The sequence below is a fragment of the Macaca mulatta genome, chromosome 11 (genome assembly GCF_049350105.2).
Source record: "Macaca mulatta isolate MMU2019108-1 chromosome 11, T2T-MMU8v2.0, whole genome shotgun sequence".
In the NCBI taxonomy this organism is placed as follows: domain Eukaryota; kingdom Metazoa; phylum Chordata; class Mammalia; order Primates; family Cercopithecidae; genus Macaca; species Macaca mulatta.
The window spans coordinates 113,153,607-113,225,695 of NC_133416.1; positions in this window are offsets into that span (position 1 = coordinate 113,153,607).

Below are 72,089 nucleotides of genomic sequence, written 5' to 3' on the forward strand. Positions count from 1 at the left end.
CAGAGGGGAAGGGGAATATAGTCCTCATTTATCCCAAAGCCTGTCTGGCTTATTCCAAATGGCCCAGGTACAGATTCAATGAACCCAGACGAACAGTGTCAAGCAACAGCACCCAAAGGCATTTTTCTTGAATGCCCTGATCCCAAGCCAGCTGACCATTTCCCGGCTACCTCCAGCCAAATGGCAGCCAGAGCATGAGGACCTCCTCCACAACAGCCTTCCTGGATGGGGACTTCCTTTGCTCTGCCATAACAATCCAGGTGACCCTATGGCCCCTCTGCATTCAGATCCATCTGTGTTAAGAGAATGACTGCTCTCTGCTTCCACTTAGCAGCCAGCATTGACCAGGCTCCAGGGAAGTCCCCCACCCCTCCCACCTCATGCACAAACGTTTTCTGGTCTGCCTTGGGGCTCTGTATTCATTATGGGACATTTGTCTATGAAATAACAAAGCTGAACATGATGTTGAAGATCCTCTTCTGTGGTTTTCATATTGATATCTGCAGAGCCCTGGGGGCTCATCAGGGACACCCTGGGGTCCACTAATACAGACATGGGGCAGCCGATGGAGGCTCCACTTTCACCATTTTTGTATTGAACTCCATGAATGTTCATGTCGGTGAAAGAATTCATTTATATCCCATGTAAATAACTTTTAAAAAATTCGTGAACCACATTCCTTTGGTCAAGGTCTTTATATTGCAGATAGGAAAACTGAGTACCAGAGAAGGAAAGGAAGCACCCAAGGCTGCACAGCAAATTAAAGGCACAGTTAGAAGAGACTCCAGGTCTCCTGACTCCCAGTTTCCATCATACTGTGCGGTTCCCAGCATGGGTGGCACCAGACCAGAATAGAGCATTTCATGCAAAATCTTTAAGAGACATACTTTTTTCCCCAATTCCCCAAATGTACTACATTGATAAGGAGGAATTTTAACTTTTATAGGATATAAAAAGTGGCATAAACTAGACTTTCACAAATAAATTTGGATTACAATAAGGAGCATGCTTCCTAAAGGAACGCCCCAGGAACCCCATTTGGTAAGTTAACTACTTTACCTTCCTTCTATTTTGAAGGTTCCACTGGCTATAAAATGAATTTTCATATAAGGATCTCCTTCCATCCTCCAACCCTCCCAAACCCTATCCACCTCTCTTCTCACCAGCTTCTTGGTCATTTTTTAGCAACATTACCCTAGCCAAGGAAAGAAAAGTATTTTTAATCCTGAGAAGGCTTAAAACATGGAATATGTCCTGTGTGTACATATTCCAAAATAGTTAACCACTTTCCATCCCACAAAGAGTAGGTATTAGCCCAATCTACTTCCTGATGCAACCCTTCTCCTCCACCCACCACCTCCAACTCAGGATAAATCAACAAAAAGGACTCTCTTTACTTTTCAGAAGGCATGATAAAGAGAATATACATCTATAGGAAATGTAAGACACAGTAATCCTCAATTTGCCAACTTGAGGACTTTTGTCAGGAAAGACTTTGTGAAATTTAAGTAGGGTCACAGGACCCACTATTTGTTTCAATCGAGCATGTGCTCTCTCCTGCTCCTTTCTTGCACCCTTCTCCCTTTGACGACTCTCTCATTTGAGTACAAATTAACCATTTGTTTCCAGGGAAGTACACTCTCTGCGAGACTAGAATTACGACCGGAAAACAAAATGAGGATCTGAAGCTCAAAATGGGTAAGTAACCTACTCAGGGTCACACAGCAAGTAAGGGGTGAAGCCCGAATTCAGATCTGGGTTTCAGACTCCAATGCTCGTATTTTCCCCACTGGGGCCTCAGCCTCCAAGACATGTAATATTAACAACATGGTCTAACACTCATGGAGGTCTTGTTATGTGCTAGGCACTATGCAAAACTGCTGTCCTTGAAGAAGTATAAAAATAAACACACCTCCGCAAGGAAAAGGAGTACCTTTTGGATTTTCAATCTCCCTCTGTCCTCCAGTTGAGACAGGCAAAAAACAATCATCCATCTCTGGAACTTACAATTGAATGGTATAAGATCCACAGACACAGGCAACCAATTGAATACTCATCTTTACAATCTGACCTCTTGCATTTGGAAGAAAGAAACATGATCCTCTTAACTCTTCAGATGTCTGTCAGCATATCACATCCTTTGGTCTTGCCAGATCACAGAAATAAATGGCAACATCACTTTCACAGTACCTGTCTGAATACTGGATGTGACCTGCTTCTTAGACATTACCACTCCCCTATGACAATCAAGCATACCAGATATTTTAGGAGAGTTCCAGATTCAGCATCTGTCCTGTTATCTACATAAGTGGCTTGTTGAACCATGCAGTTACCATGTAAAAACCCCACAGATCTGCCCAAATAGTTAACGTGAACCTCGTGTCACCAAAACCTATAGTTTCAGTATGGGCTTGAACTTGCCCCTGGAATTGCTTGAATTTATGACTATTTCAGAGGGGTCGGCTTTAAAGTTGCAGTTCATGATCTCAGAGGCTGGCATGAACCTTTTCTCTCTTTAACAGGTTGGTTTCAGAAATCAAAGATTCCAAAGATTGAAGTGTCATCTGTGTTTTGTAGGCAGGTATCTACTTAATCACTACTTCATTGCCTGAGGAGAGACTCATAATGTGTGTATGTATTCCAAAAGAATTTGGTTTCCCAGTTGGCAATAAATATCATAAGTTTCCAAACTGGGCATGTTGAGGCATTTGACATATCACGCTGCAGATCTAAGAACAAGACAAAGGGTGTTTTTTTGCCAGAATAGAATGGTGGGGAAGCTAAGGACACCCAAAGTTCTCTCATCTAAAGATATTTCACTGCCACCATTTCCATTTTGCTACCTTAGTCACCAAAAATTCTACCCACCATGAATGTCCAGGCCCCCCTTCCCTTAGGTTAAAGCCACCCTAGTGTGTCCATCAGTGATGAAGATTCACTGGGCTTCAGGACCCAGGAAAGCCAGCCAGAGGGAAAAGCATTTATACAAAGGCTAAGTCATAGTCAGTCAAAAATATAAGAGTTAGTTTATAGGGATCAGAAGAGAAGCAACGGCACCTTCAGTGTTTCTCTAGCTCCAGTCCTACTGGAGAAATTGTTCCAATCCTACTAGAAAAATTGCTAGACCTTGTTCTCCCTACACTGTCCTTTAACCCCTATGGAGTCACTAGACAATCTCAGATGTGCCCAGGAGCAAGTCTTCTATTGCTCTTTGACTTCTGCTCCATCAGGAATATTTGCTGTCCCCACTTCTGCTGTCCCCAAAGCCACCTCTAGCTACCTTGTCATTATCACTGCTAGCCTTAGTCTCCTAGCCTTGCCAGAAAGACCTCCTTCCATTCTATTCTCAGCACTCATTTCCTGAAAACCCAATCAAGAGCCTCTCAGTGTTGGGTTGGAGAAGTGATACATATCTGACGTACTGAACATCACTCACCTTCTTATGACTGTCTCATGCCCCCAAAACAAACCTATGCACCTCTACTCTTTATTTAGGGTGAATTCTAATACAGAGTTTTTCTTGATTCCTCCTATAACCCACCCCAATGTTCTTCCAAACTCATCTGAATAATGTTTCCATTATCTCATTTAATCACCACCGCAACAACACGGGGTAGATCATCTCTATGTAGGTCATCCTTTACACCCCTGGTGTTTCTCTAAGACACACAACCATCATGGGAGTAAAACGAGGCAAATTAATAAGATTAAACTGCATGTCTCTGATTCTAGCCACCCCTCTCCTCTTTCAAGATCTCAGGTGCTCCTGAGAGTTCCCTCTTCCAAGGTGGCCACTTCTCCCATGCTCACAAATGAGCTTTACCCTCCCCCCAGTACCAGACTTCTGCTGCCTTTAAACCAATTTAAAGGACCAGATTTATTGAACAGAAGAATGTCAGAAAGGGTGCTGTATTAGCTTCCCACTACCACCTCCAATGCTATCTTTCACTCCTGCAGCCTGAATCCTCCCAAGCTCTTAGTGCCTGCAATGGCCATCAAGTTTGTCAACATGCCACAATGTCAGTCATCAGGAAATTATGACCAAACTAGCCAGGATTCTTAGGGTGGCAAGTGATACACAAGTCAAGGTGAATAAGCAGAGAAGCAATGTTTTTAGGTCACATCACTGAAGAAACCCAGGGTAGTGCAGTATTCAGGAATCTTGGTCCCCTCCCTCTCTCCTCTCTGCTCCCCTTTGTGCTAGCTTTATTGCCAAACAAGCTCCCTCCTTATGGTGGCAACATTGGTCAGTGTGACTGTCAGCTCCAAATTTATTGCTATGCATAGCAGGAAAAGGGAGAAAATAGTTCTGGAATAATAGTTATGGCAAGGTCTCTCATTGCCTCAGTTTGTGTAACATACTCATCCTTCAACCAATCACTGTGACCAGAGGAAGATAAACTTCAGGTCATCTGTTCACCCCTGGAAACACACATGGTTATAGGAGAGTGTTGGTTTCACCTAAACTAAATAGAATAGTTTCCAGAGAGGAAAGAAAGATTCTGTCACTAAAATAAGAGGAAAAAGAATGCCAGGAAAGCAAAAGCAACACATTCCCAAATAGACTTCATTCCAAGATCTTACATTTCTCTTTACTCCTTTAGACTTGCTCAGAAACTGGGGTAAAACAAGATTTGCAAGTATGGGGGTGAGGACATCAATGGATGCTTGTGTGAAGAGCTGAGACTTGGAATGTCAGGAGAAAGAAAATAGGGACAGCTGTTGATTCCAATTCAAACTGGCCTTGGACAAGTTTCTTTCTCTACCTGGGCCTCTGATCCTCATTCATGAGCAGATTGGTCTAAATAATTGCCTTAACTCGTGGCCCTTGATCTCAACAAAGCTTCATAATTGCACTATGATCAAACTTGAGCATTGAAATATTAAAACCTATTTCCAAGCTATTCTTCTTAACTATGCCCAGATATGAATATTTTAGCAGCTCAAAAGCAATGCCAATAGGCTTGCTGACAATCTTCCAGCCAAAAATTTGTTAAAAGACATTTATCACCTCTTAGAATCAATAAAGCAGTTCTCCTTTTCAAATATGTTTATATATATAATATATACAACAATACATATATGAATATGTTCCATAAACCTTCACAATTTTTCTAAGTTGGTCATCATGCAGAAACATTGTTCCAATTAGACAAGATGGTCTCAAATTCCTTTCTTCTCTAAAAAATCTATGGTTTTATGAGATTTTTTCAGCTGGAAAATGGTGTCACCTCTCAGTATTCTACACCTATGAGAAAACCAGTTTTTATCATAGAATCATAAATGAACACCTCAATCTATCTTATGGCAGTTTTAGCCGATTAAAAGTATGATGCCATTAAAAAAGGAAGAAAGCATGGTGCCTAACCTTCACAATTATGAGCATGGCTATAATAAAAAAAAGACAAGGCCAGCCGCGGTGGCTCACATCTGTAATCCCAGCACTTTGGGAGGCCAAGGCTGTTGGATCACAAGGTCAGGAGATCGAGACCATCCTGGCTAACACAGTGAAATCCGGTCTCTAAAAAAAAAAAAACATAAAAAAATTAGCCAGGCGTGGTGGCAGGCACCTGTAGTCCCAGCTACTCGGGAGGCTGAGGCAGGAGAATGGCGTGAACCTGGGAGGCAGAGCTTGCAGTGAGCCGAGATTGCACCACTGCACTCCAGCCTGGATGACAGAGCAAGACTCTGTCTCAAAAAAAATAAATAAATAAATAATAAATAAAATAAAATATAATACAAGTGTTAGGGAGGACTGGAACCTTCATACAGTGCAGGCAGGAATATAAAATGGTGTAGCCACTTTCGAAAACAGTCTGGTAGTTTCTCTAAATGTTAAACATAGAGTTACCATATCAGCCTGCAATTTTATTCCCAAGTATAAACCTAACAGAAATCAAAACATATGTCCACACAAAAACTTGGACATGAATGTTCAGAGCAGCATTATTCACAATACCCAAAAAATGGAAACAACCCAAGTGTCTATCAACTAGTGGATTAATAAATACAACATAGTAATCCATACAATCAAATATTATCAGGCCATAAAAAAGAATGAAGTACTGATATGTGCCACAGCATGGATGAACCTTGAAAATATTATGCTAAGTAAAAGAAATGAGTCATAAAAGAACACATATTGTATGATTCCGTTTATATGAATTGTCCAGAACAGGCAAAGCTATAGAAACAGAGAATAGATTCGTGGTTGTCAGGTGCTGGGTGAAGAGGATAAATAGTAAATGACTGCTAGTTGGTATGAGGTTTTTTGGGGGGAATACTGAATATATTCTAAAATTGATTGTGCATTGTGCTGGTGGTTGCACAGGTCTGTGAGAATCCTAAAGACCACTCAACTTTACACTTTCAATGGGTGAGCTATATAGTATGTAAATTACAGCTCAAGAAAGCTTTTTTTTTTTTTTTAAAGTATTGTGACTAAGATCTGGTTGGCAAACAAATTAATACTGCTTGTCAACTACATTTAATTAGTGAAAGGATATGAGGACTTTTTTCCCTGCACAATTTCCATTCCCCCTTCTGCTATGCTATGATATCTTTTTTCCTCTAATTGCCTCCTTTTTTTTCCTTGTAAGTTTTTATTTCTATAGGTTTTTGCGAATAGGCGGTATTTGGTTACACGAATAAGTTCTTTAGTAGTGATTTGTGAGATTTTGGTGCACCCGTCACCCGAGCGGTATATACTGAACCCGATTTCTAATCTTATTCCTCACCTGCTTCCCACCCTTTCCCCCTGAGTCCCCAAAGTCCATTGTGTCATTCCTATGCCTTTGCATCCTCATAGTTTAGCTCCCACTTACGAGTGAGAACATAGGATGTTTGTTTTTTCCAGTTCTGAGTTACCTCACTTAGAATAATAGTCTCTAATGCCACCCAGGTGGCTGTGAATGCCATTAATTCATTCCTTTTTATGGCTGAGTAGTATTCCATCTGATAAACGTACCACAGCTACTTTATCCACTCATTGATTGATGGGCATTTGGGCTGGTTCCACATTTTTGCAATTGCAAATTGTTATGCTGTGATATTGTTTGGGAAGAAGCACTGCACAGCATTTCCCATTTTATGTGTTCCCTGTAAAGCTGCCTTCATCATTTCTACCCCTTTAGACTAGAAGGAGGGAACACATGACCAGCCTAAGCCAATCAGCACATACCCCTCCCTTGGTGACAGTGATTGGTTCAGTAATAAGTACATGATGCTGTTGGTGACAGTGATTGGCTGAGAGGTAGGCATGTAACTCAAATTAGACCAATCAGAGCTAATGAGACTCATCCAGTTGATTTTATTTGAGCTCTTGGGCGTCCCACCCTTCTCTTTCTCCAATGGCTGTGAATCTGAATGGATGTACAGGGAGCAGTTAGCAGCTCCTTGTGAGCGTGAAGAAACAGCCTGGGAATGATGGCAATACAGAATTAAGTAGAACTGAGAGAGGGAAGCAGAGTTCTGGCTGCAAGTCATTCGAGCCCTGATTCCTGCCATGCCTGCAGCCAGATCTTTCCTCTGGACTGCCCCATTATAGAAACTATAGAGTTCCCTATTCTGTATAAACTAAAATGGGTTGGGTTTTCCATCTCTTGTAGCCAAGAGAATCCTAAGTGAACGAAATAGGAAATGGCTTTCCTAAGCACTGCCTTGAGAAATGGAAGGACACCTTTCTTGTGTACTGAAAGAGTGCTCAACTGACTAGAAATTTCTATCCTTGGGGTAGGACCAGAGCTGGGACAGGGAATGTTGGCACCTATGCCACATAGTGGAGGAAATAAAGCCAAAACTGTGTGGTGGTAAATGTCTTGTCTTTGGCGCCACAGATTATTGATAATTGATCATACTCCAATCTCCCCACAGAGAAAATGGATTTAGAAATATTTTCAACTGCCATTTCCCAGCAAGATATGGTTGGCCAGTGTTTCCCCAGGATATCAGGAAAGCCAGTGCAGTCAGATTCCATCTGATTTGCAAAGCACCAGGTCTTGTGAACACTAATGTGCTGATCAGCTTTCAAAGAACCAACCAAGCTGCAAGCCAAAAAAAAAGGAGACTTACATAGGCTTTATCAATCAGTTATCTTTCTGATTAGTATTAGTTGCACTTTGAGGATTAATTCCCTCAATACAAGTGAGCACTGGTAATCCATATGAATATACTCACCCTATAAGGAGAGATTTGTATTAAGGTAAATACCTGAAGTATTCATGATATTGTGAAACTCAAATCTCCCAAATGAACAATTGAGGTCTTATACACAGTTCAGGAGATAAAGCACCTCAATGGCCTTCTTTGAGGTATGAAGGCTGTGGGCCTATTCACCTTTGAGTTTTGGATTTGACTCACCTTTGGGATTTGAGGATCTAAGCCAAGTTTCTCTAAATACAAAACCACAGCTTCTTCACCAGTGTTCTCTGATGCCTGAAAGAGCTCCTAGAACAAATTAGGAAACCGAAAAATGTTTTTAGGTTTTTTTCCCTTCTCTTCTAGAAGAAACTCCAAAGGTCAAAAGGTCTGTTCCCTGACACTCAGACCAATCCTAGACGATTAACCTTTGGAAAATCAAACTAGAATAATAAAGGGAATTCACTGGCTCATGTACTGAATGGCCCAAGGATGGTGGAAGCTTCCAGCAAAGCTTAATCCAGGACTGTATTTTGAGATCAGGAATTGGTTTCCTTCTGTCCTTTTTTTTTTTTTTTTTCTTAAGCTTATTGTTAGTCCATTTTCTTTGATGTTGGTTCCATTATCAAGTAGTCTCTCCCCTCATGGTGTCAAAATGACTGAAAACAGCTCCACAGCTACATGATCCTTCATTCACATCCAACAGAAATTCACATCCAACTGTGTCTCAGCATTTCCAACAATAGTCCTAAGATTTCCTTGGATTGGATTGACTTAGATCATGTGCCCATATCTGAACCAATCATGATGTTTATAAAGAGTGCTGCATGCTGATTGGCCCAAGCCAGAGTCCATTCTTGAAGCTAGGAAGAATGTCAGTCTCACTCAGACCACATGACTGGGGAAGTTGGGGTACAAGAGGCAAAGAAAGTGGGGCATGATGGGTGGCCCCATTTTATTTCTGGGTGACTGAGGAAACCAGAGAGGTTTCCTCAGTCACCCAGAAAGGCACAGTGAGTTCAGGAAGAGGAGAAACTAGACCTCCAGCCCACTGCCCAAAACAGTATTATTCTTTCCTCTCTGTATTTAACTTACTCCCAACCAAAACTGTACAAATATCATCCTGCATTTTTCTACTTCTAGCATTTTATGAAGAAAAGACAGAAATACTTTAAGGTGTTTCTAGGGGAAAGTAACTTACTTGCAGGCGCACTCCATTCCTTAGGAGCAGGTTCAACAATATTCAAGAACAAGCAACAACAACAACAAAAAGGTCCCAGGAACCCAATCCACAGACCAACTCAGTCATCCCAGCCACACAAAGCAACACAAAATGACTGGCAGAGTGAACAAAGAGAAAGCCCCCACTAGGGCCCTGGGGCTTACTCCAGATTTAAGGGAGGAGGCTGGAGGCCAGAACTGCCTTTTCTTTGTTCCCAATTCTCCACGAGGCTATTTGCATTTCACTGTGGTCCTGGATGATTTAAGGAGCCCAGTGAAAACCCTTGGATGTGGTTAGGACATTCATGCTCCAGTGATAAATAATGTGACCAATGTGTATGGCCTAGAGTCACTGTATTATCAAAGAGCTCCTTGGAAACTGGGCAAATGGTAGGGTTGTTTTTTTTTTCCTCTTGCTTGTGACTGGTTTATTTATTTATTTATTTATTTATTTTTCATCTACTTTATGAATTGATTTCTTATCCCTTTCCAAACATATAATACCGTCCTAGGGACTAACACCCATCCTGTCTTTACAACCACATCCTTTCAATACTGCTGTTCCGCCAGAGCTTTGATCAGTGGGTCAGAGTTGAAAGAAAAAGATGAAGGCCCCTTTCCCATCTTTTTCTCCTCACCCACCTCTCCAGACACATTTCCCACACCCCACCTCCCCCAACCCCCCGCCCAAAGAAATCTCCTGGTTTACTTCAAAGGCAGGTCTGCATCCAAAAGAGATAATATTGATGGGGAGTGGGAGTAGAAGGGAGAAAGTAGAGAGGAAGGAGAGGGGTCTCTGGACAGGGAGGGAAGTGAGACAGATGGGCACAGAGTCTGCTGTCTGAGCCTAACTTGTCACTGGGAGGCAGGCCAGGCTGGGAGGACTCAGGCCCTCATATGTGAGGAGGCGTGACAGTGAAAACTCAGCAGTCCAGGCTTATCTTTGCTGGCAGAGAAATCAGGTTTGGACAGATCTGAAGAGAATGACTACTGGTTATTTCTGGAACAGCTTCTTAGATTTGCTGCCATGTCTGTCATGGTGGTTAAGAGCTGGGGTTTGGGAGTCTCGGTTCAAATTCCAGCTCTTTCACATTTTAAGTGTATTCAGTTGAGTAAATCTTTTCTTCTCTAAGCCTCGGACTTCTTGTCTCATCTGGTAGAGGAGAGCAATGTCCTTCCTGTAGTCCCAGCAAACCAACATTAGGGTGAACTGAGCATGCTGCTTTCCAAAGACGAGGCTACCATTGGGACCAAACACCTCACCCTCTTTCTGTATGGATATGAAAATCAGTGGGAAGAGAACTTTATCTCCTTTGATGACCTGAAGTCTTCCAAGCCTCAAGTTGTCAAGAGAGTGAGGATGCAGGATTGAGGAGGAGGCAATTTGCCAGAAGGAAAGGACTATCATGAGGTACATTTGCAGATGGATGAGGGTGGAGGTAGCCCAGGATCAGAGCTGACACTTTCAACTTGAGTTTTCACCAACCCTTCTTCATCACTATGAGCCAGATGAAAGAATGAGCCAAACTAGATTTGGGGTTTCCAGAATATCCACTCAGTTACAGCAGGGGTAGAACACCAGATCCTCAGTTGCAAGCAAGGGCCTGACACAACATCCGAGGAAGTCTTTTGTGCACTCGAACTAGAGATACTTCTGTGTGTTTGAGACAAGGTGACAAGTATTCTGTACTTAGGGGTTATGATAGTATTGTCTTCTTATAGATTTTAGGATCCAATAAGATAATGTGGGCATATAGCACTTTGAACCATGCAAGGCATAGAGTGCATACTCAAGAAATGGTAGCTGTCATTAACATTTCAAGAGCTTTTGTTGTTTTGTTTGAGATAGAGTCTCGTTCTGTCACCCAGGCTGGAGTGCTATGGCAAGATCTCGGCTCACTGTAACCTCTGCCTCACAGGTTCAAGCAATCCTCCTGTCTCAGCCTCCCAAATAGCTGAGATTACAGACACCTGCCATCATGCCTGGCCAATTTTTATATTTTTGTAGAGATGGGGTTTCACCATGTTGGCCAGGCTGGTATTGAACTCCTGAACTCAAGTGATCCACCCACTTCAGCCTCCCAAAATGTTGGGATTACAGGCATGAGCCACTGCACCCAGCCTTTAAGAGCTTTAAATGTGCTTCATTTAAACGGTAAGTTCCTTCAGAGCATTATTTTTTCAAGGTGGAAAAATTAGGACACAACTCAGACTTGAAATGTGTCCCTCATTTCGCATGGTGGCTTTTTGGGCACTGACGCTGGTAGTGTTTTCTTTTCCACTGTCCTATCATCATAGAACTTGGCTTTGTGACATTGTAAAAGTCTTTTGTGCCAGGACAACCAATTAGGCATTGAAGGATGGAGGAGCCTGGCACTCAAGGGTTTATTTTTTCCATTTGTCTTTCAAGGGCAGTGATGGTTGCTTTCCAGAGCCACAGTGGCTCCAGCTGTGTTAGCCCCTCCAAACGAAAGATTTACAGACATGTTTTTAGGGGTACCTTGCCCACTCTGTGGGTTCAGCATTGCCTAAATCACATGCTGACTTCTTTTTGCCATTTGTTACATACCTGGACCCTTTGTGTCCTTCCTCTAAGCTGTCATCCTGTGGTTACTCGGCAATTGCCAACTGGTTTTTCATATTAGCCCAAGAAAAACATCATTAGGAAGGGCGAGTCTGTGGCCAAATCCATTGCTTAATGGTCTGCAAAGCCAAACAGAAATAAATTGGAGGTATCTAAGCTGAAGGCCTCTCTGCTAGCAGGGAAAGCGAAACTTGACACTTGAAATATGAAAAATGGCAAGGCTGCCACTGCCACACTGCAGAAAGTTTCCTCTAAATAAAGTCACTTATAGAAATGTACTGTTTCTCTTGAGGTCGTCTTGTAAAGCTGGTCTAGAAAGGAAGGCCCTTTTCTCTACAAGGTAAAGCAATCATGTTCTCAGTTTTCATTAAAATCCTCATTTGCCACAGAACTGACTCTATTTCTTCTTAATGAAGCTGCAAAATTATACAGAAGGCAACTCAACACCATCTCCTGTTGGGTCACTCTTTCTCCCCGTCCTGCCACTCCATTTCTCCCTTCTTCGGTGCTCACCTATCTTTCCATCACTGTCCCACTCCTGCTTCCACCACCCTTCCCCTCACTGCACTGCCTCACTCCTGCCTTGCTGTGGCTTGAATGTTTGTGCCCTTCCAAAATTTATATATCGAAAATTTAATGCCCAGTGCAACACTATTAAGAGGTAGGGCACTTAGGAGGTGATTAGGCCACTAGGACTTGCCCTCGTGGATGGGATTAGCAACCTTACAAAAGGGCTGGGGGGAACCAGTTAGGCCCTTTTTTGCCTTTCTGTCCCTTAGACATGTGAGGACACAGCATGAATCCTCTCTGGTGGGTGAGGCCACGAGGCACCATGTTGAAAGCAGAGACTGGGCCTTCACAGACATAGAATCTGCCAGAGCCTTGTTCTTGGACTTCCCAGCCTCCAGAACTGTGAGAAATAAACCCCTGTTCTTTATAAATTACCCAGCCTCAGGTGTTTTGTTATAGCAGTAGGAATGGGGTAAGACATATCTCAATTGCCTCACCTCTACCTCTACCACCTCACCACTACCTCCACCATCTTATTCTTACCTCTACCATCCCACCACTACCTCCACCATCATTCACATGCACCTTCACTGCCACACAATCCCATGGATACGAAAACAGAAAAACCAGTTCCCTTCAATGGTAACGCTCAGGCTGATATCAAACATCTTAATAGTATAACGTAGAGATGACAAATTCTGAGGAAAGAAATGGTGACCCAAGAATTTTATAACCAAGGAAGTTTTATTTCAAATTCAAAGGCAACAGCCAAGTTAAAACACGCACACACGCACACACACACACACCCCACAGAAATCGGAGATGTAGCAATAATGAGCCCTTTGAAATAAATAAAAAAGACTTATTAAATCCAGCCAACCAAAAGATGAATCAAAATAAAGAACTCAGAAAAACAGACTAAAAATGTTTTAAAAGAATAGGTGGTGGACATTAATATGTCAGAATATTAAACTAAAGCTATTTAGCTACAATGATTGCCACTTAATACTTAAAAAATAATCATATAACATAAAAATTGAGAAATCGAGTATATTGGTGAAATGAAAAAGTTATAATTTCTTAGAGTGCCTTGTTAGGGAATGTATAGATAAGCTTAAATTTAAAACTTAAAAAAATCTGCAACCCCAACATGTTCATTTGTTTGGTAATCTTTATGTTTTTAGCTTCAGTAGGCTCTTTTGGGAACTTATCACTAGTTGTACCATAAATATTTATTTGAAATTTAGTAATTCTCTGTTTCTTTGCTGCTATGAAATAACAGACTATTTAATTTAATACATTTGGTTTTAATAAAGACATCCATGGAACATTCCTGTATTTTCTCTCTATTGTTTTATCCATGTGTGGAGAAAGAGGATGAAACTATGATTACAAGTGTCGAAGGTGGTTATTTCTATGTGATGAGATTTGGGAGCACCTTTAGTTTTCTTCTTTGCACTTTGCTGTGCTGTGTGACTTGTTTTAATCATTATCATGTAGCATTTTACAAAGATAATACTATTAAAGAAAATTAAAATGTGAAATTTGAACAAAGAAGAGTGACCAATGCCTTCTCTCTGGCTCCCTGGACCCCTCTTCAACATGCTAGAGGGGCCCTCAGGAGCAACACGGATTGTCAGGATGAAGGATGTTCTGTCTGAACATTGTCTCCTGAACTATTTCTATCTGCACCAGAGGTGGATTTCCTAGCAATTCAACTCATCAACTGCCCCTTGCATGTGCCAACATGACCTGGAAAATTTAATGTCTAATGTTTCTACATTGCAGGAAACCAGCATGAGCATACACATCCATTCAGAGGAGGTGAAAGTGGAGTGACTGATGCTAGAATCCCCATCTTCTGAGTCAACAGTCCAGAGAACAAGGCCAAAACAGCCACAAATACTTTTCAGGCTTCAGGATCAAATTTTTTATTCTTGAACAATCCAAGCTCTTTAAGAAAAATAAAGTTTCTATATTTCCTGAATTTGAATGTTGGCCTGCCTTGCTAGGTTGGGGAAGTTCTCCTGGATAATATCCTGCAGAGTGTTTTCCAGCTTGGTTCCATTCACCCTGTCACTTTCAGGTACACCAATCAGATGTAGATTTGGTCTTTTCACATAGTCCCATATTTCTTGGAGGCTTTGTTTGTTTCATTTTACTCTTTTTTCTCCAAACTTCTCTTCTCACTTCATTTCATTCATTTGATCTTCACTGATACCCTTTCTTCCAGTTGATCAAATCGGCTACTGAAGCTTGTGCATTTGTCACATAGTTCTCGTGCCATGGTTTTCAGCTCCATCAGGTCATTTAAGGACTTCTCTACACTGGTTATTCTAGTTAGTCATTTGTCTAATCCTTTTGCAAGGTTTTTAGCTTCTTTGTGATGGGTTCGAACTTCCTCCTTTAGCTCGGAGAAGTTTGATCATCTGAAGCCTTCTTCTTTCAACTTGTCAAAGTCATTCTCCATCCAACTTTGTTCTGTTGCTGGCGAGGAGCTGCATTCCTTTGGAGGGGAAGAGGTGCTCTGATTTTTATAATTTTCAGCTTTTCTGCTCTGTCTTTTCCCCATCTTTGTGGTTTTATCTACCTTTGGTCTTTGATGATGGTAACATACAGATGGGGTTTTGGTGCAGATGTCCTTTCTGCTTGTTAGTTTTCCTGTGGAGTTTGCTGGAGGTCCACTCCAGACCTTGTTTGCCTAGGTATCAGCAGTGGAGGCTGCAGAACAGCAAATATTGCTGCATAGCAAATGTTGCTGCCTGATTGTTCCTCTGGAAGCTTTGTCTCAGAGGGGTACCCGGCTGTGTGGGGTGTCAGTCTGCCCCTACTGGGAGGTGCCTCCCAGTTAGGCTACTCGGGGGTCAGGGACCCACTTGAGGAGGCAGTCTGTCTGTTCACAGATCTTAAAGTCCATGCTGGGAGAACCACTACTCTCTTCAAAGCTGTCAGACAGGGACATTTAAGTCTGCAGAGGTTTCTGCAGCCATTTTTTCAGCTATGCCCTGCCCCTAGAGGTGGAGTCTACAAAGGCAGGCAGGCCTCCTTGAGCTGTGGTGGGTTCCACCCAGTTCCAGCTTCCCTGCTGCTTTGTTTAACTATTCAAGCCTCAGCAATGGCGGGCACCACTCCCCCAGCCTGGCTGCCGCCTTGCAGTTCAATCTCAGACTGTTGTGCTAGCAATGAGCGAGGCTCCGTGGGCGATGGACCCTCCAAGCCAGGCATGGGATATAATCTCGTGGTGTGCTGTTTGCTAGGACCATTGGAAAAGCACAGTATTAGGGTGGGAGTGACCCGATTTTCCAGGTGCCATCTGTCACAGCTTCCCTTGGCTAAGAAAGGGAATTCCCTGACCCCTTGCACTTCCTGGGTGAAGCGATGCCTCACCCAGCTTCAGCTCACACTCAGTGGGCTGCAACAACTGTCCTGCACCCACTGTCCAACACGCCCCAGTGAGATGAACCCGGTACCTCAGTTGGAAATGAAGAAATCACCCATCTTCAATGCTACAAAGATACTCCTCGAGAAGAGCAACTCCAAGACATAATTGTCAGATTCACCAAAGTTGAAATGAAGGAAAAAATGTTAAGGGCAGCCAGAGAGAAAGGTTGGGTTACCCACAAAGGGAAGCCCATCAGACTAACAGCAGACCTCTTGGCAGAAACTCTACAAGCCGGAAGAGAGTGGGGGCCAATATTCAACATTCTTAAAGAAAAGAATTTTCAACTCAGAATTTCATATCCAGCCAAACTAAGCTTCATACATAAAGGAGAAATAAAATCCTTTACAGACAAGCAAATGCTTAGAGATTTTGTCACCACCAGGCCTGCCCTTCAAGGGCCCCTGAAGGAAGCACTAAATATGGAAAGGAACAACCAGTACCAACCACTGCAAACACATGCCAAATTGTAAAGACCATCAATGCTAGGAAGAAACTGCATCAACTAATGAGCAAAATAACCAGCTAACATCATAATGACAGGATAAAATTCACACATAACAATATTAACCTTAAATATAAATGGGCTAAATGCTCCAATTAGAAGACACAGACTGGCAAATAAAGAGTCAAGATCCATCAGTGTGCTGTATTCAGGAGATCCATCTCACGTGCAGAGACACACCTAGGCTCAAAATAAAGGGATGGAGGAAGATCTACCAAGCAAATGGAAAATAAAAAAGGCAGGGGTTGCAATCCTAGTCTCTGATAAAACAGAATTTAAGCCAACAAAGATCAAAAGAGACAAAGAAGGCCATTACATAATGGTAAAGGGATCAATTCAACAAGAAGAGCTAACTATACTAAATATATATGCACCCAATACAGGAGCACCCAGATTCATAAAGCAAGTCCTTTGAGACTTACAAAGAGACTTAGACTCCCACACAATAATAATGGGAGACTTTAACACCCCACTGTCAACATTAGACAGATCGAAAGAGAAAGTTAACAAGGATATCCAGAAATTGAACTCAGCTCTGCACCAAGCAGACCTAATAGACGTCTACAGAACTCTCCACCCCAAATCAACAGAATATACATTCTTCTCAGCACCACATCACACTTAATGCAAAATTGACCACATAGTTGGAAGTAAAGAACTCCTCAGCAAATGTAAAAGAACAGAAATTATAACAAACTGTCTCTCAGACCACAGGGCAATCAAACTAGAACTCAGGATTAAGAAACTCACTCAAAACCGCTCAACTACGTGGAAACTGAACAACCTGCTCCTGAATGACTACTGGGTACATAACGAAATTAAGGCAGAGATAAAGATGTTCTTTGAAACCAATGAGAACAAAGACACAACATACCAGAATCTCTGGGACACATTTAAAGCAGTGTGTAGAGGGAAATTTATAGCACTAAATGCCCACAAGAGAAAGCGGGAAAGATCTAAAATTGATACCCTAACATCACAATTAAAAGAACTAGAGAAGCAAGAGCAAACACATTCAAAAGCTAGCAGAAGGCAGGAAATAACTAAGATCAGAGCAGGACTGAAGGAGATAGAGACACAAAAAATCCTTCAAAGAATCAATGAATCCAGGAGCTGGTTTTTTGAAAAGATCAACAAATTGATAGACTGCTAGCAAGACTAATAAAGAAGAAAAGAGAGAAGAATCAAATAGATGCGATAAAAAATGATAAAGGGTATATCATCACTGATCCCACAGAAATAAAAACTACCATCAGAGAATAGTATAAACACCTCTATGTGAATAAACTAGAAAATCTAGAAAAATGGATAAATTCCTGGACACATACACCCTCCCAAGACTAAACCAGGAAGAAATTGAATCCCTGAATAGACCAATAACAGGCTCTGAAATTGAGGCAATAATTAATAGCCTACCAACCAAAAAAAGCCCAGGACCAGACAGCCGAATTCTACCAGAGGTACAAGGAGGAGCTGGTACCATTCCTTCTGAAACTATCCCAATCAATAGAAAAAGAGGGAATCCTCCCTAACTCATTTTATGAGGCCAGCATCATCCTGATACCAAAGCCTGGCAGAGACACAACAAAAAAAAGAGAATTTTAGACCAAGATCCCTAATGAACATTGATGCAAAAATCCTCAATAAAATACTGGCAAACCGAATCCAGCAGCACATCAAAAAGCTTAGGATACAAGGTTGGTTCAACATATGCAAATCAATAAATGTAATCCAGCATATAAACAGAACCAAAGACAAAAACCACATAATTATCTCAATAGATACAGAAAAGGCCTTTGACAAAATTCAACAGCCCTTCATGCTAAAAACTCTCAATAAATTTGGTATTGATGGGACATATCTCAAAATAATAAGAGCTACTTATGACAAACCCACAGCCAATATCATACTGAATGGGCAAAAACTGGAAGCATTCCCTTTGAAAACTGGCACAAGACAGGGATGCCCTCTCTCACCACTCCTATTCAACATAGTGTTGGAAGTTCTGGCCAGGGCTATCAGGCAGGAGAAAGAAATAAAGGGTATTCAATTAGGAAAAGAGGAAGTCAAATTGTCCTTGTTTGCAGATGACATGATTGTATATTTAGAAAACCCCATTGTCTCAGTCCAAAATCTCCTTAAGCTGATAAGCAACTTTAGTAAAGTCTCAGGATACAAAATCAATGTGCAAAAATCACAAGCATTCTTATACACCAATAACAGAAAAACAGAGAGCCAAATCATGAGTGAAATCCCATTCACGATTGCTTCAAAGAGAATAAAATACCTAGGAATCCAACTTACAAGGGATGTGAAGAATCTCTTCAAGGAGAACTACAAACCACTGCTCAATGAAATAAAAGAGGACACAAACAAATGGCAGAACATTCCATGTTCATGGATAGGAAGAATCAGTATCATGAAAATGGCCATACTGCCCAAGGTAATGTATAGATTCAATGCTATCCCCATCCAGCTACCAATGACCTTCTTCAAAGAATTAGAAAAAACTACTTTGAAGTTCATATGGAACCAAAAAAGGGCCTGTATTGCCAAGACAATCCTAAGCCAAAAGAACAAAGCTGGAGGCATCATGCTACCTGACTTCAAACTATACTACAAGCCTACAGTAATCAAAACAGCATGGTACAGGTACCAAACATAGACCAGTGGAACAGAACAGAGCCCTCAGAAATAATACCACAGATCTACAACCATCTGATCTTTGACAAACCTGACAAAAACAAGAAATGGGGAAAGGATTCCCTATTTAATAAATGGTGCTGGAAAAACTGGCTAGCCATATGTAGAAAGCTGAAACTGGATCCCTTCCTTACACCTTATACAAAAATTAATTCAAGATGGATTAAAGATTTAAATGTTAGACCTAAAACCATAGAAACCTGGAAGAAAACCTAGGGAATACCATTCAGGACATAGGCATGGGCAAGGACTTCATGTCTAAAACACCAAAAGCAATGGCAACAAAAGCCAAAATTGACAAATGGGATCTAATTAAACTAAAGAGCTTCTGCACAGCAAAAGAAACTACCATCAGAGTGAACAGGCAACCTACAGAATGGGAGAAAATTTTTGTAATCTACTCATCTGACAAAGGGCTAATATCCAGAATCTACGAAGAACTCAAACTTACACGAAAAAAACAAAGAATCCCATCAAAAATTGGGCAAAGGATGCGAACAGACACTTCTCAAAAGAAGACATTTATGCAGCCAACAGACACATGAAAAAATGCTCATCATCACTGGTCATCCGAGAAATGAAAATCAAAACCACAATGAGATACCATCTCATACCAGTTAGAATGGTGATCATTAAAAAGTCAGGAAACAACAGGTGCTGGAGAGGATGTGGAGAAATAAGAATACTTTTACACTGTTCGTGGGACTGTAAACTAGTTCAACCATTGTGGAAGACAGTGTGGCGATTCCTCAAGGATCTAGAACTAGAAATACCATTTGACCCAGCCATCCCATTACTGGGTATATACCCAAAGGATTATAAATCATGCTGCTATAAAGACACATGCACACGTATGTTTATTGCGGCACTATTCACAATAGCAAAGACTTGGAACCAACCCAAATGTCTATCAGTGATAGACTGGATTAAGAAAATGTGGCACACATACTCCATGGAATATTATGCAGCCATAAAAAAGGATGAGTTCATGTCCTTTGTGGGGACATGGATGAAGTTGGAAACCGTCATTCTCAGCAAACTATTGCAAGGACAAAAAACCAAACACTGCATGTTCTTACTTACAGGTGGGAATTGAACAATGAGAACACTGGGATGCAGGAAGGGGAACATCACACACTGGGGCCGGTCGTGGGGTGGGAGGAGGGGGGAGGGATAGCATTAGGAGATATATCTAATGTAAATGATGGGTTAATGGGTGCAGCACACCAACATGTATACACATATAACAAACCTGCACATTGTGCACATGTACCCTAGAACATAAAATATAATTTAAAAAAAAGAAAAAGAAAAAGAAAGTTTCTAAAGAAATCAACAAAAGTGAAAAAGAACCTTGTTTCAACCAAAATTGAATGACACATGAGGTGTTTAGGTGCACCGTATTTGGGACAAGTAGAGAGGGCTCATCACCTGCTGTTAGGGAGGCCTGTATGTCTCAGGTGCCCAGATGTTCCGGGCAATGCGGGGGCAGAGATTCAGAAGCGTGATCAGAGCAGCCTTCCAAGAAGAATCTGTTAGTGCCCCCGACAGAATCCCAACGTGAGGAAAACAATGTCTTTAATGCATGCCCTAAGCACTTCATAGTCATTAAATCCCATTCAATCTTTACAACATTCTTACAAGGTCAATGCTACTATTGTCTCCATTTTAGACATAGAGAAACTGAAGCTCAAACAGTTTAAGCAATGTAGCCAAGGCCACACAGCTAATATTCGTTGGCCTCAGGATTTAAAAACAAGTAAGAGGTGAACTACTCAATCTTGACAGCATTCCTAAAAAGGACAGGAGAGTTAATTCAACAAAACTGACTAGCTGAGAGAGGAGCACAGTGGTAGCGGGACTCCAATCAGACAAGAGTCTATCCTGGGCAACAAAGGCCCAGAGTCAGGGAATTCTGAATGGCAGCAGGAATAGCCACAGGAGGCAGAGATGTGGTTCCCAGTTCTATCCCAAAGCCCAATTTATACAGCCTGATGGGTCAAGGAGAGGTACCCTATTCCTCATGATGGCATGGTAGCTAGAAGGATGTCAAAGCTCCCTAGCTGGATCTGGCCCCAGTGAGGCAGAGGCCAAGATTATCACATGACCTAAGAAGCCTCTTGAACTTTCTAGAGATATAAACTCTTGGGTGGAATTTAATATAAGCCCTGTCTTAAATTAAGCTTCACACCAGGTGAAAAATTTATTCATGTAACCAAATACCACCAAGTGACTGGATGGTTGGGTCACCCAAGGCTGGGTCATAGGACAAGACTGGTATGTCTTGTTCCCACAGTGAATTGCAGCTCTCAAAATTGCATTATCCAAAGGTGCTCTCTGTCCATTTGCTGTAGCTGTTGTGATCCCATCTCTCTGGCAGCCTTAAGCATGTTGTTGTCTACAGCCACAGCTGGGCAGGGGGAAACCAGCAGTCACCATGAGAAGACAACTCTTCTAGCACCTTCCTCCTGCTGGGGGAACATCCTGACTCCAAAGCCACCACATATTGCCATGGTAGCTGTGAACTGAACAACCTTGGAGGTGCCATTCACAGAGACCGAAATGGAATGATGCCTCTTGGAGCTGTGTGACATGGTGGCCCTGGATTCTTGCCAACTTCTGCAAAGTCAACCTCAATTCATCCTTTATGACCCAGCTCTCCTCTCTAAACACTCCCCTAGCCTCCACCGCAAGAAGTAATAGTAATAATAATAACTGGCATTTACTGCATACTAGGTAATTGCCACGCAGTGCACTAAACACCTTACATGCAGTAGCACATATCATAGTTATCACTATTATCTCCATTTTATAAATGATGAAACCAAGGCTTTGAAACCTGGAGTTACTTTCCCAAAGTTCCAGAGCTAGTAAGAGGCGGGATTCAAATGAAGCAGGCTGACTCTGAAGCCCAAGCACTCACTGTCCACTCTGCCAGCTGTGCCTTCTTTTTACTTTGCAATACAGTCAAACCTCTATATCTGCATGCTCTGTATCTGTGGATTCAACCAACTGCAGATAGAAAATACTTTAAAAAATAAAAAACAATATAGTGTAACAACTATTTACATAGGATTTACATTGTATTAGGTATTATAAGTAATCTAGAGATGCTTTAAAGTGTATGGGATAATGTATGTAGGTGATATGCAAATATGGTGTCATTTTATATCAGAGACTTGAGCATCCACAGATTTTGGCATCCTCAGGGATCCTGAAGCCAGTGCTATGCAGAGACCAAGGGACAACTGTACCTACCTGGAATCCACCATTCTCCTAGTACCTATCATACTTGGATGCACTAACTTGTTTATGATCGGTCTCTTCTACTAGACTGTGAGCTCTTTGGGATGAAGGATCCTATCTTATTCAATCTTATATACCCTGGTATTTACTAAAGAGTTGGAACTCCAGAACTGTTTGATAAAAGCATGCATGCATGTGTGGTGATGGCCACTTGGCATAGACCATTTCTACTCTGACTCCATTCTGGGCTCTGGCCCTCAGGTTGCCTGAACACAAGACACACAGTCTCATTCAAAGGAGCTCAGGGGATGACAGAGGATGGGAAAGGGTATAGCAGGGCTCTTGACCCCATCTTGTTTTAATTAATTACTAAGGGATTCAGGAAATGTTGACTATCAACTTACAGGCCAATGGAAGACTCAGAGGCATCACTTTCTGAACCAGGAATCACCCTCCTCTCTTGATCCTGAGACTAGCATCCCTAAAGCCAAGCATTGCAAAGTGGCTTTTACTCTCTTAAACAGAAGAGAGACTTGCATCTATGCTGATCAAAGCCTTTACACAGCCACTTGTATTCATGTTCAAAGGCCTACAGCCATGAACCTTGAAGATGTGCTGGTCCAGTAATTTTCAAACACTGTTACCAATAAAACCTTCTTGTATGGAAGGCCAATATATAAATCAGATAAAGGATGAACAGCTGGGGTTGAAGTGGGGGGCCTGGAGCACCCCAGCTCAGCCTTTTATTTGCCTGCCTCCATAGCACCTCCTGGGGCACCTCTCTGATACCCCTAGGGCTTCACTGAACACAGCATAGGGCCACTGATTTTGCCTCATTCCTCCAGCTTGTAAGTGAAAAAGAGAGGACCAGAGAAAGGAAGAGACTCGCTAAGGGTCTCGAGCACATGTGCTGCTGCTTCTTTGAGCATCTCCTTGCGTACAAAGCTGATCCAGCAAGCAGTATCTTTACAATGACTGGGCCTTGCTGCAACTTGTTCTGCAACAGGGAAGAGCATGTTCTGATCCACCCTCACTTTCTCCTGTGTCCTGGGGAATGTGTTTCTAGAGTACTCCAGTGCGTGGTGAGAATCTTGAATTCACATCGCTCCCCAACATAAGCCCCATAATATAGTTTGGATCTGTGTCCCCACCCAAATCTCATGTCCAGTTGTAATCCCCAGTGTTGGAGGAGGGGCCTGGTGGGAGGTGACTGGAACACACGGGCAGAGTTCTCATGGATGGTTTAGCACCATTCCCCACTTGGTACCACATAGTGAGTGAGTTCTCACGAGATCTGGTTGTTTAAAAGTGTTTCACACATGGTAAAAGGCAAGGCCAGAGCAGGCATCTCACATAGCAGGAGCAGGACCAAGAAAGAGAATCTGCTCCAGTCGTGCCTTCCACCATGAGTAAAAGTTCCCTGAGGTCTCCCCAGAAGCAGTTGCTGCTATGCTTCCTGTACAGCCTGTTGAACCATGAGCCAATATAACTTCTTCTCTTTATAAATTACACAGTCTCAGGTATTTCTTTATAGCCATGTGAGAATGGAGGAATACACCCCATATTCATTTCTGAGACCTGCCATAACAAATCACCATGAACTGAGCAGCTTAGAACACCAGAAGTTTATTCTCCCACAGTTCAGGAGATCAGGTGACTGAGTCAAGATGTCAAGGTTGGTTCCTTCTGGAGGCTCTGAGGCTCCCATGCCTCTCTCGTGGATTTTGGTGTTTGCTGGCAATCCTTGGAGTTCCTTGGCTTGTAGACATACCACTCCAATCTCTGCCTACATCTTCATGTCACTTTATTCTCTGCATGTCTCTCTGTGTCCCCTTCTTTTAAGGACAGCAATCATTAGATTTAAGGACACCAATTATTAGATTTAGATCCCATCCTAAATCCAGGATGATTTCAACTTGAGATTCTCAACTAAATTACACTGATAAACACCTTATTTCCAAATAAGATGACATCCTGAGGTTTTAGATGGATATGAATTTTGGGAGGATAATATTCAATGCATGATAAGCCCCAAGTGAGTCACCAGGGGACTCAAAACCCAGGACTTCAGGTTCTTTGGCTAGCCCAGGGCTGGGTCCCTCCAGCTGAGCCAGTGCAGTCCCTGCTAAAATAGCTCTTGATTGACAACACAGGCCCCTCAACTCCTCCACCACACCCTGTCAATGGTGTCAGCAGGATGGGGTCCACACCTCCTGTGCTGGTAGAGATAATCTAGAGAGGAAATCCTGAGCTGCCCAGATGACACAAGAAATTTTCCTCCTAGGAGGGTGGCCTAAGTTGTTTCTCCAATTGCCCTTTGCTCCTCAGTCAGCAATGAGCATAGGAAGGGGCTCTCCTCAGCTTCTCCTGACGTCAACTCAAATGTTGACAGTGCCTATAAACCAAGAGACAGGGAGCTTATCAGTGACATACCAAACCCAGGAAATGCTTACTACACTTTCATATCTGGATCTGGAAGCCAACATTTATAGCATCCTGGAGCACCTTCAGATTATGTCCAGTGCACTTCAAGAAAATGAGTAAGCAGCTTTCTCTGCAGAGAAACCTGGTGGCCAGGGTTGGAGGAACGCAATTGCTGGGTGATGCAATGGAAGTTTCAGAGAAGGCCCCACCTGAGGCTTCTACAAATGAGACTTTGGTGAGAATTGTGAACTTGAACAAAGCCAGTTACCATGAGATAGCACCTTAGTCTAGATGGTGACAAGTCTGAACACGCTGAAATTGAGATGATACTTTGGTTTCTGTGTGCCTCTTTGCTGCATTTTGGCTTTTTATATCCAAGACTGCCTGCTTCTTGACCCGTACTTTGCCCCAGCAGTACCTGCTCTCCCTCTGTGTTAGGGAAGATTTTGGGGTTATAACTGTTAGACTGAGATAAGAGCAGAAGTTTTGGCTTCAGACAAACCTGAGTTTGTGTCCAAGCTCTGCCACTTAAGAACAGTATGAGTCACGCAAATTACACTGAGCTAATAATAATACTGCCTAACAGGATTGTTAGAAATTAAATAATCAGTTGATGCCAGATGCTTATCCCAATGATGGCACACAGCACAAACTCAACAAATGTTAGCTATCATTATCATTACTATTACTGTTGTTATTTACAATATCATAAGGAAGACAAACTCACATGCTCCCCCCAAAAAATACACTCTATATGATACAGTTGAAGAAGAGTTGGTGTTATCTCATACTTCCAGTGATCTTTGCCCTGCAATTCCTGTGGCTGAACAGATAATATTAGAAGCTGCTAACATTTTTTGAAGGTTTGTTGCATGTCACATACCATTCTAAGTGCTTTACTTCAACCAACAACCCTGAGAGCTGTAGATACTATTATTATCATCTCTACAGAAAAGGAAGTAAATTGCAAAATAATTATGCATTGCCTAAGATCACACATCTAATAATGGTGGAACTAGAATTAGAACCAAGGCAGCCTAGCTCAGAATCTGCAAGCTTAACTATCCACTGTCCTACCCTCCTGACAGAAGTTGGTGACCCCTCCAACTAGGATAGATTCCACTTCCAGGTACTTCAAAGAACTCTCAGCAGGAATTTTTAACTGACAATTTGATTTGACAGAATTGTCCTGCCTATATCCTAATTGATCCCTTCAACTTGGATTCAGAAAGAGTACATGGGTTGCCTGAAGTTCTGAAGCTAGTCTCTGACAGATCTTCAGACAGCCTGACTGGAGCCAGGTTTCCATGAAAATTCAAAAGAAAGGAAAAACCCAGACTGCAGTAGATTCTTCCCAAATACCCACAGGGTTGCATTTTAATTGATTATTGGGCTTAGCTACCAGGTCCAAGGTTAATTTGCCAGGTTGATCCTACAGGGGCACTCTGCAGTCCCAGGGCAGAGTCCAGCCACAGGAATATGGGCTGGGGATCTGCCATTATTCCTGGGAGAAGGAATGGGGGGAGTTGAGGGCTGAAATCAGATCTTGGAGGAATGCAGTTACTGGGTGATGCAATGGAACTGACACCAGGATGGAGATTCTTGAGCTAAGAAGAACAAAAACTGTTCTCAGCCCCTGGGGGATATCCCACTGAAGTCAAGACATTCATTCCAGAAAAGGAGGAGTTGAGATGTGTGGATTTCACTCTTAGTTGGGAGAATGATGTTAAATAGTATACTGAATGGTACTATACAAACCTTTGACCTTGGCCCAGAGGATATATCTTAAAGTTTCTTTAGGAGAAGAGAGTATCATATGAAGGAAAAGAGGCAAACCATTCTCTTGGTATCTAGTGATCAAGCTATATCTCTAGGACCAGGCAGGCTGGGGGAAGAGAACCATCCTCTATTTCTGTCACAGTTGTGAGTTTAACATCATCAGAGGTGTCACAGTCACTGAGTGTCAAGTGATGGCCGCCCACAGTGGCAGCCACAGAAAAGCTTTAATTCCCATCCAGAGAAACATGAGCCACCTCACTCCACCCCCAGGACTCTGCCAGGGGTAGAAGAAAGAACCGAAGGACTGGAAATACTAGCAATTTTCCCAAGAAGAGGCTCTAAATCTAATACAGCTGATAGGGTCTTTAGGCCCCCCCAGGGAAAAATAAGAATATTATCCTTGTAATCCTCTCAACTGTACCAATAGACAGTTAGTCGGATTACCTCCAATTTACAGATAAGGAAACCAGGATTGAAAAATTAAGTGGAAACTCCTCCTTTTCTGTCCCTGACTTTCTGTCTGTGTACTCACGAGAGACTTCAGGCTTCTTGGAAGGATTGAGAAGAAGCTTCTACCTGTCCTTCCACCTCTCATTTCCTCCTCTGAAGATGACACATCTAAATAAGGAAAAACAGATAGGTTTACCTTCTACATTCACACCACTCTGACAACAGATATGTGGGTTTTTTCCACACCAACCAATTTGCCAACTCTCTGTGGACACCAACTGGATGTCCTAGAATTTAACTCAATTTGACGGTATCTACCTGGACACAGCATTAGATCTCACAGGTTAAGGGCTCAGTCCCACAGAACTGCCTCCCCCCGTTACGGTAGGTAGCTAGTCCTCCCTCAGCCACCACACCAGGAATGTCAGCAACCATCAGGTGATGGTCAGGCAGCTGTTAACTGTCTCTCTAAAATAATAATTGGTCTCAGCCAGTGCCAGGAAAAGGCAATGTTCTAGTAGATAGAAACACCTGAAACTGATAGCCAGCAGCTTCCTGATAAGATCCCAGGAGGTGGGCGATTGGGCTCACACATGAGCATTAAGAGGAAAAATGGCAGCACTTAACTAGTATATGATGACCTTATAGGAACATTCGACTGGTAACGGAAGAATGCCTCAAGTGAGCATGTGTACAATCCAGTGAACACACTGCTCCTGCGGCCCCTCCCAAGTGCTGGCAGCCACTGCACTGGCAGACAGCCCACCCCAAGGGAAGAGTCAGGAGAGAAGGGATACAAGACCCCAGAAGCATGCCAGCATATAAAACCCCATATCAAAGGTCAAATCATGCACTTCATCTTTCAAGTTGCCCTCTTCCAAGTGTACTTTATTTCCTTTCATTCCCACTCTAAAGCTTTTAAATAAACTTTCACTCCTGCTCTAAAACTTGCCTTGGTCTCTCCCTTTGCCTTATGCCCCTTGGTTGGATTCTTTCTTCTGAGGAGGCAAGAATGGAGGTTGCTCCTCACCCATACGATTTGCTGCTACTAACATACTTTGGTGCCACATGACTTGAATATATTCCACTGCTAACACCCCTACCAACTTCGGACATCAATTGTAAGTCCAGGCTGTTACCTGTGCTTCTGACCAATTGGCTATAAGTTGGAGGTTCCTGGTAACCCTTCCTCATGTTAGATTATTGCTAGAACAGCGTACAGGATTCAAGAAAACAGTTGCTTATTAGATCACTGGTTTCTTATAAAGAATACAAATTAGGAACAGCCTGGAATGAGCGAGGTGCTCATGGCTATAATCCCAGCACTTTGGGAGGGTGAAGCAGGTGGATTGCTTGAGCTCAGGAGTTTGAGACCAGCCTGGGAAATGTGGCAAAACCCCTGCTCTACTAAAAAACACAAAAAGTAGCTGGGTGTGGTGGTTCGTGCCTGTAGTCCCAGCTACTGGGGGAACTAAGGTGGGAAAATAGCTTGAGCCTGGGAGGTGGAGGTTGCAGTGAGCCAAGATCATGCCAATGCATCTCCAGCCTGGGCAACAGAGCAAGACTCTGTCTCAAAAATAAATAAATAAATAAATAAACAAACAAATAAAAATCAGGAACAGCCAGATAGAAGCCATGTATAAAGCAAAGTGTGTGAGAAGTGGGGAAGCTTCCGTGCCCTCTCTGGGCACACCAAACTCCAGGAACCTCCACACATTCAGCTGTCCTGAAGCTTTCTAATGGTGTTCTTTTGAGTTGTTATAGAGGCCTCATTATATAGGCATGATTGATTAAATCATTGCCCATTGGTGATTGACTCAACCTTTAGCTCCTCTCCCTTCCCCACAGGTTGGGGGATGGGGCTGAAAATTCCCACCTTCTAATCATCTGGTTGGTTCTCCTGGCAACTGGACCTCCCCATCCTGAGGCTATCCAGGAGCTCCCAGCTACTTGTCATCTCATTAACATGCAAAAAGTTGTCACTTTCCAGAACTCTAAGGGTTTTAGGAGTGTGTACCAGGAAACAGGGATGAAGACCAAATAGATACACATTTATTGTTATAAATCCCAATATCATCGTATCTAATTAGGGAGACTGATAAAAGTTGGGAGCACATGAATTTCATTCCTTTCTAGGCTATTGACATTTTCAGAGTAGCCTGCCTCTACTCCTATCCCCAGCTCCCAAACACACACATATTCCCCTCCATGTGGTAAGCCAACTGCTACCATAGGAGGACTCCTGCTGGTTCTTTATCAGCTTTGAACACCTGGGTAAGATTCACCCCATGGATGGATCCAGATGTCTAGGGTCGGGAAACCTGATCTTGCCTGCAGGTCCCATCAAACTTTATTAGTAACGAAGCTGATGAATTAATGTGTTAAGATTCAACTGGTCCCAACTTCATAGAGAAAAGAAGATCTGGTCACTTTAGAAAGCCCAAGGGTTTTCTTCCAACAACAACTTGCCCCAAATCAAACAGCTAGGAAGTGTGTAGATGGTACTCACACTGCCTGCTGAATCCAGGCAGTCTGACTCCAAATTCTGAGCTTTTAACCACTATGCTACATTGACGATGAGGAGGAAACTGAGGCCAAGGAGGTGAGGAAGGAGTCGTGTCTCAAGAGCCTTGCAGAACATGGAGGAAGTTTGGATTCCATCACAAGAGCTGTAGGGAGCCACACACGTGTTTCAAGCAAAGAGAGTAGACACTACCATCTGCAACAGCCCTGGACCAAACCCCTACAGTTAAAACTTTAGGTTAGAATTTTCTTCCCAAAGAAAACGTATCTGAGAAAACAATACTGTTACTGTCTTTGAAAGCTATTCGTGACATGTGAGGCTGGGGAATGGGAGGGTTTATTATTGTTGTTTGTTCTTAAAGGAGAAGCATTTTGGAGTGAGTGGGTTGTTTTGTCTTTGTTTTGCTTCCTCATTCTTGAGACACCAGGCAGGTCAGGATAATTGCCAGGGAGCGTGTGTGGTCCACCTTGGCCTCTGCAAGTGAGTGCACAGAGCCAGACTTCACTAGTACCTGCTGGGCTCTGCTAAGCACAGAGTCAAGCCTGAGTACACAGTTTGATTATCATCAACTTCCCCATCATCATTAATTTCCTCTACTAACCATGTCAACATTTACTGAGCTTTCAGGATGTGCTGGTCACTAAATGTGGTCAATCTGAGATAACTTCATAACAAGCCTATTAGGTAGATACTATTATAACTTCCATTTTACAGGTAAAGAAATTGAGATGCAGAGAGCTTAAGTTATTTGGTCCAGAATAAACAAGCAGGAATTAGACAAGCAGGAATTTGAACCTAGGTTAATTTGACCTTCAAGGTCTTAACCACAAGGCTACACTTTGCCACATAGGAGGTGCTCATAGTTGGTGTCAAGACTACCAGAAGCAACCTCTTGCGCTATGTTAGGCATGCAGTTGGAGAGGAGCATAGCTTCAAGAGCAGTAAAGTGGTTCTTTTGGGTCAAACACCCTGGTGCAGAGGCATGTGGGGAAAAATCTCCCAAGTATTCATTACTACTAATGGAATCACACAGTACTTCTCTAAGATAGAAAATGTTCTCTATAAACTTCAAGTCTCAGCTCACACAGAATAATGTGGGGACACCAAGTTAGTCATCTGATACACCAAATAAATAAACGAACAGACAGGAATATTTGTATTTTTATCTTTAAGCACAGTATGCACAACAGAACTAGGTGTAAATGGTTATTCAGTGCAACTTAACATTTACAGAGTTTGTATTGCATGGAGGCACAATACCAGACACTGGACACAGAAATGAATCAGACACAGTCATTGCCCTAACAAGACCTACAGAGTTCTGTAAGGGCAGGAAGTTTGGCACTAACTATAGTATAACACCCTATTAAATGCAACATATGCAATAGGAACAGAGCTTTCATCGGAGCACAGAAGTCTGAGCAGTTCTTTCTACTCAGAACTCAAGAAATGCTTCACAAGAGTGGGAACATTAGAATATTGAAGGGTAAGAAGAATAAGAATATAGGTAAGGATATTCTGGAGAGGAGGATGTCTTGAAGAGCATGGAGAGAAGAGGAAAAACATACAAAGTATATACGAATATCTGTGAGAAATTTAGTATTTCTGAGATGTAGAAGAAAGAAGAAACTTTGCTAGGGGCCAGGTGCAGTGGCTCATGCCTGTAATCCCAGCACTTTAGGAAGCCAAGGTGGGCGGATCACCTGAGGTCAGGAGTTTGAGACCAGCCTGGCCAATATGGCGAAACCCTGTCTCTACTAAAAATACAAAAATTAGCCCGGCATGGTGGCACATGACTGTAATCCCAGCTACTTGGGAGGCTGAGGCAGGAGAATTGCTTGAAGGCTGAGGTGGAGGTTGCAGTGAGCCAAGATCATGCCATTGCACTCCAGCCTGAGTGACAGAGCGAGACTCCATCTAAAAAAAACAAAAAAACAAAAAACAAAAAGCTTTGCTAGGAAAATAGACAGGATGTAGATCATGGAGCACTTGGAATGCCAAGATAACAAGCTTGGACTTGATCCTGTGTCAGGCAGAACCCTGTAGAGTTGTAAAAGCAATGAGAATAATCACTTTATGTGCCTTTTTGGAACCAAGCACTGGTGTCAGGGTGGAGGTTGAATGGTTCAAGTAGTTGATGGCAAGGACCTAAATCCCAGCATTGGCAGGAGGAGCAATGGAGAAGGGGGACGGTACTGGATTGATATGTCTGAGGTTGAAGAGACAAGGTTTGGTGACTAATTGGACATGGAAGAGAGTGGAAAGAACCAAAGACCCTAGGTCTCTAGCATTTGTGAAGGGGATGAATGGGTAATGGATAATGATGTCATCTGTCAAGACAACCCAGGAGGAGAAGAAAGGGTAAGGGTGGGGAAGAGAATGAGTTCTGGCTGGGATGTCTTGTGTTTGAAGCATTGCAGAGCAGACAAAAACACTGGAAAGCAGTTGGAAATAAAAGCCTGAATCTCTGAAGAGACAGATAGAAATGTGTGAGTCATCAGCATTTCACAGTAGTTGAAAGTCTGGGAGAAAAAAGGTTCCCAGAAAATACAGACATTGCTAGAGGAGCAGAGAGGGCAGAACCCTTGGGAAGATTCATATTTATTATTTCTATTAGAGAAGGAAGAGCAAGGGAAAGAGGTCAAGAAAGAATAGCCAAAGAAATAGTAGAAGCAGTAAGGGAAAGTGGTATGATGGGAAGATGGAAGTTTCCAATGCATGTGTCGAATGCCTCAGAGAGATTGGGCATCCATGTCCTCATGAATTACTTGGAGATCTTGTTAAAATGCAGACTTTAATTCGATCATTCTGGAATGGGACCCAAGATTCTGCATTTGTGACAGCTGCCAGGCGATGTACTGGATAGTCCACGGTCCTCACTTTGAACTAGCAAGGGGTCAAGAGGGAAGACTGAGACATAATCAGAATTCAGCACTCAAGAGGTTATAGGGGACCTTTGAGGGGTTTCGATTGGGTGAAGAGTGATTGGGACACAGAGGGGAAGTGAAGGTGAGGATGGAAGGCCTTCCAGAGGCTCAGCAGGTGAAGAGAGATGGGAGGCAGTAGTTGGAGAGAAAGGCAAAGTTGGGGGAAGATTTTAGAAGATTGGGGAATATTTCAGCCTGTTTGTAGAATGGTAGGGGAGGCAGTTCCGTTTCTCTTTAGAGAAACAAACAAAGAAGTGGAATTATTTTTCCTTCCTTACCTATAATAATATCCACAAAGGAAGTGGATGATCATTACAGGTGAGGAAGGAAAAAATGGTCCAAAGTGTTTGGTCCTTGCCTCCTCACCTCCTTCTAAGACACTTCTGAGACAAAAGGGAAGGTAAGAGGGCTGGGAAAAGAAACAGGTATATTTTTGGGGAGAGAAGATAATGAATTTCATAACTATTGTCCTTTATTTTTTTCACAGAAGTGAGAACTAAAGCTATCACGGAACATAAAGGGGTAAATTGGTTTTAAAGGGCAGGAGAGAATAGTAATGATTTTGCATAGCCCCTGTAGACAATGGGTATAAAATATGCTGCTGATAAGAAAATATGAGATAAGATAATAAGAAAAATGAAGTATGAGAAAAAGTGGTAATTCATAATGGTCCCAATCATATAACAGTCCATCACACAGGTAATATTTTATTTAGCATGCAAAAGTCAATTGTAGAACCCCAGAGTCTACAGAATTTTAAAGTTGGAAGGGATCTCTTAATGGGGAAACAGAATTTCCAGAATCATACAGTAAGCACTGCATAAGAAATACACATTTACACTAGAGGAAGATGGCCTCACATGATATCTTCAGCCATTCAGCTCCTAGCTCTGGGCTTAGACCTTCTGACCCCATAGATGAGAATTTTTCTATAATTCCTTATTTCATCAAACTCAATTTAGATGCCAGTCAGTTCTGCTATTTGCAGCCCATTCTGCTATTTTATAACAGGGAAAATTGTTTCTTGCAACCTTCTCTTTTGGAAAGATCTATAAATAATAGGGTGCCTATGAGATGAATTTTATGAGTGACATCATCCTCTTCTCTATCTAGATGAAGAGAGGAAGTCACTTTGGAAAAAACTTTTATTTGGGGTTCTGAGAACAGATTACTCAAGTGGCCTCTCTTTACATGTGCAAGACCCATAGGCTTTCACCCTGACCCTAGAAAAGGTGGAACAGAAGCATTTGTGGCTGTTGTTTTCCGTGCTTTTCCAAAGCTTTGTGGTGCCTCTGCTTCTCTTGGCACCAGAGCTCTGGAGTAGGTATTGATTATGTTGCACAAAAAGCCCAGAAGTCTCCTGGAAGGAAAGGTCCTGAGACCTCTAACTTCTTTTCCATAAAATTCAAAGTCAATAATATGCTAGAGTGGCCCTCACCAAGGACTACTGAAAAAAAAAAAAAAGTCACCAAGATCCCTCAAAGTTTCAAAATCTATCTTGAACCGAACCACTTTTTACCACTTTTACCCTTATCACCCTCGTTTGGGTAAACCCTCAAGTCTCCTCTGAATTATTGCAATTGCCTTTGAATTGGTCCCCGTGTTCAACCCCTGGACCCCAACACTCTATTCTCAAGATAGCAGTAAGAGTGACGCTTTTACAACTTTAAAACTCAAGTGCCAGTCACTCCTCTGCTCACGACTCTCTTATTCCCCGCTTCTCACTCAGAGTAAAGGCTGGAATTCTCATAACAACCAACAAGGTTCTAAATGAGCTGGACCCCCACCAATTGTTTTACTCCATCTCCTTCTACTTTGTCTGTATTAATAGTCTGGGTTCTACAGAGAAACTAAAACAATAGGATATATACACATACATATAGCATTGTGTTGTGTATATATATACACACTGTGCATATATGTATAATTGTGAGTATATATATGTAGAGATATATATACACACACAGAGAGAGACAGACATATATACAGATATATACATATGTGTGTATGTGTATATATATGTATATGTATGTATAGACATATATGGAGAGAGAGAGAGAGAGATTCATTATAAGGAATTGACTCACAGAGTTATGAAGTCTGAGAAGTCCCACAATCTGCAGTCAGCAAGCTGGAGAACCAGGAGAGCCAATGGTCTAGTTCCAGTCCAAGTTCTAAGGCCCAAGAACTAGGAGAGCTAAGGGTGCAAGTTCCTGTCTGAGTCTGATCTGAAAGCAAGAGGCCAACTACTATCACAGAATGGGTCATTCTATCCACTTGATTATTAAAGCTCTCATCTGCTGAGGTCAACCTTTGGTGAGCATTTATGTTGAACACAAATGTCTTCACAGTTTTTGCCCATTCAGAGGGGTTTGTCCTCTTCCCCAGATTTTCTTCTTACCAATTTTTCTATCATATGCCTTCAAAGTCACTGATCATTCAGCCAAATTATTGGCCACAGCCCATGAATCAGTATATAATGATACATCTGGCCATTTCTCTTTCCAAGCAAAGTGGATGGCCAGGTGAACTTCATGAGGCTCTGCCCACTGGAAGGATTTCCCTTTACCAGCGTCCTTTGGGGATGTCCCAGAAAGAAGCTATAGTAGGACAGCTGTCCCCTTTCAGATGATGCCTGCATATCATAAAGAACCATCTTTAAACACCCCCCAAGCCTCTCTTCCTCTGTCAGCAACTGTAGGGAATGTCCCACAAGGCCATAAGTACACACTAGTGGAGAAAAAGCAGTGGAGCAGGAGTGGGGACCATGGGTATTTGGGCCACTTCTTCATGTAACTCATTTGTGCCCTCAGGACCTAGTCATATCCAATCATATATATATCAATTCTATTTGATAATGGAATGCTGCTGTGCACACCAAACTTTGTGGATAGGTGGCTCAGATAATATCCAGTTCATAATGGGTAGCTCAGGTTGCATGATAACTTGAGGTGATTATAAATGCAGATGGCCCATATTTAAGTATTTGGTCTCTATTAAGACTGTATAGCAAGCCAAGAGCTGCTTCTCAAAAGGAGAACACTTATCTGTGGGTAATAACAGTGCCTTGCTCTAAAACTGTAAAGGCCTGTGTTGCAATTCACTAGCAAAGGCCTTCCAAAGGCTCCAACCAGCATCCCTATCTGCCACTGACACTTCAAGGACCAATGGATCTATTGGATTGTATGGCCCAAGCAGCACAGCAGCCTGCCAAGTGGCCTGGACCTGTTGCAGAGCCTTCTCTTGTTCTGGGTCCCACTCAAAACTAGCAACTTTGCAGGTTGCTCAGTAAATGGGCTGGAATAACACACTCAAACGAAGAATATGTTGTCTCCAAAATCCAAAGAGGTCTGCTATAAACTGGATCCCACCAACTGTTTCACCTCCTCTCCTATTCCTACTCTTCTTTGCCCACTTTGCTGGGACCACACTGTCTCCTTGCTAACCCTCAAACTGGCAAACATGCTCCAGGCTCAGGACCTTCCTCTGTTCCCTCTGCTTGGCATGTTCTTTTCTCCAATATGCAAATGGATTAGTTCTTTGCTCGAACGTCATCCTCCTCCTGAGGCCATCACTAACAACCTGTGACACTTTCAATCCTGCCTTGCCTGACATTTCCAGTCTACCATCCCTGCTTTTATTTTTCTACCCAGCACTTTATTAAATTGTATTTAGAATTATACTGTTGCATAAATAATTACATAATGTACTTATTTAGCTTGTTGGCTATGTCTCCCATACAAAATGTAAGGTCCTGGATGTCAGGATTTTTATCTATTTTGCTCACTTCTGCATTCACAGTGGGCAGTACCTGATATGCATTCGGCACTCGATAAATATGACTTTAACAAATATACACAGAATCCAAGCCCAGTGTAAAGGCCTATGGCACAAATTGAAAGCACAAATGCATGTAGGGACTAAACAGTCATAAGAACACTGTAAGTGGCAGGAAGTGGGATGTACCAGAGACCCTGCCCACTGAACACTCGCTCAGCTTCCGCTGACTGTTGTTGCAGAAGAATGTAGGCATAAGTGGACCACATCTTAACTTTTTTTTCAAAAGAAACAAGAAATATTTTAATGCAAAATCTAAAGATTTTGTTATTGATGACGAGGTCTCTGGCCTAAGAAGTCAAAGAAGATGACCTGGCCCTGTATAACATGTGGCTGAGGCCAGTAATCCCTCTAGACCTGGCCATCCTGTCCAAATGATGGCCTTCAGAAAGATATCTGAGCCCAAGCAATCCCCCACAGAGACACCCCCAAGGCCGGCACCCTCATCCCAGAGGCATAGGACATTCTTCTCTAGGTTATGTGGGACCAACATTCCATAGAGATCTCACTGGGAAGCCACAGAAACAGCAGTCCTAGGAACCAGATTCAACTTTCTAGTTTATTCCTCTCTCAGGATTTAGAAGCAAGGCGAAAAACACTTTGAACTTATAAACCCTCCAGGGACCTCAGATCATTTGGATGAGGGCAAAGAAGGAGGAATCTTCAAGAAAACGATATAGAACTTCTACTAATGGGGATATGAACAATTATTCAACGGACGAATGCGGGAGATTTGATTACACTTGTGCTCTGAAAAGAAGTGGGTCATACCATTTATATAAATAAGAAATATTTGGCACAGACTCTGAAGTTGTCTGACTCCACTTCTATTTTTGTAAAATGGGGATAATAATAGTACTTACCTCATAGCATTATTATGATAATGAGATAAATGAATACATTTAAAGGCTTAGAATAGTGCCTGACATATAGGAAGCACTTAATAAATGTTGAGCATTATTTTTATTGCTATTATAATTCCATTCAAATAGCTTAATCTTCTATCTTGCTGCTTTTAACTTTATTCTCATAAACATCTAAAAGTCTAGCTACCAATATCCCTTATAAATGCAAAAATCCTCCACAAATACTAAAAAATTGAATACAGCAGTATAGAAAAAGGATAGTACAATCAAGCGGATTTTGTCCTGAAAATGCAAGGCTGGCTCAACAATAAAAAATCAATGTTATTTGCCATATTAACAGATTAAAGAAAAAAAATCATGTGATTATCTCAATACATTCAAATAAAGCATTTGAAACATTTAACATCATGATCAAAACTCTCAGTAAACTAAAAATAGAAGAGAACTTCCTTAACCTAATAAAGGGCATCTATAGAAAAAACAACAGCTAACATTATATTCAATGGTGAAAGACTGAATTCTTAGCCTGTCAGATTGGGAGCAAAACAAGGATGAAAATGTCTGCTCTAACCATTCCCTTTGCTCCTACTGGAAGTCCTAACCAGTGAAATAAAACAAAGAAAAAACTATGAGGCATATAGCAGAAATCAAACTCTTGCATCTCAAAGTATATGATTATTCACATAGGAAACCCAAAGGAATCTGCAAAAGTGCTACTGAAAATAAGGAGTGAGCTTAACAAATCTGAAGTGTACAAAGTTAATACTTAAAAAAATATCAATCTTATTTCTGAATACTGGTAATAAACAACTAGGAATTGAAATTAAATAAACAGAACCCTATATAATAACACCAAAAACAGTAAGATACTTAGGTATAAATCTAACAAAATATTGCAAGACCTATATGCTAATAACTAAAATACACTGAAAAGAGAAAAAGAGCCCTCAGTAAATGGAGAGATATGCTGCGTTCATGGATTAGAACACTTGATCTTATTAATATGTCATTCTCCTCAAATTGATTCAACGCACTACAGATTAAAATCCTGGCAGGCTTTTTTGAGATGACAAAAAGCCAATTCTAAAAATCTCTATAGAAAGGCAAAGAAGCTAGAATAGACAAAATAATTTCAAATAAGAAGAACAAAATAGGGGAATCCACAGTACCTGATTTCAAGACTTCCTATACAGCTACAGTAATCAAGACATTGTGATCTTGATTGGCAAAAAGTGGTATTGGCAAAAAGTTTGATACATAAATCAATAGAACAGAATGAAGAATCCAGAAATAGACCCACCCAAATATGGTCAATTGATTTCTGGCAAAGGTGCAAAGGCTATTTAATAGAGAAAGGATAGTTCTTTCGAGAAATGGTGCTGGAAAAATTGGATGTTCATGTGCAAAAGAAAGTGGACTTATATATATATGTGTATATATATATGTGTATATATATGTGTGTGTGTGTATATATATCTCTCTATATACATACGTATATATGCGCACGCGCACACACACACACACACACATATATATATATATCTCACACTTCATACAAAAGTTAACTCAAAATGAGTTACATACCCAAGTGGGAAATGTAAAATAATAAAACCTTTAGAAGAAAATCTTTGTGACCTAAGGTTAGGCAGAGCTCTTAGAAATGACACAAAAGCATGGTAAAATTGACTTACTTAATCAAAATTAAAACTTTTACACTGTTAAAAGAATGAAAGGATAAACTAAAGACTGGGAGAAGAATATTTGGAAACTATACTTCTAATAATGGACTGGGATGCAGAATATATTAACTCTCAAAATTCAACAGTAAGAAAACAAACAACTCAGTAAAAAATAGGCAAAAGATTTAAGCCGACACTTCATCAGAGAAGATATACATATATATATATATATAAAACAAATAAGCACACAAAAAGATGCTCAGCATCATTAGTTATTAGAGAAATGCCAATTAAAACCACAGTGAAATACCAATACATGCCTATTAAAGTGGCTAGTATTTTTTTTTAAAGACAGTCTGACAATTCCAAGTACTGACAATAATGCAGAGCAACTGCAACTCTCATTAACTGCTGGTTGGAATATAAAATGGTGCAACCACTTTATATTGGAATATATATATATTTATATTTATATTTATATTTGGAAAAACAGTTTGGCTTGCACTTACCATATGACACAATCCCACTCCTAGGCATTTACCGTCCCACCACCCCCCGCCCAAAATATGTATCTACACCAAAACCTGTATGTAAATGTTTACAGTAGTGTTTATACTAATTTTATTCATAATTACTAGAAACTAGAAACAAGTCAGCTGTCTTTTAACTGGTGGATGGATAAACAAATAAATCTGTATGCTGGGTTACAACTCAGCAATTAAAGGGAATGAACTATTGATACACACAACATAGATGAATCTCAAATGCATTATGCTAAGTGAAGAAAGCTAGACTCAAAAAGTTGTCTGATTCCATTTACATGACACTTTAAAAGGGAAAACTATAGGGTTGGACAGTGCATCAGTGGTTCAGGGACTACAGGTCAGGGGATGAGGTCAAGAGGTTTGCCCATAGTGGGGCAGCAGGAAGGAATTTAAGGAGGTGCTAGAATTCTTCTGTATCCTAAATGTGATGGTGGTTACAGGACTTAATCTGTCAAAACTTACAGAAATGTATGCCCCTCTGCAAAGTTTTTTCTTTATTTAAATTTAAAAATTAAAATAATACATTGTTCTAACTTATCATTTCAGTTTATTTTTCATCACTTGCTCGTTTCCTCCTTCATCCAACTCAGCCCTTCTGCATCACTCTTGCCTAAACACCCCATGAGTTTTATGCCTCTATTGCTTTGCTTATACTACTCCCTCTAGGGAAATGTCTCCCTCATTCACCACCTCCCCTAGCCCAGTCACTGAAAAACTTCAATGCAGTATTCAAATCCTGGTTCAAAGGTCAGTTCAGTGATGTGGTCCTCCCTGACCCCCCTATCTTTTACTATATGACTGCTCTCTCATGAGCTTGGAATCCAAGAAAGCTAGATTCAAGTCTGGTTTCTGCCAGTAGCCGCACAATCTAAAGCAAGTCATTTACTCTTTCTATGCCTCAGTTTTCTCATCTGTGAAACAGAAATAACAAGAATATTATCTCATAGGACTGTTGGGATAATTAAGTGAGAAAAAGCATGAGGAGTGCTTAGCAGAGCACCAGGCAGAGTAGCAGCATACAAACATGATGGTGATGGTGGTGGTGACGATGGGGAGGATGGTGACGGCGATGATGAGGATGATGATTATGGTGATGGTGGTCGTGTTGATGATAAGAATTCCTCCATTCACGTCAGCCGTCTGCTTACATTGAGTTACATTCAATAGCGATGCCCCTCTCTTGGTTGGCCTGATTCTGTGCGCCAACAACAAGTCAGTAATGCAAGTGCAAGACAAATTTGGCTTCTATGCTAACAAGTGCCCTCATGCCTGCTTTGCTGCCAGGGCTGTTCAAGTTTTTAGTTCAAGGAATGTAAGAAGGATAAAGGTGTGAGGAAGGTGGGCAGACCTGCCAGGGCTTGCAGCATGGTAAAGAGTTCCGGGCAACAAGGAGCCCTTGGAGGATGTTCAGAAGGTGAACTGCAGGATCAGACTTGCACTGCAAGAAGACGACTCTGGCTATGTTGTGGAGGAATTGAATGGGGCAAGTGTGAAAGTGAGGGGGCTAGTCGGAGTTCGTGGCCATCATCCAGGTGGGGGAAGATGGGGTCTTGGGCTGAGGTATCAGCAGTGAAGTTATGGAGATGTAGGAAAATGCTAAGATGTATTTTAGAGTGAGAGTCGATAGGATTTGAAAATAGGCTAATATTAACTATTTAAAATATAGGAGAATAATGGAAACAGAAAGCTGTCTGAAATGAAAACCAGGCTTAAGCCACTGGGACATGACAGCACCAGTTACTGAGATAGTAGAGGCTTGTGGGTGAGGGGACAAAGTGAAGGGAAAAGATTAAGAGTTTGAGTTTGAGTGTGTTAGGTTTGAGAGGCCTGGGAAATGGCCAAGAGAAGATGTCAGGCTGGTACACTGGTATGAGTCTGGATCCTAGAATCACTGAGTCCTGTTGATTTTATCTCTAAAGCATTTCTTTCCTATCCCCTTTTCCTACTCACAACCGTCACCCTAAGTTGGGGTCTCAGTAACGTGGACAATGAAAAAAATCTCACAACAAAGAACTCTCAATCTCTCTGAGCCTCAGTTTTTACACTGGTAAACGGACATAATGATAGTACCCACTCCACACTCTAAGAAGATGAAGTATAACAAAATAACACAGGTATTGCACCCACCACAGAGGCTGGCACATAGTAGATGCTCAATTGATGATGGTCACGTTATTTGGGTCTTCATTCAGGTTTCTCACTTTTAGGTAAAGACAAAGGTTTAGCATAGGACTTGACACACAGTAAGCACTATGTAAAAATTGTTCTACTGCTACCAAGACTCAGTATTGTATTGTGGTCTGAGACCATTTGTGTTCAAATTCCATTTTACAATTTTACCACCAATTAGCTGTTTGGCAAATTACTTCATCTCTATGTGCCTCAGCTTCCTCATTGATAAAATGGGAATAATAACAATCCCCACTTTCAAGGTGTGGTAGGCAAAAGAATAGCCATCCAAGAAAGTCCATGTAATGCTTGGAACCCATGACTATGTTACACTATATGGCAAAAAAAATTCAATTTTTCCTTAATTCAGGAATTAAGTTTGCTCATCAATCGACCTTAAAGTTGGAAGATTATCCTGGATTATCCAGTGGGCCCAGTGGATTTACAAGTGTTCTTAAAAGTGGAAGAGGTAAGTAGGAGAGTATGGTCAGAGGGAACTGTAACTAGGGAAGAAAGGTCAGAGTGACACAACGTTGTTAGCTTCAAAGATGGGAGGAAGGGGCCATGAGCCAAGGAACATGGGCAGCCTCTACAAGCTAGAAAGCCAAAGGAATGTATTCTCCTCTAGAGCTTAGAAAAGAACACAGCCCACAGCCTTACACCTTGATTTTAGTAAGACCCATGTTGGACTTCTGACCTATACAACTATAAGATTCATTTGTGTTGTTTTAAGCTACGAAGTGGTAGTGATTTATTATAGCAGCCATAGTAAACTAATATGCAAGGGTCAGTAAGTCCAGAGTGCTTAAAATCATGCTGGGCCCTAGATAAGAGATCAATAAGCTGTCCTTATTTTATAATGATGATGATATTGGTGATTATCACTTCTATTATTGTTACCACCATTCCTGCTTATCTCTACATCAAGTCACAGCATCCAAAGCTACCTCTCTAACACCTGCACTATGCTAGACATTAGAGGTACAAAACGAAAAAGTACTCCCTGGGCCTGAGGAGTTCGCAGTTTACAGGGAAAGCCACACTTGCAAACAAGTCATTTTGTTACAGAATGGTATGTTCTAACAAAGAAGACTACCAACTTTGCTTTCCAGTGCCACTGCCTCATCCTTCCCTAGAATTGCTGTTAAGCAAGATGTATTGGCTGTATTTAGGATTAACCCTACCTGGTGTGAAGCAAGAAAAAAATATCTGTGGTTTTCTGGCACAATGAATATTTGTGTTTCTCATGGGGGGTCCATGCTATGTGGGAGAGCTACAGCAATCCGAACTCAGAGCTGAAATCAAAGCTCAACACAAACCTTAAACTTGTTCCAACAAGTGCATTGAGGAGGATCAGGAAAGATTAAGGATGAGCAAGATGCATCAGGAGCCTGGCAATCTGCATTGGGCACTTTATTTCAAATCTTTCTTTGTAAGCACAATTGTACCATCTCCTCTCCAAAATAAGGTACGATAAATTTAAAAAAAAAAAAAATAGAAGTGGCCAGGCACAATGGCTCATGCTTCTAATCCCAGCACTTTGGGAGGCCAAGGTGGGTGGATCATCTGAGGTCAGGAGTTGAAGACCAGCCTGACCATATGGTGAATCTCCCATCTCTACTAAAAATACAAAAAATTAGCTGGATGTGGTGGTACAGGCCTGTAGTCCTAGCTACTTGGGAGACTGAGGCAGGAGAATTGCTTGAACTTGGGAGGTGGAGGCTGCAGTGAGCTGAGATCATGCCGCTGTACTCCAGCTTAGGCAACAAAGAGAGACTCCATCTCAAAAAATAAAAAATAAAAATAAGCAAATAAAAATAAAAATAGAAACTAGGACATGCTGTGTGCTGACAGGTGGTATGGACAATAAATATTCAGAAGGTAAATCAATCAGGTTGGGCTGAGAGTTCAGTTGATACTTCATGGTGTCTTGAGCTACCTTTATAAGGACAGATTTATCTAAGGTGCACACATGGATAGTCACACATACGCACATCTTCACATACACATGCACATACCCACCCTGACTCTTGGTCCCCTCCCACATCTCTGCCATTTACAGCCATGGGGGAAAAATTGGTGGGGGTGTGAAGAACAAAAAGAGGAGGATGCTTTACAGCTGGATTCATTCATTCATTTAACCACTTATTAAGCATCCACTTTTTCATGCCAGATACCGTCCAGGCACTAGAGATGGACAGATAAACATGACAATATCTACCTACGGGAAGCTCTTCAGGTAGCAGGAGGAGCAAATAAGAAAGTCACTGATCACAACACCAAGAGCCCAAGGCCAAAAGAGCTGTGAGCAAAACTATTACAGGAGCTCAGGTTGAAGATGCATAGCAACCTGGGGTGGGGGGTAAGAGACGTTCTACCAGAAGGTGAGCTTTGGCCAATTCTCGAAGGACAAGAGAAGTTGAACAATCAATAGTAGACCCAACCAAAGTAGAAGGGCACACAATTTATGGAAAGCCAAGGTAAAACCAGAGTCCATCCCCTTCCTATCGCCATCCTCCACTCATAACTCTGCTCTTTAGTTCATGCCTTCTCAGAATAATTCTGTAGACCACACCACACACAACTGACCCAGCTCATAATGATAATGCCAAGTGTGGGGTTGTGGAGTGGCACACGCGTAAGCAGACAAACCTCAGTGTGCCATGCTAATGATTCTCACAGGTGCACAAGACTGGGAGTTAGAGGAAAGAGCCTGGACTTTGGACTCAGACCAACTTGAGTATGAATCCTAGCTCTGCCATTTTATAGCTGTGAGACCTGTGCAAGTTGTCTTTGCTTTCTAAGTCTCAGTTTTCTCATCTGTTAAAAGAGAAAAATAGGAGTATTGTGAAGCAAAAGTGAAATGCACATAGAGGTATTGTAGGAATGCTGTATTAACATTCAACACATCATAGTTGAGAACAATCATAAGGCATTCTTTCAGGATCTGGAGCTACATTGGTATAGACAGACTAGATTCTAATTCTTGTTTTTGCCCCTAAAGGTCTTCATTTGCCCTGAGATGAAGACTTAATGACTCCAGGCTCCATCCACTTTCTAGAACTGAAATAGGGAACTGAGTAATTGGGGTAACCAGCTACAGCCTTCACCACCCTTTGGTAAATTCTATGTGAAAGTCAGCCTGTCTCTCCCACTGGAGTCAGCCACGAGACCACTATAGTAAAAAGAGTATTGGCCAGTTGGCTCTGGTCTCAGCTCAGCCCCTGACTGGTCACAAAGGGTTAGAGATGTCATTCAGGGTCACCCACTCTCTGGGCTTCCATCTCCTCATCTGCAAATGAAGAAGTTGGACTAGATGGTATCTGCAGTCCTTTCTTACTTGGAGAGTTCTGATAGAGCACCCACCACACACCCAAATGGGGTGAGGCAGAGATGGACCAGCCATGACCCCTCTCCTTAAAGAGCTCACAGCCCAAGGAGCAAAAGTGGAAACAAACCCATTCAGATTAAGTCATAGTATAAAACAAGATGTACCTAGTACAAAATGGAGAGGAGGCTTAAGAATGTAGGCATCACCACTAGGTTCAGAGAGGATCACTGTGAGATAGGGTGATCCTGGAGAGTTTCCAGGAAGAAGTAGATTCTAGATTCTATTTTGAACAGTAGAGGACTTGAGATCAGGGCTGTGGGGCATTAGGCAAAGTCCTAACCACCAAGCCACTTTCATTCATTTAACAAATGTGTGTTGAGCACTACTTATACTCTCCTGGGAAAAGTGAAAAAATCCATGTTGTTGCTCATTCCTCCAGAAAAATACCAGGCTTCCTTCTAAGGGAATCCAAATTTTAGTCTTGTTGTGTTGCTCCATTAGCTTCAATAATCGGCATCTCTTTCTCCACAAAGCCTTCCCCGGCCCCTCCTGTGTGCACCTATAGCTCTTGTATTTACTTTTAGTGTGAAGTACAGTGTGGTGTTCTTGTTTTTGTTTTTTGTTTGAAATGGAGTCTCACTCTGTCACCCAGGCTGGAGTGCAGTGGCACAATTTGGGCTCACTGCAACCTCCACCTCCCGGGTTCAAGCAATTCTCCCATCTCAACCTCCTAAGTAGCTGGGACTACAGGTGCGCACCACCATGCCTGGCTAATTTTTGTATTTTTAGTAAAGACAGGGTTTCACCATGTTGGCCAGGCTGGTCTTAAACTCCTGACCTCAAGTGATCCACCTGCCTTGGCCTTCCAAAGTGCTGGGATTATAGGCGTGAGTCACTGCGCCCAGCCGCAGTGTGCCATTTGTCTATTTGTTGGTTTCCCCCATTGAATGAGCTTTGATTTGAAGGCAGGGGCCATTTCTTACTCATCTCCTTATCCCCAGAACCTAGAAATAATAGGCTTTGGAGCCAAAACACTTGTGATGGGAAAAGAGATAAAGAAAATGCAATGAAATGCTCTCATTCCCCCTCATTCTACAACCCCTCCTTCATCAGGAAAATTCTAACTATGGCCGTTTGTCATCTTCTCCTTCTTTTCTAAGTGATATTTTCAGTCTTTCAGTTGAGTTCCTGGAAATTATTAGGTGGGTCAGGATGATCAGCGGGGTAAGAAAATAAGAAATAGGAGCAAACACATGTTTTTATTTGCTGTTAGAGAAGGAGTTATTAGGAAGAAAAGGAAAGCAGAGATGCCAAAGGATGGAAGAAGGAGGGAAAAGCCAAGAGCTGCATGACTTGGGTTTTAGCAGAGGTTAAGGTAGAAAGCTGAGAACAAGTAAATAAAAAAAGGGTTTGGAGACAGCTGCAAAATTAAGGAGGCATCTAAAGTGATGGAAATGGTAAAAGAGGATTTCAGGAAATTTCACTGAAATTTACAAACTGAAATTCCTGTAATATCTTTAAGAGATGCAAGTAGAGGATTGAAATAGCTTTTAAGAAATATTGGTTGTTGGCTGGGCGTGGTGACTCAGGTCTGTAATCCCAGCACTTTGGGAGGCCGAGGTGGGTGGATCACCTGAGGTCAGGAGTTTGAGACCAGCCTGACCAACGTGGCGAAACCCAGTCTCTACTAAAACTACAAACATTAGCCGGGCGTGGTGGGCCCCTGTAATCCCAGCTACTCAGGAGGCTAAGGCAGGAGAATTGCTTGAACCCAGGAGGTGGAGGTTGCAGTGAGCCGAGATCACACCATTGCATTCCAGCCCGGGCCACAGAGCAAGACTCCATCTCAAAAAAAAAAAAAAAAAAAAAAAGGAAAGAAAAGAATTGTTGGTTGTTAAGCTGTGTTTCATTGATTTTGATGCCATGTAAATACATCAAAGATCATGAGGCCCCCCGCTTATCTCTGGGCAACATACATTTAAAGCAACAGCACATGAATGAGCAATGTAAAATGAATGAGTCTAGCATACAGCAGACTTTACTTCATGTGAACCACTCACGCTTATTCCAAACTATCAGACAGACAGTGTTTAAGAAATTGAGCTCTGGAGCCAAATCCCTGTGTTCCAATGCATACTAGCTGGGTATTCAATTTAACTTCTCTGAGCCTTTATTTCATCATTCATTAAAGGAATAAAAAAAGTATCTACAAGATAGGGCCAGCATGCCGATTATGAGTTATAATCGCAAAACTCTTATATACGCAAAACTCTTAGGTCCTGACATAGAGTAAGCACTTAATAAATGTTCATTTTTATTTGCACATGGTTGTCATTATTATCCACATCACAGTTTACATAAACACAGGGCTCTGTAAGTTTGAGTTTCTTACTAGTTGATCAAGACACAACTTTATCCCCTATGCCAATATTGACCCTCCTTCTATGCCTACTTCCATCCTCATTTCTTTCTCAGTTCCTTGGCAATATTTTCTGAAGCACTCATTGGATATGATTCTTTCTGTCAGGTATTGTTCATTTTGCTTCTCCAACAAAACTGAAAGCTCTTTTAGGAGCATGAGAATCATATTTTTTGATGCTCCTCTCCTCAGCCTGGAGCAGTCCAGCTGAGCACATACTAGCCTCGGAATGTTCTTTGGTTGAATGGAATGGACTGGAGTTGGGTGAATCACTTTGTGGACATTTAGCTTTTGTGTTAATGTGCTTCTAACTGACCTCCAGCTCACCCTCATGTAGCCTACTGTCAAACCCAAGAAATGAACAGATGCTATCAGTCAGAAAGTTCTAAAATGCCATGACAATGTGTGCTTACAACTGGAACTACATTTCATTTAAAATGTCCTTAGCCTAATAGCTAATAGGTAGGCTTTTCTGTGTCTTTCAGAGCATCACAGGCAGTGTGGTGTAGTAGAAAGAACATAGAGTCAGAAGGTAGAAAATGCTCTTCTAGCATCCCCTGGTTGTGTAATGTACAGATTACTTACCACCCTGAGCCTTACATTTCTTAACTATAAAATGGGACAAATAGAAATGCCTGCCACATAGTCTTCTTGGTCAGACTAAAAGATATAAGGTGTGGGAAAGTTATTTCAAATGGTAAATGTATCTATTTAGTTATTGTTTCTATTATCAAATTTGAGAATCTACCAGAGAGAGGACGCCTTCCAGAAGAGGCACAGGGCATTGACCTCCCAGCCCGTGTTCAGCCTCATTAACATTCACCAAGAGAGATTCTGAGACTGCAGGAATGAAAAGGATGGAGGACGTGGGGGAAGCGGGTGGGAGAGGAACAGTTGGTGATGAAGAAAGAAAAATCTAATCTTTTGCTAATACTAAGGGCCCCAGCTTAAGAACACACATACAAACAGTGAGGCGTGATGACCCGGGACCAGCTGGAAGACCTCCTGTACAAAAGCCGTTAACAACACTGCTTTCAGCTCCACAGCTCACCAGGGCCAGCTCAGGCCTGGCGCTGCTGGAATAAAGAATCTGGGGTCCTGCTCAGAGACCCAGCCGCATGGTCAAATGTCAACCCATCAATACCAAGTGAGCAGAAAGAAGCCTACCGCTTAGGGCCTTTCTTTGTTTTTAATGACTTATCTTTTTGTTCACCCATCTGAGCGGTAAAGAAATCTCTTCTGCAAGCCTTTCAAAACCCAATTCCCCCCACGTGTACCCACATCAGTGAAAACAACGTAAAATCTGTGGTCTTGGCTCATTGCCTTGGCCACGTGGTCAAATAGGCCTTCGAAGGGATCCCTTTTTTTAACGAGTGTTTATGGAGTGACTGTTATTCATTCAACAAACATGTCATGAGTGCCTACTGCGCCTCTGGCCCTAGGCTTGGTGTTAGGGACATAAAAAGGAATAAAGCTCAGACCCAGAACTCAAACAGCTCCATAAGGGAGGTCAGAGATCAACATCAGTTAACACAGTGCCTGCTAGAAAAGACTAACAGCCTAAGAGACTTCCGGGATGAGGTGCTCAGTCAGCTTGGAGCAGAAAGAAAAGGCTTCTCTTGGGTAGGAGCAGGGAAGGTTTTATCTCATGGTGGCCTTTGAGTGCTGAACAGTTTGGACGGGCATTTCTACCCATGTTTACCCCATTATAATAACAGCAAACTGTGTAGTACATAAGCTGACTGTGCCACACACATCCGATACTGAACTAGGGAGAGGCAAGCCCAGAATCATCAGCCCCTTGTCTTTGACAAGGGCCCTCAGGAAAGCTGCCTGACATATTTAGTCCTGAAGGCAGTAATTTAAGGGCCCATGGCTCTAATTGCCCTGGTTCAGCCACTTGCATCAGCTGAGTTCTCAGCACTGACCATTTTAAGCACTGGCCGAATATAACACATAATGGTCTGTGATGAAAGCCCTTTGATAACTCCATTTTGCAGATGTGAATCTGAAGCCCAGGCAATATGGCTCCAGAGGCCATGCTCTTGACTTTGACCCTATGCAGTCTCTGCCATGCCAAACCTACCATGCCTTACACCTGTCTGCCCTTCCCACCTGGGCGCTCTAAAGCAGGGGCCATGGTCTATTCAGTTCCTTGTCTTCAGAGCCCAGCCCCACTCCCGACACGAGGTGAGCCTTGAAAAAGGCTTGAGCTGTTGAGCTGAACCCACTGTCACCAGATGCTGAGGTCTCAGCATGCCCAGTGGTGAGGACCCATGGATCTATTAAGTACTCAAAACTGGGAGGCCAGAGCAGGGGCTGGGATGGATTGGGGCAGGGAGAGGCAAAAACAGAAACAACCCACTTCATAAAGCCTCAGTTGTGGCTTTTTGAGTCCAGGGATGAAGGCAGAGCTGAAATTTAGGAAGTGGAGGCCCCAGTCCTTCGTGACCGGGTGCATATGCGGCAGACCTGCCCTCGGGTGCACTTTTGTGGCTCTGAGGGCAGGATTTGGGCTTTAAATAATAATTGCATAGATTTGCTCAGTAAACACAGGGCAACCGTAAGATAATTACATGTTCTTACAGAGATGGGGCTCCATAATTACCTTCAGTGGCCCTAAAGTATTATTTAACACATATTCTGGTTTATAAGACAGAAATAATGATGAATTTGCCTGGTAATTACACAGCACTTCCCCACTACATATCCTGCCAGTAGCTGATACTTAGCCCATCATTAAGGGGCTAGCAGTTGCTTTGGTAAATAAGAAGTTCTTCTCATTATTGGTCTCCAGTCACATAAAGCATGATTAAAATGCCATTAGTGACATTTCTCCAAAGGGTAAATCCACAAGTCTGTGTGAGAAGCCAACTTTCCTTAGGTTAAATGTTTTATTTCTGTCTTTCTGAGCAATAGAAAGGAATCAATTCTGACTCAAGCATCTGCTCCTTGAAAACTTGTCCTTAATGAAACAGAGCAGACGATGCAAGATCTACCCTGGCTCAGGGTCACAGGACAGGAGTTGCCACTGTTTTCAAGATGAAGATGATTCTTTAACTCATCCAGATGGTTCTGCCCAGTTGAGGAGGAGCCCAGGCCTGGCGCCACCACCCTGTGGTGGGCTGGGTCAGCACATTGAGGGCCAGGGCAAACCACAAGCTCTGGATAGGTCTTGCTGGCAGCCTCCTCCTCCTCCAAGGATGGGGCCTGAGAGGCTCACAGCAAGCTGGGGCTCTTTGGAGAGGGGGGCACCCTGGTTCTTGGGCCATTTGCGGGTACACATGAGGAAGGAATGTACACACATCAAATACCAAACTAGGGAGATGGAAGCCCGGAACTAGTCTCTTTGTCCTTGACAAGGACCCTCGGGAAGGCTGCCTGACATATTTAGTCTGGAAGGCAGTAATTTGAGGGGCCATGGCTCTGCCCTGGGCTCAGTCACTTGCATCAGAAAGAAATTGACTCTTTGTAATCGATAGGGGGCTTAAAGAGGGTGGTCAACCACTATGGCTGGTGGGCAGGACAGGGAGTGGGCCCTCTGGAGCAAATAGGGCTCTCGTTACCATTCCATTCCAACCTATCCCATTACTGAAGGGAACGATTCAACAGCAAATATGAACTCAATTCCAAATCCCAGTGCCAAGGCAAATGGCCAGTCCCAGCGGCCTTTTTCTTTAGTAATGAACTCCAGGCCTCTGGCCTTGACTTTGGAAGTGACTTGACTTACCACGGAAGCCAGCAGAGAGTAGTTGGGAAAAGTTCAGAGTTAATGTCAGAAGATCTGGATTCAAATTCCAGCCCTGCTCTTCAATGGCTGTGTAATATTTGGCAGTCACCTCTACCGAACTTCAGTTTCTTCATTTGTAAAACAATTTGAAAAGACTATTAAGTTTCATTAGGCCAGAAGCCACGCCCGTTCTATTCGTTGCTGAAGTCCCCGCACCCAGCCCAGTGCCTGGCACCTTCCAAATCTATAATCAACATTTTTAATTGAATAAGACTAGGGAAATTCATTGCACAGTTAATTTACATAAATCCACTCATTTGCATTCAGTAAAAAGCAAAGAGAGAGAAAGAAAAATAACAATTTAAAATAATGAATTAATGAGTACAGAAGATGTTGCTTGATAATTCACTCCACGCATCTGTGCCCCAGAGTAATTACAAAGCCAGAAATGTGGGGTTGCTCTTCTCTATCTTCCTGTTTGTAAGAATCTTGGACTGAACCCATAAAGGTATACTTTAATATTGCACTGCAGAATATATGCTCTCACTAAATAATATGCAATGTGTTACTATATCCATCCCACAGAATTTACAAGTATACTGCATTTGGCTATAATCCCAAAACTTTTTAAATTCTACTTTGTGGATGATTTATAGGAGGTCCCAGGGACATTTTGATTATACCAGATTTTTCTTTAGGTTTGACCTTGAGAGCCTTACCCTGCAGCATTTAGGTTATGTCACAGGGTCACAGCAAGTGAACCGGAATGTAAGTACTGTGATCTAGAAACACTAGATAAAAATAGCTGTTATTCTGCTCAGTGCTTTTCTGCACAGCTACTAAGCCTGGTCAAGGTCAAGAGGCTTGATTACAACCCAGACCTCTTGACTGCCAGCTTGAGCGCTGGCAGGCACAACATGATTTCCCTCAACAAAAACTTGTTGAGTAATTATTAGGCACTCAGCAAAGTGCCAGCCACACAGCGTCGTGTGAGAGAAATATAAGGCAGAAAGTACCGGCCACCAAATGCTCAGTCATTTGCACAGACCAAATAAGCACCCAGTTGGCCCCAAAGTATGCAAACCTTGGCATTCTACCTGAAGGTAGAGGCAGCTACTGGGGAGCTTGAGGTGGAGAAGCAGTCATACACATGCGGTATCGCCCACCAGTCCTTGCCACCAAGGCTCATTTCTTCCCTACCCTAAACTGCCTGTTAACTGTTGATTTTTTTTTTTTCCCAATTCAAAGCTTTCTTGTTTCCATTTTATTTCACTGTGTTTCAAAAGAAGAAAGGAAATACAAGGTGACTTTTGCCTTTAATATTCTACCCACAACCCACTCCATGTCCTGTACTGCCCAGGAAGGCCCTCCAGACACAACCAGCAAGGCAGAGGAGGGACGTACAAACCTACATTCAACGATGAAGTGCTACAGTGAACAGAGAGGGGGACATGGACTGTGGTCACCAGGAAAACCTCCATGGGAAGGTCAGAGTTATAGAAAGGCCTAAGAATAAACTTGACCTTGAGAAGCAGGCTATGAATTATATCTGTTGATTCTTCTTGTCCCACATCCATTCATCCTCATTCTCATAATAGGATCCCGAAGTCCTTTGGGGAAAGATCCCATTGCCTGGCCCTAAGGGTGAGCAGGAAACCCAGGCGTGGAAAATCTTGGGAATCTCATCCCCTTGACTACTGTGATTAGCTCACGGATGAACATGTTTGTGTCCCAAGATGGCCTAATCAGTCCCATCTCCAGGACTATTACAGAAGAAGCAATCTCTTTCTATCAAGTTGCTAACCTGGTAGCCTGAAGCAGCCAGGGACAGATCATCCAGTGCCTGCCTGAAACTGAAGCCAATAAAGAAAGAAACCTTGTCTAGACATGGAGAAACAGACAAAACCAGGTCCTAGGAAAATCATTTGAATCCAGCGATACCTGACTTTGATGTCAAATGGTCCTGGATTTTAAGTTACATTACTCAATAACTGTAATTTGGGGATTTCTTTTTGGGGTTTTGCTTTTTGCTTAAAGCCAGTCCAAATTGGGTTTCTTTCATTTGCAGTGGAAAGAGTCCTAACAGATTGACTCATAAAAAAGAGAAATGGCGGAACAGACAGAGAAAGGGACAGGGATATGGGTCTTTTTCTCAAGCATTTACATTGAGAGTCATAGAAGATAAGAGGCCAGGGAGCATATTATGAAAATATGTGATAGGAAGAGGCATTTGGACTTCCCCTGAACTTTTGAGAAGTAAAATCCAGAGCTGAAAGTAGGAAAATACATGCCTAGACCCAAAGGTATCTCATGAACTGGCTGGTCCAGTTGCTGTTCCTCTCACTCAGGGAAACATCTACCACATGCCAGATGCTGTACATCTGTGGTTAGCATTGTTCCTTTAAAGAATAACAGATTCTTCTCCAGGCGAGCCACACATTTTCATTAGCTGTGGTCAGGGAGGGAACCAGGCTCCTTCAGATGAGTTTCAGCTGACACGCTGCTGTGGGGCACGTCTTTCAGGGAAGCTGATTCATCTTCAGTCGGTCGTCCGTGAGGGATGCACACCTGTGTCCTAGGATGACTTCAGGGGAGGGGGGACAAAAGACCTTGCTGGGCTTCAGCTGCCTCTGCAGATGCTCTTACACTGGGGCTGACACAAGTGCAGCCATGCCCAGCAGGCAGCCAGCAGTGGGGTTGTTCAGCTCCTGGGAACCCCCACTGGGAGCTCTTCCTCTGAGTTCTGTCCCAACCAACAGCTGGGGTTGGGGAGACTGACATCTGGGCTTGATTTGATGCCCCACTTATCCTCCTCTCAGCCGTCCACACACTACATTCTTTAACTATTAGCTGAATGCAAGTTGTTCGAAGATGCTTTGATGGTCAGGGCCCAAAGAGGGATAGAGGTGCAATCACATCATGCCTACATTTGACAAGAGAATTCTGCTCCATGTGCTGAGAGAGATAAAAAAAAAGTAGACTGAAAAAGAACAATATAATGGGCATGGCCTGAGTGACCTGGCCTTCCATTCCACTCACAGGGCAGATGCTAGAGTATGAGATGGTGTGTGTGAATCTGTGGTTCCCATGGTAAGTCTCAGTTCCTGCAGGCCTCTCACTGCATTAGCAGCTTGCCTGGCTGAGTATACCATCGTGTTGTTTAATGATGGGGATACATTCTGAGAAATGTGGTATCTGGCACATTGATCACCGTGCATATATCACAGAGTGCACTTACACAAACCTAGACGGTAGAGCCTACTACATACCTAGGCTGTATGGTCTAGCCTATTGCTCCCAGGCTGCAAATCTGTATAGCATGTGACTGTACCAAATGTTGTAGGCAATTGTATGCAATGGGAAGTATCTGTGTATCTAAACATATCTAAACAGAAAAGATACTGCAAAAATACAGTATTATAATCTCATGGGACCATCATCACACATGCAGTTTGTTGTTGACCCAGGCATTGTTATCCCCCACATGACTGTGTTTATCAAAATAAGTAGAACTAGCTGTTGGAACAAACAATGCCAAAATCTAAGTGGCATAACACAATAAAAGCGGATAGTCTGCCCACTCTTACATTGTGAAGTGAATCCAGAGGCTCTTTTTGGTGGCTGTGCTCTGAGCAGTAATCAGAGGACCCAAGATCTTCCATCTGTGACACTGCCCTACCGAACACCCTGGAAGGGAATGAGAGCTGCCGCTGGTCGGATTCCCCAGAAGCAGACTCTGAGATGGAGGTCAGAGTGCAGGACATTCATTAGGGAGTTAGTTGGGGATTAATGCCTGTGGAAGGGAGAAGGATGCAAAACTGGGTAGAGGGAAAGGTTGAGTTGCCATGCAATCCCCCAAAATGGTTTCTGCTAGCTCTCTGGTAACTATGGAGCAAAGTGGCCTTTCATAGTTGTCCTGAGTTAGAGCAACGTGATGATGCCATTAAACCTTTATGTTGATAAGTCATTGGATGCGGAAGAGGACCATCTTCCAGCAGCACTTCCTGCAAATGAGGAAATAACTTTTTCATCACTAAAGGGAGACCCAGGTGACCATCAAAGCATCCACCACAAGAGGACTGGAGGAGGGGTTGACAATCTTGTAGCAAATAATTTAGGCTTGGTAGTTCATGCCATCACTGTCACAACTACTCACTCTGCCATAGGCCATATGTAAATCAATGAGTGTGACAACGTTCCAAGAAAAACTTTATCTACAAAAACAAGCAGTGGGTCATAGTTTGCCAGCTTCTGGACCATAGGATCACAGAAGTAGTTAAGGACAAGTCTAGAAGTGACTTTGTTCATTCCTATCCATATTCCATTGGCCAGAGCCCAGTCATCCAGCCACAGTTTAACTGCAAAAGGAAGGGAAATCTTTCTGTGAGTCCCAGAAGAAAACAAATGGAATTTGTGAGCATTCAGCCAGGCTATGCCACAGTGTGATTCTTGTGTTGAAAACCATTTTTTCCACGTGATACAGCCCTGAAATATATTACACATTTTCACATATCTATTACTAAATAAAATGATATGCACTTTAAAGGAGACTTATGAGATTTTCAAGGATACTTTTCATCGTGTGTGAATGTTGCTCCATGCGCTGATTTTAGAACCTAAGCCTCATGTGCCTGTGATATCCCATCAAGTGAAGAGCAGAAAAGTAAAGAGTTGGACAGACCCGGGATTACTGCTCAACTCTGGGTGGCCAGGCACAAATCCTTCTTGGTCATCAGTTTGCCCAACTCTAAAATGAGATGATAATAGTGCCCACTTCGTGTGGTTTTTGTAAGGACAAAAAGTGCTACAATATACATAAAGTGCTTAGTGGTTGGCACAGTGTAAGCACTCAATAAATAGTGAAGATAAGAGGAGGTACAGTTCATGACCAGCCTGGCCAACATGGTAAAACTGCATCTGTACTAAAAATACAAAAATTAGCCAGGTGTGGTGGCAGGTGCCTGTAATTCCAGGTACTAGAGAGACTGAGGCAGGAGGATCACTTGAATCCAGGAGGTGGAGGCTGCATTCAGCCAAGATCATGCCACTGCACTCCAGCCTGGGCGACAGAGTGAGACTCTGTCCTTTCCCCACCCCCAAGAAAAGAGGAGGGATGCATAATTTAGGTGATCAAAATCTGCCGTGGTTGGTTGGGTGTGGTGGCTAATGCCTACAATCCCAGCCCTTTGGGAGGCCAAGGCAGGAGGATTGCTTCAGCCCAGGAGTTTGAGCATAGTGAGACCCTCATCTCTATTAAAAAAAAAAAAAAACAAAAACAAAAAAACAAAAAAAAAACTAGCCAGCATGGATATGCACACCTGTGGTCTCATCTACTTAGAAGGCTGAGGCAGGGGGATCGCTTGAGCCCAGGAGGTTAAGGCTGCAGTGAACCATGATCATGCCACTGCACTCCAGCCTGGTGACAGAGTGAGACCCTGTCTCAAAAAAAAAAAAAAAAAAGTCTGCTGTGGTGACCTTATGTAAGTTGTGGCATCTCCCTGGGCCTTGATTACATCCTCTGCAAGAATGTGGATAATCAGGTGGTTCCCCTCAGCACACAGGCTTGAGATGAGTAAGAGTTTCTGTGGCTCCTGTAATTAAAAATAAATAGAAACTGATAGTAATATTTATCTGATAGGGTTGTTGGGATGATAAAGTTTATCTCAGCGAATATGTGTTGAGGGCAGATTATGTGCTAGGCAGCATAGTTGGCTCTAGGGAAACAAACATGAATAAGATATTGTAGCAGTGATCTACTGTCCCAGAGCTTAGTGGTTTCAAACAATTTTATTTTCCCCAGCTCTGTGGGCTGGCCAGGTGGTTCTGCTGCTGCTTTCACCAGGGCTCGCTCACACAGCGCAGTTACCTGGTTGCTGTGCACTGGGCTCAGCTGGGATGGCTGGGAAGCCTGTGTTCCATGACAGTAAACCCCAGGGAAAAGCACTTCCCCAGCCTCTGAGTGTGTTATGATTGTTGACATCACATTGGCCAAAGCAAGTCACACAGCCAAGTCCCAAGTCAATGCGGGAGGGGACCACACAAGGGCACAGATACCAAAAGGAGGGATTCATTTGAGGCCATTACTGTAACCATTTACCACAAATATCTTATCTGTCCTTAAGAAGGGTGCTGTGAAATGTCCATCTTGCCCCTGCTAGATGTATCACTCTCCACAGCCATCTCCCCTGACATCTCCCAAGGAAGCATTTATAAGATAACTGCCTGGTGAGCTTACGCAATATTGCATAAGTCTGACTTTCCACTCAGAGCATCAGACATCATTAGACTTATCTACATCATTAGATCACTCCTACCCACATTCCACGGGCCAGAATCCAGTCACATGGCCACACTACAACCACAAAGGAGGCTGGGAAATGTAATCTTTCTCCACGTCCCAGAACTGGGGACTGGCACGGCCCTCACAGAGACTCCTACATTGATGCTACTTCTGCCTCCACAGTGTCCTTTACACTCTGGGAGGCTCGCAGAGGGATTTTCCTTTGCCCTTTGGCACTACATGGCTGACAGTTGTAGTCTGGGGGAAGATGGTGACGGTCACAGGGGAGATGGTGGCGTTCACGGGGGTTGGGCTGCTGACCAGTCCTAGAGTAGGATGGGTTCAGGAGAAGCCAGACATTGTACTAAGGTCCCAAAGTCTTGACATGAGCCCCTCATACGGACACTGGGTGGCACAACTCTGTAGAGAATGTCTCTGCTTACCTTTTGAGAAGACAATGTGGAGAGAAAATTGACCTTATCATTTTTCTAGGAAGGTAGCATTTTGTGGGTTGTTCTTCCTCAAAACCAGACATTGACTGGGACTTGTCTCCTCTCACTACACAAAGGACAAGGTCTCATTTCTTGGGCTTTGGACATAACCTCTAGGTCTCCAGGAAGTGTCCCCCATGGGCCCTCCTCTTCCCTGTCCCCTGTGTCTCTTGTCTCTCCTTGGTCCTATAGTAGTTCTCCCTCTTAAGATATTCCCTGGGTGTCTCTCTGTACTGCTTTTTTCTTTTCGGGGGACATTTGAACCCTCCCTAAAGAATGGGGGACTTGGAAGGGGCTTCACTGAGTGGTAGAATTAAATGATATGAAAGAAAGCAAGACCATTCAAAGACCAAAGTAATTCAGGCTAATAAGACTCAGAGGACAGACAGAACAGATATTTAATTGGCAGACACAACAGAACTGCTGAACCATTTCCTTGACCAACTACCCAGGGCCAGCTCCATAATCTGAAGAACCCAGTGCAAAATGAAAATGTGGAACTCTTTGTTCAAAAAACACAAGGAAAGAGCCACTAGAGATACTAAAATATAAAGCTTTTCCTTCCACAGTCTCTCTTGCAACTTTTCATGATACTTTTTATTTGCTATTTAATGTCATTCTCAGTAAAGTTAAAATTTTACATCATTAGCATACATTTTACCATTCACCTTTATATTGTGCACTGACAGTTTTAAGTGCAAATATCAAGAGCATTTAACTCACATGCTGAATCCCCAAAATTATACAATTAGGCAATTCTTATTTCCTAGCTCTTACATGCACATTTCATTCATACCAGAACAACAGAAATGGTGCACAAAAGTAACATAGGGTTAGGCGTGGTGGCTCACACCTGTAATCCCAGCACTTTGAGAGGCTGAGGTGAGTAGATCACTTGAGGCCAACTGTTTGAGACTAGCCTGGCCAACATGGCAAAATCCCGTCTCTACTAAAAATACAAAAAAAAAAAAATACATATACACAATAAATACAAGTACAAAAAAAGTGAAATAAAAACAACTACCTTTTTTTTTTTTTTTTTAAAGACAGTCTCACTCTGCCACCCAGGCTGGAGTGCAAAGGTGAGATCTTGGCTCACTGCTACCTCTACCTCCAGGGCTCCAGCAATTCTCATGCCTCAGTCTGCTGAGTAGCTGGGACTACAGCCACATACCACCATGCCAGGCTAATTGCTAATTTTTTTTATCCCTCCCAAAGTGCTGGGATTATAGGCATGAGCCACTGCACTCAGTCTCATTTCTTAATATACACACATTCTACCAATACTCTCCACCTTCAGCTTAGGGATGAGTAAACAAGGAATGAACGGAAAAATAACTATGGATTTCCCTCTGTTTCTTCATTTTCAGCATAAGAAAGGATATGAGAAGTTTCCTTGGTGTTTATGTTTTCTAGAACACCATTGCCTTCTTTTTCTTGTTCAAAGCAAGCTCTGGTTTGAACAGAAAGCATGGCCCTTGGGGTTGTCAGTGTCCCCAGTTATCCACCACAGACATAACACACTTACTTTGTACTCACTTGAGCCTCACTGAACTCATGCCTCACAAATCTCCCAGAATTTGTGCTCAGGGTACATCACAAATACTATATGCAAATGGGGTGGCAAGCAACGGCAAACAGGCAAATTAGATATGTCTTCTGCTCACACACATGTATCATTGTCCAACCAAACTTCACTTACCAAATGTGAATTCAAAGATTAAATTATCAATAATTTCAAGATAGCAGCAGCAGTAAAGCATTAAACCAAGTGTAGGGAGCTTCTGAGCCCAGGGCCCTGCACATGCCCATGAAGCTGAAATAGTCTTTTGGAATGTTCACAGACACTTCCAACTAAACATGTTCCAAAGTCATGTCATAATTGACCCAGAGAACCACCATCAAATATCCTCTTGACCTTCTCTTCCCCATCTCAATAAATGGTTCCCCAACTTGCCCTTTTGCTGATATCATACACCTGGTGCTCATGCCAAACACCTCTCTCTCCCTTACCACAGCCCCTTCTCTCTACCACATTCAGTTTATTGCCAAATTCCATTGATGTGTACCCCCAAAATATTTCCCCAATCTGCCCATTTCCATTTGCCCCCACTATTCCTCATGAAAGCCACCGTCAACACTTGTCTAGACAACTGTAAGAGCCTCTCAACTAGTCTCCATTCTTCCATTTTTGTCCCTTACAATCCATCCTCCACAAACATTTTAGAGTGATCATCCTAAAATATAAACCGACTTCCTTCAACACTTGCTACTGAAATCCCTTCATTAACTGGCTCCTTCAGACCCTTGAAACCTCAGCTCAAATACTGTTTCCTCTGAGAGGCCTTCCTGGAGCACCCAAATCAAGGTGACCCTGCCCCATATCCACCCCCCATGTTTCTCTCTTAGAGAGTCTGTTTCTTTCCTTTACCACACTTATCAAACCTGTGACTGAATTTGTGGGTGTTTATTGAGCTACAGTACAAATTCAAAGAAGACAAGACTATTCATTCACTGCACTATACCCAGCTACTAGCACAGCATTTGGTCCATGGGAGGCACTCAGTTTTTAAGGAATGAATAAGTGGATTCATGAAGAATAGAGAAGTGAGTGTTGAGACTAACTCCCCAGTCTCTGGTTTAGATAACAGGGAGCTCATGGGGGCACAAATAAAGAGGAGGAGTTCTCAGGGGAAAATAATTCACTTGGAAAAAGAATGAGCTGATGTGTATGAGATTTCTTCGTAAGCTACAGGCACCATATAAAGGTGCAATTGGAGGTAACAGCACCAACTCCAGTTAGTGTAGGCTGAGGTGACTGTACCTTCAAACGAATGCACTTTGAGGGAATGGGACACTAGAAATAGTCATACCCCGATGATTCCAGGAATCGATTCTAAAGACACAGGGCCCAAGAGCAAGAGTGCAGGGACTTCAGATCATTCTAGAACTGAGAATAAGAAAGTCCTTAGGAAAACAGGCAAAGTTCTCTCTCTCTCTTTCTCCTTTTTCTTCTCCTTTTTCTTCTCCTTCTTCTTCTCCTTCTTCTCCTTCTTCTCCTTCTTCTCCTTTTTCTTCTTCTTCTCCTTTTTCTTCTCCTTCTTCTTCTCCTTCTCCTTCTTCTCCTTCTTCTCCCTCTTCTTCTCCTCCTCCTCCTCCTTCTTCTCCTTCTTCTCCTCCTCCTTCTTCTTCTTCCTCTTCTTCTTCTTCTTCTTCCTCTTCTTCTTCCTCCTCCTCCTCTTCTTCTTCTTCTTCTTCTTCTTCTTCTTCTTCTTCTTCTTCTTCTTCTTCTTCTTCTTCTTCTTCTCCTCCTCCTCCTCCTCCTCCTCCTCCTTCCTCTTCCTCTCCTTCTCCTTCTTTTCTTCTCTTTCTCTCTCTCTCTCTCTCTTTCACACCCTCACTCTCTTCTGTTCTTTCCCAGTTCCAGGTTCCCAGGGAAAGACTGTGATTGGTCCAGTTTTGGTCAGGTGCCCACTCCTAGTTCACTCAGCCGGGACCAGGGGGCAGAAGACTACTTCACAAACACAGCTTCCAGGTAGTGTATAAAGCCAGGCAAGCTCTCTAAAAGAGATCAACTACAAACTATAACATTAAGGGGTTCAGACTCAACTAGCCAGGCATGACGACATGTCAAACGAGTGGTAGGGTCAAGCATTTTTTAAAAGCCCTGAGCAGGGAAGGTCAGTCAGGGAAGACTTCCCGGAAGAGGTGAGCCTTGAGAGACTGGCCGACTTTGGATGGAGCAGCTGGGAAGTGTTTCAGGAGAAAGGAACAGCATGAACAAAGGCCAGGGGGCAGAACAATGAAGCTAAACTGGTTATCTCATTTCTCTTCTGATATTCTGCCATGTTGCCTCGTGGATCTTTATTGTGTAGTCATTTTTTTGGTAATAATCTGTTTGAGGTTTTGAAATCTTGCTCCTGGCCATCCTCCTGCTCTCCTGCTCCCTGTTGGGTAGACAACAGCACCTGGCTATTACTGACATCATCTGTAGGGTTTGGGTCATAAGACTAAAAGTACATCCATTTTACAAGACCATTTACAAAGATTTCTCTGGCAGAGTTTTTCAGATTATGCTATTAATGGGTCAACCAGTACGTTTTGTAAGTGACATAAAATGCAGTGGAATAGAATATAGCAGAATTTATTGTGGGCAATAAGGGTAAACATAGATTTGTGAAACTTTTGTTTCAGTTCCATTTCTATGGATGTGCAGGTCATGGGGGGAAATATACAAGAATATTGCTCTGAGAGGAACCTCAATCAGAGCCTCCCTTTATTAACTTCTCCCTGTGAAATGGCTTTATGAGACAGACTGAGTTGGGAGGTAAGTTGGACGGTCAGTGGTATTAACTGGATGCTTTCCTAAGATTGGAAATGTTAGGATGGAAGAGAATCCTCCAGCTTTGGGGTTTTATGTTTTAAAGAGGTGCCAGAAATCTATGGCATGCTGAAATATAAACTGCTTCTCTCATCTTCCTCTTCACTCCAACTTTTTCCAACTAAACATGTTCCAAAGTAATGTCATGATTGACGCAGAGCAGCACCATCAAATATCCTCCTGACCCATCTCAATAAAAGGTTCTACAACCTGCCCTATTGCTGACATCATACACCTGACACTCATGCCAGACACCCCTTACTCCCTCACCACAACCCCCTTCTATCCATCAATAGAGCTGTCAACAAGGAACAGACAAAACAGAAACAGGGTGATATGAAATATTGACACTTGAAGGAAATAGGATTTGCAGTTCCTCAACTTCAGTGTGGATTCCCCTGATGAACTGTTCTTGGAAATGCCTTCACAGTGACTGGTCATGACCCTTAAACTGTCTCTCTAAGACACAAAATGACCAGACTGCCCTCCCATTCAGGAATGGACAAACCCAAATCTTCAGACAACCACACGAAGCATTTGAGTCTACAGACTGCTCAGGATAAGTCAGTCCCTGCTTAGCAAGCTAAAGAAATATTCAGGCTCCCGGCTACTTGGTCAAGTTCTTAAGAGCCCACAGATCTGGCTGCACCCTTCTCTGCCCATGGAAAACTGCCGTGTTTGGATCAGCGCAGCCACTGAACAAATGGCTAGCTGGCCTATGAGCCGCACCTTGATCATTTCACTGTGGGAGGCCAGTTTCTTAAGAATCCAACATCAAATTCCCCAGTCCCTCTTTTCTCATTAAACAATCCAGCTGTTTCCTGCAGCCGCCTGCAGGGATGACAGCACTGGGCTGGGAGACCCGGCTCTGAGACCAGTCTCCAGTGCTGTCTGAGCCAGAGCTCAGTTACTAGTCTTCTGTCCCCTTGGCATTTCATTTCTTCATCTGCAGAATGGGAGAACCTCTTCTCGCTTCCCCTACAGGGCTGTGGAGAGGATCAGCCGGCATGACTGCCAATTCTTTTGTTAAGCATAGGGTGGTGGTAATGTTATAAGCCACTCTTCCTGGTGGGAGTGGGGTGGGAGTCTGGAGGTGGAGGGGGAGGGAGGGGCCAGGGTAGGCACTCAAACCAAATGCTGACCCAGTGATACCTTCGTTGTACTTGGCCCTTGGCCCACCCACAACTTTCCCAGCAATCTTGCTGCTGCCGCACCTTAAAACCACCCAGCAAGAAAAGGGGGAAACTATTTCTCTCATTAAAGCCCTCAGGTCCTCCCTCTGAAACCAGAGCTTCGGGGAGAGCAGCAAGTGAGTAGTGACTCAGTGTTTAGTCTGTAGCCCTGTGTGTGCACACGACGACTTAGGAGGGTCTCACTGAGCATCCAGGGCCGCCAGTGAGAATCTGTGTGGGAATGAAGCAAGTTCAAAGGGCAGCTGAGCAAAGATGCTGTTTCGTGGGCAGCGGGGGACAGAGGGTGAGGATGGAAGGTTTGAAAGGCTGCCTTGGGCACGGGGTCAGGCCTGGGATGGGCTGGGGTCAGCCGGGATGGCATCCAAGTAAAGGCTTCTGGAGCCAACATAAGGGTGTCTGGCAATCAGAACGCTCCTTCCCAGTGGATCCCTGGAAGGGAATGTAAACAGAGCGTGGGCTCCTCGGGGCCCCGTTCGTGACCAGAGCCGAGTTGGGGAGGACTGCTGGCTCACCTCGGGCTTCTGGTCAGACCCCCCACCTCGAGCCCTGGGGGTGCCAGGGATGATACACCCGTGTTGCAGCCATTCCGGAAGTGGAAAATGTAACGTGAGAAACATCTGCTCCTCTTCATGGGAATAAATGGGCCTCGGTGTGTGCGTCTCTCCTTCCTCCTCACGCCTCCCTCTTCAATCTCTCTTTCCTCTCGACATTTATAGAAATAAAATGTGATGCCAGGGCTTGTAAACCAAATCCCAGAGATAGCTGGGCCGTGGGTTGAACGTGTGCTTCACTGGATACCACAAAGGCCGGCCTGCCAGGGGGAGGCGTGTCCCCGAGAAGAGGGAGGGAAGGGAACAGGAAGCAGAGAAAGCGTCGGAGGTGTGGAAGGCATCCAGGGAACAAGGATAAGCCAAGCTCACATCTTGGAGATGTCACCACCTTCTCAGTCCATCTGCCTCTTGAGAGCTGAGGAGGCTTTGGTTTCTCTCTTCCTTACCTTGGAACTTCCTCAGCCCCAGCCGTGCCTTCCGCCTGCATCTTATTTCTTAGGGAACTTACTGCCAGGACTCAGCAAGTCATAAATAATGGTAAAATAAAGACTATCTAGTGGATGTTAAATAGTTCAATGAATTAGGCTAATTAAATGTCTTCCTGCTTTAACTGAAAGAGACCAGTCAGGGCAGAAACAGCTGGTCCCTGCCGGCGACTATCAACTCAGGCCCTGCATTTTGACCAAGATTTGGGTCCAATTGAGCATCCCTAATTATTTTCTTCTATGTTATGGAAAAGTCTAGCTGTTTTCTTAGGTCTCGCCTCTTATTGCCCTCTCGCTCAGTTCCTGGCCATGTCCGTCTCTGTGCTTCATTGGAGAACCAGAGACACTCAATGCTGATTTCTGTGAAGTCTTTTAGGAATACACTATTGATTCAGAGACTAAAATGTGAAAAGAGAGTAGTGACTAGAACAAAGAGGTCAGTCACTTGCTGCTCTGGATGTGGACAGATAAAACCAAGAATAAAATATTCTTTGTGTCATAGCAAGAGCCAAGATGCTCAGTTCGCTTTCTTCGTAGTGCATCATTTTCTAATTGCCAGACACTATAGAATATGTTTTATATGTATCTCTTGGCTCTCCCACTAGAAGATAAGCTCCGTGAGGGGAGAACCCTTGCCTTTTGAGGTTGATTATTCACCACTGTATTCCTATTGTGCAGGACAGTGCCTGGAACATAATAGGCATTCAGTGACTATTTATTCAGTAGATAGGTGGTTGAGTGAATCTCTCTGAGCAGATTAGATCAGGGATGAAGAAGTGAAATATCTAACTATACAAACACAATGGGCACAGACAGATATGCACACCCCCACACAGAGGGGACTGTGAAGGTTTGTAGTGAATATGATGGCAAGATAGGAGTTCTCTGGCTCTACCCCCCAACACACACACACACATCCACAGAAATCCAGCTAGTAATTATCCACAGAAAACAAAACCTTCATGAATATCCCAGAACTCTGGAGTGAGGCTAAGACACCCTTTGGGACTGCAGAACTGAGGAACGCCTCATTTGAAGGGTAAGAATGATGGTTTCTATTTGACCTCATCAACCCTGCCCCAAGCAGGCATTGCACCACACACAGGATTCCCCTGGGCCCACGGTGGACATTCAGTTTTCCTATCATTTCGGACCCCCTGCAGGAGGCTCATCCCTGTTTCATCTCATGGGAAACACTGGGAGCACCAGCAGAGCTACACTACCTGTTAAAAAAAAAAAATAGTAGTGGGGCTTATAGTGACAAGAACCCAGATCTTGGCAGTGGCTCTATATTCTAGCCAACAGTGGAACCACATAAAAGAGACTACCCAACAGCATAGCGCTGTAGGAAGCACTGCCTACAGCTCTGTAAGCTCAAGTCCCTAGCCAGCTTCCCCTCCCAGACTTCATACTCACCTTAAGCTTTCTCCAGGCTGGGTGGCAAGTGCAGGTCAGTATTTACCCATGGAGGGAGCATCTGGCCCTGCACAACCCAGAGGCTAAGCTGTGATCCAACCAAGCCCCAGCTCTCCTCAATCCCTCTTCAGGCTGAGAAGCAAGTGCAAGTCAGCATTTACCCACATATGGAACATCTGACCCCACACAACCCCAGCGGCTGAGCAGTGACTCCACCAAGCCTCAGTGCTCTGCCTGAGGCTATGTTAGGCTGGGAGGCAAACCCAAGTCTACACATATCTGTGGGCATAACCTCTGGCCCTGGCCACCCCATGTGGCCAAGCAACAACCCCAGAAATCTCACCCAGCCTCAGAGCCCAGCACGCAGCCCTGACCAACTGCAGATTACAAACAACAGTACCACCCAGCCAAAGAAGGCAACCTGCAATCCTGCCCAATTAGAGATGACCACAGAGCCCAGCCAGCAGCTGTGTCTGACTACGGAGTCCAGCCAGTGATCTCAACAGACCACGGAGCACAGCCAACAGTACCATATAACCTTAGATCACAAGAAATGGCACAGCTCAACTACAGAACCTGACACTAAAGTCTGTCTATATGGGATCACTACCAGCTGGCCTTCCAGAATCCAAGGCTAGATTAAATAGTAAAGGTCTGTCACCACCAAAGAACACCTGAAAAGGCCAGAAGAAGTGGTTATTTCCTTGGATACACAGGCCCCAATTCAAGAGCACAAGGATTATGGAAAATCAGGGAAACATGACACCATCAAAAGGAATTAATAAAGCTCCAATAATGGATGCTGAAGAAATGGAGATCTATGCAATCACTGACAAAAAATTCAGAATATTCCTCTTAAAGAAGTTCAGGAAAATGCAATATAGATAAAAGTTAAATAAAACTTGGAAAACAGTGAACACAATGAGAAGTTTGACAAAGAAATAGAAACAAATAGAAATTCTAGAGATGAGGAAAAGAATAACTGAACTAAAAAACTTAATGGAAAGTGTCAACAACAGATTTGATCAAACAGAAGAAAGAATCAGTGAGCTTAAATATAGGACATTTGAAATTATTCTATCAGAGGAGCAAAAAGAAAAAGAAAAAAGAAGACCTACAGGAATTATTGGACACCATCAAAGGAACCAAATTTCACATAATAGGAGTTTTGGAAGAAGAGAGAGGAAAAGGCCCAGACAGCATTTGCAGTGACCTGGATGAGATTGGAGACTATTATTCTAAGTGAAGTAACTCAGTAATGGAAAACCAAACATTGTATGTTCTCACTGGTACATGGGAGGTAAGCTATGAGGATGCAAAGGCATAAGAATGATACAATGAACTTTGGGGACTTGGGGGGAAGAGTGGGAGAGGGCGAGGGATAAAAGATCACAAATATGGGTGCAGTGTATACTTCTCAAGTTATGGGTGCACCGAAATCTCACAAATCACCACTAAAGAACTTACTCATGTAACCAAATACCACCTATACCCCCAATAACTTATGGAAAAATAAAATAAAATAATAAAAATTTTTAAAAAGGAAAGAAAATAATGGCTGAAATTTCCCTAAATCTGAAGGAAACGACAATATCTAGGTACAGGAAGCTCAGAGATCGCCAATCAAATTCAACCCAAAGAAGAGTTCACCAAAAAAACAAGATAATCAAATTATCAAAAATCAAATATAAAGAAAGAATACTGAAAGCAGCAAGAGATAAGAACACATCACACTCAAGGGAGCCCCAGTACAGCTATCAGTGGATCTCTCAGCAGAAACCCTGCAGACCAGGAGACAGTGGAATGATATATTCAAAGTGCAGAAGGAAAAAAAAAAATGCCAACAAAAGATACTTTGCTTTCTCATAAAATTCAGGTCTCTTGAAAACATGTGAAGTAGATACTGGTTTTATTCCTATTTTATGGAGGAAGAAACCAAGGCCTAGGGAGGTTGAGCTACTTGTCCAAGTTCACTCAGCTTGTAAATAGCAGAGCTGGGTTTTGAACTCAGTTCAACTGAGCTACTTGTCCAAGTTCACTCAGCTTGTAAATAGCAGAGCTGGGTTTTGAACTCAGTTCAACTAGCTTCCCAGGTTCTTAACCACCATGACTGCTTTATCTATTTTTATAGTATCCCAAAACTACTGGTTAATACATTATTACTGATATAATAATTATAAACATGGTGACCATATCGTGGGTGCTTAGTTTGCTAGGCATTGTTCTAAGAATGTATTACTTATTTAATCTTACTTATTTAATTCTTATTCCTATTCTTATTCCTTATTTAATCTAATCTACTTGCAAAAATGTATTCCTTTCTGCAAGTGCTGTGGAGTGAGTACTATTATCCACATTTTGCAGACAAGAAAACTAGGCTAATGCAAAGTAAGTGGTAGAGCTGGGATTTGAACCTAAGCCTACTAATTCCAACAGTGGGATATCTCCAACTCCCTCCTGGTATTCATGTCTTTAGCCATTAGACTCTCTGGGATTCCTGTTTTGACTTTGCCTTTGCCTTTTCAGGTAGACTAAATACCTCTTCTATTCTCTATGTTCTGTACTATATATTTCTTGGGACCTATGGTAAGGAAGATTATTGGGAAAGTACAAAGAATTAATGTTGATGCTGTCAACCTCTACCTTCTAGTATGTCTATCAGGGATAGCCCTGGCTTTCTGCCCTTTTCTACAAAATAATCAGGTGACACTCCCATAAGGACCTTCAAATTAACAGACACTGTAAGAATGCTGCTCTGCTAGAATACCCTTGGTAAGAGAAACTGTGAACTGGGGTGTAATCTCATTAATGAGAAGAATGGCTTCATCAAGTGGAATCTGTTTGAAATCATCCCTGTAAACAACCCCTAAGCAACACAAGGAGAAGGAAACATTTGCAGAGAAAGAAGTACAGATGCTAAAGAGAATGTCTTTTGCCATGTAGGTTCAGAACCTCCAAATTTTATCACAAAACCTGAAATAAACCACACACACAGTCGGAAAATGAATAATTCAGAGAGATGCCTCTAGGTATTTTCCAGAAATAAGTGTGTTACACTGTTCCCATTAGAATCAACATTGTCAGTGTGAGGCTTACACACTAACTGAGCTGGTAAATGCTCCTGTGTATAATTTAAGCAATCAAGGAATGACAGTAATAGCCCCTAGCATCTGCATAAATGTATGATGTGCAATACTTTTTTTGCATATATTATGTTACTTTATCTTTACCACAATCCATTGAGATCTACAGGACTTCCATTTAGATATAATAAAACTAACGTTCAGATTTTAGGTTTCTTGAATTCAATCCGTTGTTTTTTTCTATTACTCTTAAATGCAAATAATAATGATAGTAAAAATAACAACAATAATAAAGGATGCTAAGGAAATGGTGTGGGAAAATAGATATACTCCCTCCAAATTCTGCCTGGGTTGTGCCTGGTGTATTGGCTTCTTGTACTTTATAAGAGATGATGAAAATGAGTTAAATGGTTGTGATTCCTCCCTTCTGTATGATTACAGTTAAATAAGGTAATAGTGCTGCCTATCTAAGGAACATAAACATTTATTCATCAATACAAGGATATAGGGCTTTGCTAGCACATAACAAACTTTTAAATACAAAAAATTAGCTGGGCCTGGTGGCAGTTGCCTGTAGTCCCAGGTACTTGGGAGGCTAAGGTAGGAGAATGGCGTAAACCCGGGAGGCAGAGCTTGCAGTGAGCTGAGATCGCACCACTGCACTCTAGCCTGGGCAACAGAGTGAGACTCCGTCAAAAAAACAAAAAAAGAAAGAAAAGAAACTTTTGTGCAAATTACAAAGAGATGCCTTGCCCACTGAACTGAGACAATGCCATGCAAAGACACAACTACTAAGAAACAGCACTGGTCAGATTTTATCTCCCACTTGCTCTGTAGGCCAGGAGGACTGTCCAGTGCACAAATTGCACAGCCAGAGGCAGACATATATAATATTCATATATGTCTACTCCTACTCCTACATATAGGAGTAGACATATATGAATATTATTACGGCAGTCTAATAAATAGCATTGAAAGAAATTTGAGAAAGGCACCACAAGAAGGGAGTGGAGGTCCATTAAAATTTTTACTTTCAACACTACCATTGAGGTTTGAGAAAGCCCAACTCATGCCGCCCTTTCTCCCTGCTTCTGAATCAATTGAGAGACAAAATTTTAAAAGAAGCTAACATTAGAGAAAGGTCTATGGCCAAGTAAACTTCTTCATAAGAAATCCCAGAATCAGACCAACTCACCCACTTGGTTAGTTGCAAAGACTGTTGGGTTGTCACTGGCTCCACGTTGGGAACTAGCCACTTAAAATTCAATTTTTGGAGAAGCTAAGCAGAATGTGTGTTTCCTGCAAAGTGGATTATATAACAGAGAAAAGGGGAAGAAGAGTTTGAGCCACTCATTCCCAGTTGCTTTTCCCAAGTTTACCAGTGAAAATTTTACTTCTTTTCACCTGGAAGGAATGAGGGAAGAGGTAGAGAGTGTCCAGTAGCCTTACAATGGCAGAGTTCCTCCCACATGGAAAGAAACACTGGGTCTGGGGAAAAAGCCCACCCTATCCTCAGCCCCCACTTAATTATGATGATGTTATTCATTTCCATCCCCAGCACTCAACCATGAGCGGGAAACAGGTGTGTTTCTCTCTCCGCTTCATCTCCAGCACCTGTCACAGAACTTGGCACATAGTAGGCACTCAATAGATACTTGTTGAAAAATAATGATTACACGCTGACTAGTAAGATCAGAAAGGTTTCCAGAAGGGAAATGGGACTTGAGTTAAGCCTTGAAGAATCAGTAACCAAGAAAAAGTAATTGAGGGGAATTGCACCATAGTTCAACAGGGATAGCAGGGTCTGTGACAAGGGAAAAACAGGAGATTGTAGAATATCTAGTATGTCAATCAAATGGGTTATTGGAATACAAAGGGAATTAAGCAAGGATGAATCATAAAATAGTGGAGTAAGGTCAGAGTTACCACAACAGCAATTGCAACTTCCCATATATGCCTCCTCCAAACATCCCATTTAAATCCCATTTAAATGGAGATGCATCAGAAGAGAAAAACATCTTCAACAGAGCAAACAAAAGAAAAGCAAAGATTAAATTAGAAGAAGTTCTACTGACTTCTTTGTGGGAAGGGGTCCACTGGAAAGCACATTTTGGAGTCTTGTCTCTCATGTTCCACCTTGAACCAGAGCACCAGAACCCTCAAAGCCAACTTACTGACTCATTCACACTGTCTCTCCAAACTACCCAGAAACTGCCTTTTGAGATAGCCAGATCCCTGATCCTCTCTTCACCCATCAGCTCCTCCATCTGCAGATCATTCTAGAAATACTATTCCCAGCATTAACATGGCACTATCTCTAGATACTTGGGTGTGTTGCAAAGAAAACGGTTCTGAAAGGAGTGCAAGCAGGAAGGAGGGGCAAGGAGGTGGGAGGAATTTCTCAGGGCCTTTGGTTTTCAAAGATTACATTTAAAAATGCCCTAATTCAGAGAACACATCAGTGGGAGCAAAAGATCACCTTGCTCAGGCATACCCACACTTGAAGAAGGGCACACCTGAGCTTTGGGCTTACATCCCAGAGGAGGGGCCTCCTGGTATCCTGGTGGACACTAAGTGGCACTAAAGATGCTAATTTCTCCAGCCCTCTCTACTGGCAAACTTGAGGCTAGGATAGACCTAAAGGTCTCCACGGAAGGGTCAGCAAACAGAAAGAAAAACTATACATTTATGAAAATATTCTGCTGCTCAGAGGACAGAGCAATCTTTTGAAGACTAAAAGTAAAACAACACTGATAATAATTTTCTACAAGAAACACAAAGTGTTTAAAAGACATGTATCCGCTTGGCATCCTTATCATCACAAGAGGACAGAAGAAGCAGATGAACTGAGATGAAGACAGAGTTGCAAAGAAAAAGACAACCATTGCTTCATCAGGCATGGATTCAGCACCTACTATGTGCCAGGCACTGTCCTAGGCACTTGGGATATGGGAGTGAAACAAAGCACATATAGAGCTCTGCCCCAAGGAGCTTAGCAGGGAGAAATAGACAACAAACGAGCAAGATGAACAAGGAAGTGATTTAGCAAATTAAAAGGTCATCCGTCCTGTGAAAAGAAAAGGTAGCGGGGGGGGGGGGGGGGGGTCACAAAAATAGAGCAGGTAGGGGATGAGAAGTACTGGGTTGTGAAGTTGCGTTTGTAACTTGCAATAGGGTATTTAGGG